Below are 72,089 nucleotides of genomic sequence, written 5' to 3'. Positions count from 1 at the left end.
TGACTATGTAACGGGGTTGGTTATGTTTCCACTTGCCTCTAAAGAAATGTGTATTTAATGTTCAAGCATTCTTATTGGTTAGTTCAACTCTGATGACAATAAGGTGTGTTGTGATTGGCCCCGCTTGCAGATAGGGGGAGATCGCGAACGTCAGGTCTTCCCAGTAGGAAAATGTGATGCAAGGGGTAGGTCACGTTCTGAATACTGTTTTCTATTTTCTATTTTACAATGTGTACAAGTTTGCTGTACATTACTGATTTATACATGTGTGGGTATATGGTACCTGTTAGGGATTGAGGGGCTTTCTGGGATGTGCTTTGGCATATGATTCCTGTAAATAAGTGTGTTAGCTAGCATACACCGATGTCATGGTCACATAAGCCACTGCTAACACAGTTGTCTTCATGCTACAGATTTTGCCATCGACAGCCATCAATACTGTTAAGCCCTGCACAACTAACATGCTGTTTCCCATTTAACAACAGAAATAAATGATGCTCAACTGGGACCACTGGCCAAAGTGATTTATTTTGAGAAAACAACGCATGGAGAGTACATTATACATATGTTACAACTAGAAACATTAGCAGAATATATTTTTAATGCGACAAAAATTACAGGGTAGTCTACTCTGGGCCTATTAAAAGGGGAAACGCAAATACAATATGACGTCCATCTAATCTGGAGGAGGAAAATATTGTCCAAAAACAAACAAAAGTGGCACAAAAGACAATCAATATGCACACTCAACGGGGATATGGCAGATGTTCTCCGCGGGTGCTATTACGATAGGCAAATTTTTGCTCAATTAAATTGAGAATTTTTATAATTAAAAGACAGATTGTAGTCTTTTCATTGTCTTCTAGCTACAGCAATAGCCTTTTCGCTTTCCAAATGTTTTTCCCGTGATTGTATTTTTAAATATTGAGATGAGTCTGGCTGGGTCTCTCTGCTTTTCACTGACAGTCACAACTCAACAATAATATATTTGGTATTTGCAGTGCGCTTTGCACAAATTGCCCCTTCCGACTGTAGAAGCAATCCGATTTAAAACAATCGACAGTAAAAAAAAGAAGCTGATGATCATCATTACTACAAATCATGCTTTCTGGTGTATTAGCCTATTTTGAATGATTATATTTATTTCTGTATAGACTAAAGGTCAATCGATTAATCGGCATGGACAAATAATTAGGGCCGATTTCAAGTTTTCATAACAATCGGTAATCGCCATTTTTGGACGCCGATTACATTGCATTCCACGATGAAACTGCGTGCCAGGCTGACCACCTGTTCGCGAGTACAGCAAGGAGCCATGGTAAGTTGATAGCTAGCATTAAACTTATCTTATAAAAAACAATCAATCTTCACATAATCACTAGTTAACCTAGTAATATCATAAACCATGTGTAGTTAACTAGCTTGTCCTGCATTGCATATAATCAATGCGGTGCCTGTAAATTTATCATCAAATCACAGCCTACTTCGACAAGCGGGTGATGATTTAACAAAAGCGCATTCGCGAAAAAAAGCACAATCGCTGCACGAATGTACCTAACCATAAACATCAATGCCTTTCTTAAAATCAATACACAGAAGTATATTTTTTAAACTTGCATATTTAGTTAAAAGAAATTCATGTTAGCAGGCAATATTAACTAGGGAAATCGTGCCACTTCTCTTGCGTTCATTGCACGCAGAGTCAGGGTATATGCAACAGTTTGGGCCGCCTGGCTCGTTGCGAACTAATTTGCCAGAATTTTATATAATTATGACATAACATTGAAGGTTGTGCAATGTAACAGCAACATTTAGACTTAGGGTTGCCACCCGTTCGATAAAATACGGAACGGTTAAGTATTTCACTGAAAGAATAAACGTTTTGTTTTCTAAATGATCGTTTCCAGATTTGACAAAATTAATGACCAAAGGCTCGTATTTCTGTGTTTATTATATTATAATTAAGTCTATGATTTGATATTTGATAGAGCAGTCTGACTGAGCGGTGGTAGGCTTGCAAGCATTCATTCAAACTTTACTGTGTTTGCCAGCAGCTCTTAGCCAATGCTTGATTCTTAGCAAGCGCTGGTTATGACTTCAAGCCTATCTACTCCTGAGATTAAGCTGGCAATACTAAAGTGCCTATTAGAACATCCAATAGTCAAAAGGTATATGAAATACAAATGGCATACAGAGAAATAGTCGACGCGTCATAATTCCTATAATAACTACAACCGAAAACTTCTTACCTGGGAATATTGAACCACCAGCTTTCATATGTTCTCATGTTCTGAGCAAGGAACTTAAACGTTAGCTTTTTTAATGGCACATATTGCACTTTTACTTTCTTCTCCAACACTGTGTTTTTGCATTATTTAAACCAAATTGAGCATGTTTCATTATTTATTTGAGACTAAATAGATTTTATTTAGGTATTATATTAAAATAAGTGTTCATTGTTCATTCAGTATTGTTGTAATTGTCATTACTAAAAATAAATCAATATATATATACAGTTGAAGTCGGAAGTTTACATTCACTTAGGTTGAAGTACTTAAAACTCGTTTTTCAACCACTCCACAAATTTCTTGTTAACAAAATATAGTTTTGGCAAGTCGGTTAAGACATCTACTTTGTGCATGACACAAGTCATTTTTCTAACAATTGTTTACAGACAGATTATTTCACTTATAATTCACTGTATCACAATTCCAGTGGGTCAGAAGTTTACATATACTAAGTTGACTGTGCCTTTAAACAGCTTGGAAAATTTCAGAAAATTATGTCATGGCTTTAGAAGCTTCTGATAGGCTAATTGACATCATTTGAGTCAATTGGAGGTGTACATGTGGATGTATTTCAAGGCCTACCTTCAAACTCAGTGCCTCTTTGCTTGCCATCGTGGGAAAATCAAAAGAAATCAGCCAAGACCTCAGAAAAACTATTGTAGACCTCCACAAGTCTGGTTCATCCTTGGGAGCAATTTCCAAACGCCTGAATGTACCACGTTCATCTGTACAAACAATAGTACTCAAGTATAAACACCATGGGACCACGCAGCCGTCATACCGCTCAGGAAGGAGAAGCGTTCTGTCTCCTAGAGATGAACGTATTTTGGTACGAAAAGTGCAAATCAATCCCAGAACAACAGCATAGGACCTTGTGAAGAAGCTGGAGGAAACAGGTACAAAAGTATCTATATCCACAGTAAAAACGAGTCCTATGTCGACATAACCTGAAAGGCCGCTCAGCAAGGAAGAAGCCACTGCTCCAAAACCGCCATAAAAAGCCAGACTACGGTTTGCAACAGCACATGGAGACAAAGATCGTACTTTTTGGAGAAATGTCCTCTGGTCTGATGAAACAAAAATAGAACTGTTTGGCCATAATGACCATCATTATGTTTGGAGGAAAAGAGGGAGGCTTGCAAGCCGAAGAACACCATCCCAACCGTGAAGCACGGGGGTGGCAGCATCATGTTGTGGGGGTGCTTTGCTGCAGGAGGGACTGGTGCACTTCACAAAATAGATGGCATCATGAGGTAGGAAAATGATGTGGATATATTGAAGCAACATCTCAAGACATCAGTCAGGGAGTTAAAGCTTAGTCGCAAATGGGTCTTCCAAATGGACAATGACCCCAAGCATACTTCCAAAGCTGTGGCAAAATGGCTTAAGGACAACAAAGTCAAGGTATTGGAGTGGCCATCACAAAGCCCTGACCTCAATCCCATAGAAAATTTGTGGGCAAAACTGAAAAAGCGTGTGCGAGCAAGGAGGCCTTGTCGTGGTAATTTCCTGTATTACTAAATGATCAGAGTTTACAAACCACACACAAGTCAGAGTTATATTTTAAACTCCATCTTTAAATTATATGAGCTTCACCATAGCCCTTTTGACTCTCAGATCAATTCAGTGTCTATAAATGAATTCTCTGAGAGTCCTTACAAAACAATTCTTAGTATCTTTTATAGAAAAGATACACCCCTCTCAACACACATGACGAATAACAGATCTTAGGAACATTACAAATAACCTTTTACTTGAAAGAGGAGTATCCCATCCAGATAGCATTAGCTACAAATTATCGTTCAGTTTGGTCTCTTTAGACGAGATTCTAATCTCGTTCTTGGTACCACTTAGGACCAAAACATTACCTCATCCAATGGCATATATCAATTGTCAATTCTAGATACTCCCATCTCGAATACACCCCCTCTTCTCCCCACCCTGGAGAAGCACACTAAGGGGATTGAACCTCTAGGCCATATACTATCTCAAGATTCATCAACACATCAGAGGGGTAATACAATGATTCAAGACACTGCCATACTCCTCCCCCCAATGGGAAAAGAAGGGAGTGACTAGCGTACAGACATAGTGGAGCCCTTCTCCCTTTCTGATTATCTGCATATTATGAAAGTAAATAAAACATGTTATTTATCTATGTTACCTAACTAATTCAGATTCAGCTACGACAGCCTACAAACCTGACTCAGTTACACCAGCTCTGTCAGGAGGAATAGGCCAAAATTCACCCAACTTATTGTGGGAAGCTTGTGGAAGGCTACCTGAAATGTTTGACCCAAGTTAACCTTTCTCGCCCCGGGGTTCCGCTAGCGGAACACCCACAACATTCCCCTGCCTTCGCAGAGCGCGAAATTCAAAAGATATTTTTTAGAAATATTTAACTTCCACACATTAACAAGTCCAATACAGCAAATGAAAGATAAACATCTTGTGAATCCAGCCAACATGTCCGATTTTTAAAATGTTTTACAGCGAAAACACAATATATATTTATGTTAGCTCACCACAATAGCCAAACACACAACGCTATTTATCCACCGCATAGGTAGCTTTCAAAAAAACGACAAAATATAAATATAATTAGTCACTAACCAAGAAAGTCTTATAACATGTTACACAATACATTTATGTTTTGTTCGAAAAATGTGCATATTTGAGGTATAAATCATAGTTTTACATTGCAGCTACAATCACAAATAGCACCGAAGCAGCCAGAATAATTACAGAGAGCAACGTGAAATACCTAAATACTCATCATAAAACATTTATGAAAAATACATGGTGTACAGCAAATGAAAGATAAACATCTTGTGAATCCAGCCAATATTTCAGATTTTTTAAGTGTTTTACAGCGAAAACACAATATAGCATTATATTAGCTTACCACAATAGCCAAACACACAACCGCATTCATTCACCGCAAAGATAGCATTCGCAAAAACCAGCAATAAATATAAAATAAATCACTAACCTTGACCAACTTCATCAGATGACAGTCTTATAACATCATGTTACACAAAACATTTATGTTTTGTTCGAAAATATGCATATTTAGAGCTGAAAACCGTGGTTATACATTGTGAAAATATAGCAACTTTTTCCCAGAATGTCCGGATATATTTCTGACACTCACCTTATCTGACCAAATAACTCATCATAAACTTTACTAAAAAATACATGTTGGATAGCAAATGAAAGATACACTAGTTCTTAATGCAACCGCCGTGTTAGATTTTTAAAATTAACTTTACCATAACAAACAGCTTACGTTATAGCGAGACAACGCCCGCAAAAAGTGCGGAGAATAGGACTAAACATTTTCCACAGAAATACGAAATAACATCATAAATTGTTCTTACTTTTGATGAGCTTCCATCAGAATCTTGTACAAGGAGTCCTAGGTCCAGAATAAATCGTTGTTTGGTTTTAGAATGTCCTTCTCTCCTGTCGAATTAGCAACCTTAGCTAGCCATGTGGCACGAAGATGTCCATCTCCTCTCGACGCATAGAACGGAAAACTCCAAAAGACCCATTAAACGTTAAATAAACTGATGAAACTCGGTTGAAAAAACCTACTTTATGATGTTTTTCTACTATGTATCAAATAAAAACAAAGCCGGAGATATTAGCCGTCTATACCGAACGCTTTTCAGAAGCCAATGCTGATGTCCTTCCCGCGCCTAGGTAGAGAAAGGAAATTGTGGTCACGTCATTCCAAGAGCTCTTGTTCGACCTCAGATCAAGCTAGACACCCCATTCCACCTTCCACTGCCTGTTGACATCTAGTGGAAGGCGTATGCAGTGCATGCAAATCCATAGAAATTAGACAATTGAATAGGCAGGCCCTGGAACAGAGCATCGTTTTCAGATTTTTCACTTCCTATCTGGAAGTTTGCTGCCAAATGAGTTCTGTTTTACTCACAGATATAATTCAAACAGTTTTAGAAACTTGAGAGTGTTTTCTATCCAATAGTAATAATAATATGCATATTGTACGATCTAGAATAGAGCACGAGGCCGTTTAAATTGGGCACGATTTTTTCCCAAAGTGAAAATAGCTCCCCCTACACACTAACAGGTTAAACAATTTAAAGGCAATGCTACCAAATACGAATTGAGTGTATGTAAACTTCTGACCCACTGGGAATGTGATGAAAGAAATAAAAGCTGAATAAATCATTCTCTCCACTATTATTCTGACATTTCACATTCTTAAAATAACATGGTGATCCTAACTGAACTAAGATAGGGAATTTTTACTAGGATTAAATGTCAGGAATTGTGAAGAACTGAGTTAAATGTATTTGGCTAAGGTGTATGTAAACTTCCGACTTCAACTGATAAATAAATATATATAAATAAATAGGCCGATTAATTGGTATCGGCTTTTTTTGGTCCTCCAAAAATCGGTACCGACGTTGAAAAATCATAATCGGTCGACCTCTAGTATAGACAGGAGTAAGCTATTTAGGCTATATCATTTTGGCAATTTAATTCAATTTCCTTCAGGGGAAAGCTTCCCCTAGCCTTATGGACGCGCCGCCTATGTATTCTAACATCTTCAAATTGGTCATCGGATTTCGGTAAGAATGACGCATGCTGTTGCATCAGAGTTGCATGTTCTGTTAAGATAAATTACCATAAACTAAATGTGATTTCTGGGGCCTCCCGGGTGGCGCAGTGGTCTAGGGCACTGCATCGCAGTGCTAGCTGCGCCACCAGAGTCTCTGGGTTCGCGCCCAGGCTCTGTCGCAGCCGGCCGCGACCGGGAGGTCCGTGGGGCGACGCACAATTGGCATAGCGTCGTCCGGGTTAGGGAGGGTTTGGCCGGTAGGGATATCCTTGTCTCATCGCGCTCCAGCGACTCCTGTGGCGGGCCGGGCGCAGTGCGCGCTAACCAAGGGGGCCAGGTACACGGTGTTTCCTCCGACACATTGGTGCGGCTGGCTTCCGGGTTGGAGGCGCGCTGTGTTAAGAAGCAGTGCGGCTTGGTTGGGTTGTGCTTCGGAGGACGCATGGCTTTCGACCTTCATCTCTCCCGAGCCCGTACGGGAGTTGTAGCGATGAGACAAGATAGTAATTACTAGCGATTGGATACCACGAAAATTGGGGAGAAAATGGGATAAAATTTTAAAAAATAAAATACAAAAAAAAATTAAAAAAAATATTTCTGCCATTCTGAGCACCGTGGGTCACATTTTCCGAACGGTCACTCTGATTCTGACCAACATCACACGTGCACTAGCACTCAGTGCGCACAGGGTTCAGTGACGATGTCATCATGTCATCCAAAAACATGGCAGACCTAGCCCCACAGTGGAGGTGTCATAATACCCACAAAACATAGCGGTCAGACAGAAAAACGGTTCCAATAGTTTTTTCCATCATTTTAAAATGAGGTCTGTGTTTCGTGTAGGCTTACCTTAGCACAATGTTTTGATAACCATGTAAATCTCTCTTGAACAATATATTCGGCTCTATTTACTCTGAATCGAAAATGCTAATTACCATCAAAGTAGACATCATCAATCAATCAAATGTATTTATAAAGCCCTTCTTAAATCAGCTGATGTCAAAGTGCTGTACAGAAACCCAGCCTAAAACCCCAAACAGCAAGCAACGCAGGTGTAGAAGCACAGTGGCTAGGAAAAACTCCCTATATCTATCATGTAAAACAACAAATCCCTACGAGCTCCTACATCATCTCTAGCTGACACCTTTGCTAACAGGTAGTGTCAATTAAAAACTTGCACAAGACAGTTCACAGAATTGCCCATTTAAATAAATGTAGCCATTTTATTTATTACTATGGTTTAGCTAGCGTTAGATAGTTAATCAATCGATTCTTACCTTTACCTCGATTTGGCAGTATCATCTAGATCATCATGGCATTTGTAGGTCTTTATGATAGCCACATTAGCAGCTAATTAGCGTTTCATTTTGGGGGGTGAATACAGGTGAATATATTGATAAAAGACACCTTGTCCTAGAGAGATTTACACGGTTATCAAAACGTCATGCCAGGGTAAACCTAAACAAAACACAGCCCTTATTTTAAGTGTTTCTAAAATCCCCTATGGGAAAAATGAATGGTGGAGAAACAATGGGAACCATTTCCTTGTTTGACCCCTAAGTGTTATGGGTATTATGACTCCTACTGTGGTACTCTGTTGGATGTATATAAAATATAAAATGTTAATATCTTCGGCTGTGTGTGATGAAAAATTATTATTTGAATAATTAAATTAATGTTTTGTGCACAAAGATGACTAGTGTGTCTTATTAAGAAATGTCACATCTCTATGTGGACGTTTATGGAAATTGTCTTTCTGGGGGGAGTCAGATAACTACAGTACCAAAGCAAAAAAGTAGCAGCAGCCGAAACAGTGCTTCTAGACCCGAACCCTGACTTGACCGTGAAATGCTTGCTTACGAGCCCATCCCCACGATATATTATTACCTGTTTAACAATTTCTGTGTCCTTGTCTTGGTTTTTAGCAATCATACAGAACATGCAGGTGTCTTCCATGTCGCTGGATAAATTACTTTGTGCGTCGCGTTGTTGTACAGTATCCCCTGCGCTGTTCTCCATTTAGCCGGTCCGGCTCCCGAGATCTATTTCCTGATGGCAGCCGTTTTCGATTTACCGCTTCTGTAACACGTATGTCACAGATAGATCAACGAGATAGATATTTTACCAAGCTTCCACTTGGCGTTTCCGTTCACTACCAAATTTAGCATTGAGAGGAAGCCCAGTGGCCAGCAGTGGGAGAAGATGGAAGGAGATTGATTTTGGACGACATTCTGCAAATTTTCTCATCGATGAAACATTTGATCTCAATACAGTTTTTTGTTCCCAAAACTAAAATCTGTTTTTAACAGAGTGGACAAAGTTTTGTAGACTTTGCCAAAATATTTTTAAAATCACATTGTTTAGGAGTGAAAAGGCGAATTAAGTTATTCTACACGTGCACTTCACGGAAATATGGAGATGAATGCTCGAACAGGCAAATAGGATCTCGCTAGCTCCTGGCTTGACTCTGCCCACCTCCTTACTTGTTCTGCACATTATGACTCATTTGTTCGCATTGGAAACGAAAGGATGTGGTCTATCTTGGTTTAGTTATACACATCTGTGGATATGTTGAGATGACGTAGAAGCTCTAATGGTCCGTCTGCGTTGTATAGCTCCCATATATCATGGTGATACTGTAGTGTATACAGTTGCGCTTTCAAGACAACTTAGAACTCGGGGAAAAAACGAGATCTGTGTTCGTATACTCATACTAACGTACATTGAGTATTTAGTATGCTTATTGGTCACAGTATGTATATAGTTAGTATGCCAAAACTTCCCGGGTGTCGTATTACATTAGCCAAAATACGGGTTGCATTCCAAACACTTAAAAGACACACCCTCTCCCCTCAGCCCTCAAATGAAGTTCTGATGACGTATCATGACGTCTGACGAGTTGACACTTGCAGGCAAGGGGCGAGGGACGAAACCTAGCTTACTAGTTAACCAGATATTCATATCACTACACTGTATTTGTCTTCTTATTTTTATCAGGTTATGCAACGTTTTGAATTCAATGCACTAAATACTGTATCTCTAAATGCCAGGGGTTTACGAAACATAACTAAAATATTATTATTTTTTTTTTTTTGGTAAACACTCTAATGCAGATTTCATTCTACTCCAAGACTCACTCCTGCAATTCAGATTCTAGTTTTTGGAAATCACAATAGGGAAATACTGTTTATTATAGTCACGGTCTAACCACTCAGCTGGTAATATAATATTGCTTCATAAGTTTAGAGGTGATATTTCAGAGTCTTGTATATCCAAAGATGGGAGAAGGGTTATATTGATCTCAAAACTAGATAATGCTTGTTTTATTATATGCAATGTCTATGGGTACAACACGTACACCTCAAATTAGACTTTATTTTTGGATCTTGCTGATACTGAGCTGCAAAACAAGTATGGCTCATAATAGCTGGAGACTTTAATGAAACACCTGATAACTCTTTAGATAGATGTCCAACTAGAATAGCTCAAAGATCTCAGAATAGTGACATCACATAATTTAGCAGTATACTAACAGTGATCGATACATGGAGATCCAGAATTGATCTCTTTCTCATTTCTCCCCCACTTTTACAGTATGTACAATAAGTAAATCATAAACATGCTCCTTTGACTGATCATAAAATTATATTATTGAAGTTAGAATGTGCTGAAAATCCAGTGGCATTCGAGGATACTGGAAACGTAATAATTCACTCCTAAATTATCCAGTCTTTAACAAGAGCACAAATAACTTGAACATAGACTTGTTTAACTCAAATGATTTAGAACCAAAGCATGGAGGTAACTGGGAAATATTTAAATTCAAGGTAAGATCTTTCGCCATTACACGCAGTAATGAACTAAAGAAGCAGAAATGTTTGAAAGAAGATGAGCTTATGAATAAATTGAATGTTCTTTTAGAAAAGGATACCCTTTCAGCCGAGGAAGAAACAGATTTGTATACATTTCGAATAGAACTAGATCAAATGTACATTGATTTAGTTAAAGGGGCCTTTATTAGATCTAGAGCAAAATGGGTTGAGGGTGAGAAAACACAAGCATTTTTTTTGCTCTTGAAAAAAGGAACTAAGGGAGCTAACGGTAGTTAGCTAATTCATCTGATAGCCATCATACAGTAGGAGTATATTAATAATGATATACTGTATTTAATATAAGTAGACATACCCTCATAATTTACTGTAGCGCATATAAAGCACCCACAAGCTACAGGTGGCTGAAACACAATCATTGCGGGATGAACGAGTGACGAATTCCCGGCCAAGGGTGGTCCATTTAAAAATCATTCCTTCCTCCCTCGCCCCTTGCCCTGCAAGTGTATACTCGTCAAACGTCATGATACATCATCAGAAGTGTCCACTTAATTTGAGGGCTGAAAGGGATAGGGTGTGTCTTTTAAGTGTTTGGACCGTGGACACACCCTCGTCCATTTACCCTCACCTTATGACCTTGAGGGAATCCCTGCGGCCAAGCAATGGAAGTTTGCAAAGTAAGCCCCTCAGCCCTCGTTTTTAATGGAGTTTGCGAGTGTACAATTATGTTCACTTCAGGGCCTGAAACGCACCATAATTCAATTCACGATGATTACACATCCGCTAAGAAAAGTCCGCCAAAACTTAACCTCAAAATCAATACGGAGTCAAGAGGCGTAAGTAAAAACAAATGTAAATAAGTTAGAAATGATGCTACTAATGCACAAACATTTCGTAAAAGTATTGATGTTATTGTTTGGTTAGCTTTTGGAAATTGTAGAAATATAATAAAACAAATTCATTCAGAAGTTCCAGCTAGGCAGGCTAACGTTAGTTAGCTAATTCATTTGATAGCTATCATACAGTAGGCGTATATTAATAATTATATAGTTAATATAAGTAGACATGCTATCATAATTGACTGTACCGCATATAAAGCACCCACAAGCTACCAGTGGCTGAAATAACTATCATTGCGGGAGGAACGAGTGACGAGTTTCCGGGCAAGGGCGGTCCATTTAAAATTAATTCCTTCCTCCCTCGCCCCTTGCCCAGTGTAAACACGTCAGACATCATGATACGTCATCAGAAGTGTCCACTTAATTTGAGGGCTAAGGGGAGAGGGTGTGTCTTTTAAGTGTTTGGAATGCAGGCTTTGTCTTGGTCACAGAAGAATGCACTCAATGCTGATCCCAGACAATCTTTTTCTGGGAAGCCCAAATAGGGCATCAGCTGCAATAATTTGATGACCATTTTTCTTTAAAACAATAATGCAAATAATTCATTATACAAATTATTAGGGATACAGGAAATGGACATTTGCAAGGGTATTAGTTAAACCCTTTTGCTCTTTGGGAAACAGGTCATTTACGTTGTAGTTTCTTTGTTAATGTATCTGTAATTGGTAGAATCCACTAAGCAGACGATTGGTCCACCTAGCTTTACCAGAGCCCTGTTATCCAGCGTGTTGTGGATCTAGACATGCCTTCATGGCAACCGTAGAGGCCTGGGTGGCAAAGCCACCCACAAAATGTTGTATTGCCACATAACATTACTATTGTTTGGCAAGGCAATGATAGAATAACTGTAACAGGCATTTCTTTACTTTGACTATTTTCTACATTGTAGAATAATAGTGAAGACATCAAAACTATGAAATAACACATGGAATCATGTAGTAACCAAAAAAGTGTTAAACAAATCAAAATATATTTTATATTTCAGATTCTTCAGATTCTAGTATCTGCAGAGCTATACTCATGTCAAAATTATAGGTTGAGTTCACAACTAACCATCACAGTTTACCCGTAACTAAGGCAGGAAATGTACATTTATTGAAATATTGTGACTAACCAAATTATTGTTCTTGTTTTTTATCTTATAGGAAGAATTGCAGCATGTTGTTCACCTCGAACACTCACAGAATCCACCCCTGCAGATACGCTGTAGCTCCGCATGGCTGTCCACTGCTTATGTACAGCCTTCCACAGCTGTATGGGGCCAGGGATCACCTGAAAGGACTCTCAACAACAAATGAAGGGGACCGACCGAGGTGGCTGCCCTGCTGATTGAGAGGGGCGCCAACCTGGAGGAGGTCAATGATGAGGGATACACTCCACTCATAGAGGCTGCATGAGAGGGGCAAGAGGACATGGTGGTGCTATTTTTGGCACAAGGTATGGTCTCTCTCTCTCTCTCTCTCTCTGTCTCTCTGTCTTTCTCTCTCTTTCTCTCTCTCTCTGGGTTTGAATTAAACTAGTTAGTAAATCTGTTTAGAGATTTTTCCACCATATTGACCGCCCAAGCTCATTGTTGAGGCAAAATACGAAACCCCTCTTTTGGAAACAAAATTATCAAGTGATTATATTAAGTTTTAAGCTCATTATCTTACTGAGTTGATGCAATAGGGACAAGCTGGCTGTTCCAAAACAAATTGAAATAATTTTTCAATAGCCAACAGTGTGAATAAATTAGTAGCCCTTTAGTAAGTGCGTTCCCAGCCAAGCCATTTTCAAACTTTCCTCTGTACACTCTTAGAAAAAAGGATTCTGAAAGAGTTTACAAGTAGAACCCTTTTGGGTTCCAGGTAGAACCCTTTTGCATTCCATGTAAAACCCTCTGTGGAAAGGGTTCTACATGGAACCAAAAAGGATATTCAAAGGGTTCTCCTATGGGAACAACCATTTTTCTTCTCCTATGGGAAGCACCTTTTTTACTAAGAGTGTAGTCGCTGTTGTTTGCAGGTACCAACATCAACACTCAGAGGGGATCCAAGAGACGGCCCTGCCGGGGCCAACTTCAAGCTGAGCTGCTCAACACTTCTCATAGAGGGACACTTGGAGCTAGTCAAATACCTGCTGGCTGCAGGTGAGCAGAAACTCTCCTAACTGGACAGCCTCTCTGTTTGGTTCTCTCAAACCAAACTCTACCAACCTCTATTTGAGATGGGCTCATCCTCGCTTCATACATTATGGAAATTCACTTGGCTATCACCAAAACCAACAGTTCCTAAAGTTGTTTCGTTTTTTATCCAGATCACACACACAACACTCGGGGTGGAATTTACACCTGTATTCTTGTACTCCGGAGCCAATGTCCATGCGACGGGAGACACAGCCCTGACGTACGCCTGAGAGAATGGACACACAGACGTGGCTGACGTGCTGCTGCAGCCGGGGGCTGACCTGGTGAGACCTCTCTCTAACCTTTTGGCCTGGCCTCATCTCTGCGAAACACAGTTCATGTCAATACACAGCCTTTTTTGCACGAGTTGTTCACACAATGTGGGTGTGCTTCCCGAATGGCACCATATTCCCTTTATAGTACATTATTTTTTACCAGGGACCATCGGGTTTAGTTTACAAATATTATATATGGTTTGTTTTTTGCCCTGTCATACATGTTATAGCCAAGGGAAATGTAAATATGCATGTTTTTTTACTAATATAGTCTTCTCACAATTGGTCAAATGTTTTGCTGAATGCACATGCATTTAGATATTTTTGTGTGTTTTTTTTTGTCACACTGTGGCCTGAAAGGAAGTGAACATGGACAGCATCTCTAAGCCTGAGTTCTCGTCGAGGAAAGATAAGGATGGCTCACTTAGGGAGCTCTACACTCACAATTCCACTTAGTTCAGGAACTGAATGGGCATTCTTATGGAGAAATCAAATGTCTTATTTAACTGAATTGAGATACAATCGATCAGGTTAATCCCAGGGTTGGATGTTATTTCCTCAAAATTAAGGTGGTCCCTGACAGTTGGAAGATGGACAGAGCAAGATCTTAGAATCGACCAGCAGCGACGAGGAGGACAAGGAAGGAAAGGAGAGCAAAGAGGAAGAGGTTCTAAGGATGGTCACATCATCGTGGTGTCCTACCTCCTTGACTACCCCAACAACATCCTTTTGGTCCCCGTGCCAAACGTACTGCATCTCAGCTCTCATTCCCCTCCCATAACACCTCTCAGGTAGGGACTGTTGGTTTACCAATAAACAAACAGCTACTGTACTACTACAGACATGTATTTGTATTAACATCACATTTTTATAAGTTGATACCAAATATTTATACCAAATACTTTTGTAATATCTGCACTAACCCAAACAGGCTCCACGACTTCCATTCCAAGCCCTGGCCATGGTAGTGCCTCCACAAGAGACAGACAGAGTACCCTCCAACATCACAACACCTCCATCTGTCATCACAAAATGTCAGTCCAATAGTAAATACAGGTCTAACTTTGTTCATTCCCTGACCAAGAAGACAACTAGACACCAGTTGAGTGCACAAGGCATCAAAGCGTTATAATGATTGCTGTAATATTGTATGGTACAACCTTGTAGCTAACTGGTTGTGTTGTCTTGTGTAGCTGTCTCAGACGGCTTCAAGCAGAGGCTGAGCCCCTTCCAGGGTAACCCACTTGCTGCAGACGGTCCAGACACAGATCTGCTGCCCCTCTTCTACTTGTACCAGCACCTGGAGTGCATTGTGGAAGAGACGGAGAGCAAGCTGAATGAGTTGAGCCAAAGGATCTCAGCCATAGAGAAAGCTGAGCTGCAGAAGAAGAAGATCCCCAAGGAGAAGTTCACCAAAGAGTACATGAAGGCCAAAGGCCTGAAGGGTGACCCGGGGCAGCCCCTACTTCTGTAGACCAGCTTCTTACCTTGGCCACTCAGCATTCTAGACTTTAGTACAGCAGACTACCCCAACAGCACCTGCCCTGACATACAGAGGCTGATGGTGAGCCAGCAGTAGATGTTGGGGCAATAGTTGACAGGCCTGGGACCCGGGCCTTCTCACTCAGGCCCTCGACAGACTCATAGTGGCCTTCCCCACACAGACAGTCACTGACACGCTGGAAGACATCATGGCAGTTATGTGAGCAGTTACTGTAGAAGCTGGTTCTTCACTTTCTTTCTTCTTCTAATAACAAAAAGTAAGGTGAGTGTTCTGTCCCCCATCCTTTTCCTTAATGCTGAACATGGTTTCAATACATTTTCAACATAATTCCCAACTGCTTGTAAATTAAATCTAATTTGATTTAGTTATAGGTTGAACGCTCTTTTATTAATTGTTCTCTCTCCCTCTGTTACAGTAGCGGTGAGCAGTAGTGTCTATGTTGAACACTACAACCTCGCCCATACCCACAGCACAGATGCCCATCAATTCAGTGTCCCCACCCTCCATGCTCCCCCTCTGGACATCGATGCACATCTACGTCACACCACCTAGCTATATTTTTATATTTATATGTACATTTTTCTGGGAAATGTATAGTTTCTGTGTATAAGTGGGAGTCTATCTGTGTATGTAGGTGTTGGAGAGTAATCTCTCTGTCCCCTGGTTTCACTCCTCTAATCCTGGCTGCTACAGCGGATCACATTGCCGTGGTGGAGATCCTACTGGATAAAGGAGAGGACATCGAAGCCCAGTCTGAGAGAATCAAAAACACACCTCTCTCCCTGGCCTGCTCTGTAGGAAGACAAGAGGTGTTGCGATTCACTAAAACACATTCTTCCCTGAACATCACATTAGTTAATTGTTACCTTTTTGATAAAACACTAGTGGAAATTCCCCAATAATAACCTGTGGTCCATTCCTTCCTGGTGGTAAAACTGTTGCTGCTGCGTGGGGCCAACAAGAAGCAGTGTAGCATTTCAGATTACTCCTCTCAGCCTGGCCGCCTCAGGGTGCTGCATCAACATCAAGATCCTCCTGAATGCTGGTGCTGAAATCAACTCCAGATACGACAGTTTATCAACCTCTGAAACACACAACCATCCCTGTCAGTCACAAAGATTTTTCCCACTCTGAACTATGTGTATTATCATCCCTGTCCACATGTTCCCCCCTCTCCTGTCTGTTCCTCACTCACTGTGTGTTTGTTTCCTGTCAGGACTAGAAGTACATTGGGTATCTCTCTGCTGATGCTGGCTGCCATGAATGGTCACGTCCTTGTGGTCAAGCTGCTGCTGGACATGGGCTCAGACATCCACACTCCCATCGAGACCAAGCGCAACGCAGCACTGACCCGGGACTGCCAACATGGAGCACCGCTCCAAGGTGAGAGCAGCCACCATCAGCTGAACTTGGCAGGTCATGTTATCTGGGCTAGAGTCAAAGACATCAGAAATTAGGTGTGGTGTCTGTGTGTTGCAGTATGTCACTGACCCATATGTTCTCACTTTTAGACAGGTCTGACTCCTCTCATGGAGGCTGCATCGGGTGGCTAAGCTGTGTGTGACATGGCGTCTCAACAGACCATCCTAAGTGGTGAACTAGACTTAACTCTGACACATTACATCAGCACCCGTCATGAATCTCATTAAACCCTGTGATATATAGCTGGAAATATAGGAAATTCTGAATCTCTGCATGATTTTGTGGGGATGCCTGCAGTAACTTCAAAACTTTTCTAGGTGCCGGCTTATCCTTTTTCCTCTAGAGTGTTTGTGACAGCACTTCTCTTACAGCATCCAACACATTATCATATTATTGTGGTGTGAACTTCAATGTCTGGAGGTGATGTGGAGTGACCTCTGACATCTGGAGGGGTTGTGGAGTGACCTTTAACATCTGGAGGGGTTGTGGCGTGAACTTTGTCTGGACGAGTTGTGGCGTGACCTCTGACATCTGGAGGGGTTCTGGAGTGACCTCTGTCTTCTGGTGGGATTGTGGCTTGACCTTTGTCTTCTGGAGAGGTGGTGGTGTGCCCATTCACATCTGGAGGGGTTGTGGAATGAACTCTGATGTTTTGAGGGGATGTGGCGTGAAATCTGACGTCCGAAGGGGTTGTGGAGTGACTTCTAACATCTGGAGGGGTTTGTGACGTGACTTCTGTCTTCTGCAGGGCATGTGGTGTGACATCTGTTTGGAGGAGTATCAATTGTAAAAGCGATCAGGTACTTTAAGGGGTCTAGGTTGTGTAGCTCATTCTGTTGGCTATATACAAATACCAGTATGTCACCCAGCTGATACGGAAGGGGTTCTCCAATGTGTAGCGCAAACTATCTCTGATACAGTTGAAGTCGGAAGTTTACATACATCTTAGCCAAATACATTTAACTCCGTTTTTCACAATTCCTGACATTTAATCCTAGTAAAAATTCCCTGTCTTAGGTCAGTTAGGATCACCACTTTATTTTAAGAATGTGAAATGTCAGAATAATAGTGGAGAGAATGATTTATTCAGTTTTTATTTCTTTCATCACATTCCCAGTGGGTCAGAAGTTTACATACTCAATTAGTATTTGGTAGCATTGCCTTTAAATTGTTTAATTTGGGTCAAACGTTTCGGGTAGCACGCTTTTTTTTCTTCAGTTCTCCCCACAAATTGTCTATGGGATTGAGGTCAGGGCTTTGTGATGGCCACTCCAATATCTTGACTTTGTTGTTTTTAAGCCATTTTGCCACAACTTTAGAAGTATGCTTGGGGTCATTGTCCATTTGGAAGACCCATTTGCAACCAAGCTTTAACTTCCTGACTGATGTCTTGAGATGTTGCTTCTATATATCCACATAATTTTCCTACCTCATGATGCCATCTATTTTGTGAAGTGCACCAGTCCCTTCTGCAGCAAAGCACCCCCACAACATGATGCTGCCAGCCCCGTGCTTCACGGTTGGGATGGTGTTCTTCGGCTGGCAAGCCTCCCCCTTTTGTCCTCCAAACATAACGATGGTCATAATGGCCAAACAGTTCCATTTTTGTTTCATCAGACCAGAGGACATTTCTCCAAAAAGTACGATCTTTGTCCCCATGTGCAGTTGCAAACCGTAGTCTGGCTTTTTATGGCGGTTTTGGAGCAGTGGCTTCTTCCTTGCTGAGCTTCTTCCTTGCTGATTTTCCCATGATGTCAAGCAAATAGGCACTGAGTTTGAAGGTAGGACTTGAAATACATCCACAGGTACACCTCCAATTGACTCAAATTATGTCAATTAGCCTATCAAAAGCTTCTAAAGCCATGACATAATTTTCTGGAATTTTACAAGCTGTTTAAAGGCACAGTCAACTTAGTGTATGTAAACTTCTGACACACTGGAATTGTGATACTGTGAAATAATCTGTCTGTAAACAATTGTTGGGAAAATTACTTGTGTCATGCACATGGAGATGTCCTAACCGACTTGCCAAAACTATAGTTTGTTAACAAGAAATGTGTGGAGTGGTTGAAAAACGAGTTTTAATGACTCCAACCTAAGTGTATGTAAACTTCCGACTTCAACTGTAGGTCTGAGAGACAGCGAACATCAATCCCTTCAGTGTAGGTTAAAGTGACAGCTACTGTTTCTGTAACTTGTTCTGCATTTTGAACAACTTCCTGTTTCAGCTCCTTGGTGATGAGGTAAAATCTCAACACCCCAAATGTTTGTACTGTGTACAGTTCTCCCACAGTTATGCCATCCTTCAAGAACACTTTCTTTAAAGTCAAAGATTTCATGAGAGACATCTTCCCATGGTCCTTTCTTGGATTTCCCGTGGGAAAAACTGTTATCTTGTTTGACCCAAATGGTCCTTCTCCGCTAAGTTTTTGGAACATTGATAACTCTGCACCTAATGAACTTATTTAAATTGACTGATTTCCTTATATGAACTGTAACTCAGTAAAATCATTGAAATTGTTGCATGGTGCGTTTATATTCTTGTTCAGTATATCAGTCCGCTAATACAAGGACTAAAGGCCCAGTGCACTACTTTTGTGAATAAATGTAAACTAAATGTATTTGTGATTACCATAATTTGTAACATGAGTCTTGCTTTATGTTTTCCAGTTTCTTGAAATACTTTCCAAATGCAAATTACCTGTACCCTCACACACTGACTCGGTACCGGTACCCACTGTATATAGCCTCGTTATTGTTATGTACATTTGTCACTTTTTGATTCAATATTTTTTTTAACTTTAGTTTTAGTAAATATTTTATTAACTCTATTTCTTGAACTGCATTGTTGGTTCAGGGCTTGTAAGTAAGCATTTCACGGTAAGGTCTACACCGGTTGTATTCTGCTCGTGTGACAAATAGATTTCTTTGTATGTGGAAACTAAAATGGTCTATTCATTCCTTTTCCAATTTAGTAGACCATCTTCATACCGGTCCCCTGTGGGAATCGAACCCACAACCCTAGCATTGCAAGTGGTGTGCAACCACTTTTTTTGCAGTATTAATTTACCATCCTTACAAACCACAATGTAAAATGTATATAACGGTATTTTACAGAGGCTAGTCATCTAGGTTTGTACCTGTAGACTTTCCATCACCATGAAGATAAATAATGACCTATACAGTAATTTAGTACATTGAGACAGCAAGTGGTTTGTGATGTGGCTCAGTTGGTAGAGCATTGCACTTGGTGTGTTGTTTTCCATGTTATTTGATCAAGAAAAATATTTAACTTGATGTGGATGTTGTGCCTTTGCAACTTTTTATTTTTACCTAATCCCCCCCCCCCCCAATTTTGTGAATACGATCTTGTTTCATCGCTGCAACTCCCCAACGAGCTCGGGAGAGGTGAAGGTCGAGTCATCCAAAAAATTATCCGCCAAGCCGCGCTTCTTAACACCCACTCGCTTAACCCGGAAGCCAGCTGCCCCAATGTGTCGGAAACACTATTCAACTTAAATGTTTTTTTTGCTCTTGCTGCAGATATCTATATTGGTCCGTTAATACTAGTAAAGGCCCAGTGTATTACTTTTGTGGAAAAATATTTACAAAATTATATTTTTTAGGTGGTGACCACAGACCACTTCTCAGTTCCTATGCTTCCTGGCTGATGTTTTGGTCACTTTTGAATGCTGGCGGTGCTTTCACTCTAGTGGTAGCATGAGACGGAGTCTACAACCCACACAAGTGGCTCAGGTAGTGCAGCTCATCCAGGATGGCACATCAATGCGAGCTGTGGCAAGAAGGTTTGCTGTGTCTGTCAGCGTAGTGTCCAGAGCATGGAGGCGCTACCAGGAGACAGGCCAGTACATCAGGAGACGTGGAGGAGGCCGTAGGAGGGCAACAACCCAGCAGCAGGACCGCTACCTCCGCCTTTGTGCAAGGAGGAGCAGGAGGAGCACTGCAAAATGACCTCCAGCAGGCCACAAATGTGCATGTGTCTGCTCAAACGGTCAGAAACAGACTCCATGAGGGTGGTATGAGGGCCCGACGTCCACAGGTGGGGGTTGTGCTTACAGCCCAACACCGTGCAGGACGTTTGGCATTTGCCAGAGAACACCAAGATTGGCAAATTCGCCACTGGCGCCCTGTGCTCTTCACAGATGAAAGCAGGTTCACACTGAGCACATGGGCACATGTGACAGACGTGACAGAGTCTGGAGACGCCGTGGAGAACGTTCTGCTGCCTGCAACATCCTCCAGCATGACCGGTTTGGCGGTGGGTCAGTCATGGTGTGGGGTGGCATTTCTTTGGGGGGCCGCACAGCCCTCCATGTGCTCGCCAGAGGTAGCCTGACTGCCATTAGGTACCGAGATGAGATCCTCAGACCCCTTGTGAGACCATATGCTGGTGCGGTTGGCCCTGGGTTCCTCCTAATGCAAGACAATGCTAGACCTCATGTGGCTGAAGTGTGTCAGCAGTTCCTGCAAGAGGAAGGCATTGATGCTATGGACTGGCCCGCCCGTTCCCCAGACCTGAATCCAATTGAGCACATCTGGGACATCATGTCTCGCTCCATCCACCAACGCCACGTTGCACCACAGACTGTCCAGGAGTTGGCGGATGCTTTAGTCCAGGTCTGGGAGGAGATCCCTCAGGAGACCATCCGCCACCTCATCAGGAGCATGCCCAGGCGTTGTAGGGAGGTCATACAGGCACGCGGAGGCCACACACACTACTGAGCCTCATTTTGACTTGTTTTAAGGACATTACATCAAAGTTGGATCAGCCTGTAGTGTGGTTTTCCACTTTAATTTTGAGTGTGACTCCAAATCCAGACCTCCATGGGTTGATAAATTTGATTTCCATTGATAATTTGTGTGATTTTGTTGTCAGCACATTCAACTATGTAAAGAAAAAAGTATTTAATAAGAATGTCATTAATTCAGATCTAGGATGTGTTATTTTAGTGTTCCCTTTATTTATTTTTTTTGAACATTGAGAGCGGGCCCCTGTGGTTGAAAAACAATTGTCTCGAGCCCGCTACAGGCTTGTGCCCAGCCCGACTCACACTATTGACCAGTTACAATTATTTATAATGCATTTTATTTTATCAGTTACTCAATCAAGGCTGGGCTCCCCAGTTACCCACATGGTGTCCTACCTCCTCCCCTCATCTGATTATTAGCAGAGCGGAATCACCCACTCATTGAGAGCGGGCTCGAGTCCCCCAGTGGTTGGCGGTTGCAGTTTAAAAAAATAAAACACTACATATTATTGGGTTCAGAGAATATGAAAATATACTTGTTCATGTCACTGATGAGTGCTGAGGTTTAGAGGGTCTACACCAGAAGTTAATGGTTATAGGAGGAAGGTATATAGTGTATGCAATTAAGCTTTGAATGTGTTGAGTGCAGGGGAGCGATTACATGTGGCAGACATTGATAAGGGGAGAGAGCCATGGATTAGTGATTGAGGGGGGGGGGTTGAGGTCAGGGTCACCTTAAGGGAGAAATAAAAGTTTATGGCCCGTAACACTAGTGTCCTGCCTAGCAGTAAAGAACGACATTTGTACAGATGGGTATGAGGAACGGTTAAATATCAGTGCTTGTGTGAAAATATTTGTCTAATGCAGCTGTATTGATCCTCTGGGAAGAAGAAACTTGGTTAAGCTTTCATAATGTCCATTGAGTTTTTATTCTACGAAATTAGAACCTAACAGTATACATTTCCTTCTATGATTATTTTTTTCTTCCCACTGGCCTAGGCCCAGCGGCTTCAGCCCTGGTAAACGCCTGCATTCATTTGTCCCTGGTCGCAAGTTAAGCGCAAATGCCCTGGTCATGGCTAGAAGGGATCCATCTTTTGTCAAATTAATGTCAGATTTTACTTTTCGTAGCAGGTTAGGATAATTAGGTTAAAGGTCAGGAAAAGGGTTTGCTAAAATGCTAAATGTTTCTACTTCTGACGTTAATTTGCCAAATGCTAGATCCCTTCTAGTCATGACCGTACGCCCCCTAGATGTTGAGAAATTTACTCAGTTAAATCCTAAACTACTTTTCAAAATTGAGTCAGCTTTACTTACTAGACTATGAGATAATTACACAAGTTGCATTTGCCTATGTAGCCCACATAAGACAGAGAGTAAGAAAGTGGGGGAAAACAAAAATCTCAGCATGGAATGCTATTATTTGTTTATTTCGTTTTAAACATGGCAACAATAGAATAAATACATCCTTGGTGGTATTCACATATGATACTATGGTTTTGGATTCACAGGAAATAAATACTGGAAACATTCACAATGAGAAGAACATGCAACATCTATATGACAAAAATACATAAAACAAAGCCATACCTGTAAGGATTGTGGATAGTGGGAACGCAGGAAGGGGAATGTCATATGAGCAGGAACAACAGTTACAGTATTGTCATATCATGCAGTAGGCCTAGTCATCTTACAGTAACTACTTGAGACAGAAATGAACACTCGGTTTGGAAAATAAAAAGGAACCCTCAGTTGCACGAGATCAACAGAACGTGTTGAGATAAAAAACAAAGGTATATCCCTTTCTTTCCCAAATAAAATACCAGTGGTGACCCATCCTTCCCTGTTGTAGTGGTAGAAAGTGACAATAGTGAATGATGTTAATTCCACAGACAAGACCAATCACCTTGAGTTATTGAACTGTCTTACAAGCCTGCAGTGCAAAACGACATCCCTCCCTACTTCCCTTGTATCAATGGACTAAACCCTCACACTCTGTAGCAACTCACCCTACTTACAGAAACGCATATCAAACAAGGAGAAGGTACAGTTGGTCAGAGATGTGACAGACTAATACTGCCTTGAGAACCGTCAATCTATTTCCTGCTTGGGATTTAGCAACCTTGTGGCCGATGATGGGACTTCCTTCAAAACAAAACAGAAAATTGAAACGCAAAACAAACAAAAACATACAATTCTATAAAAAGGTGAAAACATTTCAAAATGCATTCATCTTTAAAAAAAACAAAGTGTACAGAAAATTATAAAAGGTGATGAAACAAACAAAACAGCTACAAAAGTATAATAAAACATTTGTTCATTACAAAACCTCCCTCTTTACAGTGCATTCTGAAAGTATTCAGACCCCTTCTCCACATTTAGTTACATTACAGCCTTATTCTAAAATTGATTCAATTCATGTTTTTCCTCATCTACACACACACCCCATAATGACAAAGCGAAAACAGATTCAGAAATGTTTGCAAATTTATTACAAAAAAAAAATGAAATACCTTAAGCATTCAGACCCTTTGGAAAGGCACACACCTGTCTATATAAGGTCCCACAGATAACCGTGCATGTCAGAGCAAAAACAAAGCCATGAGGTTGAAGGACTTGTCCGTAGAACTCCGAGACAGGATTGTGTTGAGGCACAAATCTGAGGAAGGGTAACAAAACATTTCTGCAGCATTGAAGGTCCAAGAACACAGTGGCCTCCATCATTCTTAAATAGAAGAAGTTTGGAACCACCAATACTCTTCCTAGAGCTGGCTGCCCAGCGAAACTGAAGGGCCTTGGTCAGGGAGTTGACCAAGAATTTGATGGCCACTAACAGAGCTCTGGAGTTCCTCTGTGGAGATGGGAGAACCTTCCAGAAACAACCATCTCTGCAGCACTCTACCAATCAGGCCTTTATGGTAGAGTGATCAGACAGAAGCACATGACAGCCCGCTTGAAATTTGCCAAAAGGCACCCAAAGGATTCTCAGACCATGAGAAACAAGATTCTCTGGTCTGGTGAAACCACGATTGAACTCTTTGGCCTGAATGCAAAGTACAGAGAGAACCTTGATGAAAACCTGCTCCATAGTGCTCAGGACCTCAGACTGCGGCAAAGGTTCACCTTCCAACAGGACAACTAACCCGGACTTGAACATCTCTGGAGAGACCTGAAAATAGCTATGCAGCGACGCTGTGCTTCAACAAAGTACTGAGTAAAGGGTCTGAATACTTACGTAAATGCCACAGTTAGTTTTTTTAAATATATATATATATATTTTTTTTAATATATACACATCTGCAAAAATGTCTAAACCCGTTTTTGTCTTGTCATTATGGGGTATTGAGTGTAGATTGATGAGGGGAAAAACAATTTAATTTATTTTAGAACAAAGCTGTAACATAACAAAATGTGGAAAAAGTGAAGGGGACTGAATACTTTCCGAATGCACTGTATGTTCCCTTAGTGGGCAGTTGTTTTGGAAAGCGAGGGTCATGAAATGCAACATTTTCATTCAGTCTATATAGGACTGGAGACATGAGAACAATACAACCTTCAGTGAATGCAAACCTCTTCTCTTTGTAAACAATTACTCCTATATTTAAAGTGGGTTTGGGGCGGATGTGTGTGTGTTAGAGAAATGAGTCTCAAAAGCACTACCTAAAAGCACTTCCCTTTCACCTGCTTCCTCTTTTCACATCAGTTTCTAATATCTCAGGGAAATCAGATTGCTCCTTTTTGTTATCAACCAGAATAATCTGATTGGCTCCGTTTGTAGAGAATTGATGGTTGTTTATTCACTTCACCAGATGCCTTATTCCCTTTTGATGGGCATTGTACCAACTATTAGACACTTTCCCCAATACAAAAATCTCACAATTATGTTTTATAGTTACCTATGAGGGATTTCGTTAGCAAGGACAATTGCATCAGAATCGTTGAAACTAGGTCTAAGTTCCCACCAGTGTGGGTGGGGTTTGGCGGAGACTGGAGGTGGAGGGAGGCTACTCGAAGGCCCAGACCTCCACACTGTGTATGGTGAAGTCCTTCCGGGGGGAGAGGGGCTGGTTGTGGAAGGTGGCACAGCTGGAGGTGGTGCCGTGGTACAGGTCAGCGTCCACCCACAGCCCTATCTGACCTCTAGGGAGAGAGACAGGAAAAAAGGTCAGACAAACTCATAACGACATGGCAACTACAAGTTGACTTCAACAGAGAGCAGGTCACACAAAGATGCTTACATGGCTTTTTGTCAAGCAAAGCGTGACAGCGAGGGTACAACGCTGCGTACAGAAATATGAGGCAGAGATGGGCTACATCATCATGGTTCAGAAGAGGCTGAGTAAAGGAGGGAAACGTAAAGGGAGGTGGAGTGTGAGCAGTAGCTACATAGTGTCCATAAAATAACACATGCGCAGAACATGATCCAGATCCTTAGCTTTCAGAAAGAGGTTTCCGTAGGGGCGGGGGCAAAAACTTCGTAGCGACAGCCTATCATTTAATAGGCTAGCTATTTCAGGTGATACACAGACATCAAAATATCTGTCATGCCATTTCATAACCTGATCACCAGAGCTTTTGTGTATATAAGCTGTCATTTGTTGTCATTCTTATAAGGCCCAGTGCAGTCAAAAACGAGATTGTGTTTTGTATATGCACTGAACAAAAATAAACGCAACAATTCCAAAGATTTTACTGAATTACAATTCATATAAGGAAATCAGTCAATTGAAATAAATTGATTAGGCCCTAATCGATGGATTGCACATGACTGGGAAAACATATGTATCTGTTAGTCACAGATGCATTTGATTGTTTTTAAAGGTAGGGGCGTGGATCAGAAAACCAGTCAGTATCTGGTATGACCCCCATTTGCCTCATGCAGCATCTCCTTCACATAGAGTTGATTAGGCTGTTGATTGTGGCCTGTGGAATGTTGTCCCACTCCTCTTCAATGGCTGTGAGAAGTAACTGGATATTGACAGGAACTGGAACACGCTGTTGTATACATCAAAACATGTGATGGCAGCGGATGAACGGCATGACAATGGGCCTCAGGATCTCGTCATGGTATCTCTGTGCATTCAAATTGCAATTGTGTTAGTTTACAGTAGCTTACGCCTGCTCATACAGTAACCCCACCGCGACCATGGGTCACTGCAAATCGCTCGCCCACACGACGCAAAACATGTGGTCTGCAGTTGTGAGGCCGGTTGGACGTACTGCCAAATTCTCTAAAACAACGGAGGTGGCTTATGGTAATGAAATTAACATTGAATTATCTGCCAACAGTCTGGTGGACATTCCTGCAGTCAGCATGCCAGTTGCACGCTTCCTCACATTGCTCAATCACATATATTCAAATACACTCACCCTCCTCCTCCCATCTGAAGAGAATCTATGTTGCCTTTAACAAAGTAGGAGTTCTCCCCAGTCCAGCAGTACATCTGAGCAAAGGAAAAGCAACACATTGGAAGTCAGGGAGAAAAGCAATGGCATCCAGCTCATATAAAGCATTAAACTTGAACATGGGTATAATGATAACACACAGAGTATAAATATAACTATGTCTGACCTTGATCTCAGGGCAGAAGCTGAAGAGGAAGGTCTCTCCCGTGCCATAGCAGTGATCACTTACTCTGAAGGGATGGGTAGAGTATCCCCCAAACAACTAATGGGGGAGGAGAATTTTTTTTAAACTCAACAGTCCAATACAAATTGGGCACCATTGTCATTGTGTGTGTACCTGGTTGTCCATGTCTTTGATGACCAGTAGCACAGGGCTGTCCACATCCAATAGGCTCCTGTACAGGGTCTTTAGGCTGGTCCCGTGTTCTGCCGTACTGTAAGCCAGTCTCCATGGATACCCCTGCACCCGCGCCGGCAGCCGACACGCAAGCTGTGAGGAGAGAGAAAAACAGATTCTGGGAAGTGTGTGTTGATGTGCATTTCTGCATAGGTTGTGTAGGTGAAGTCACATGTTTGTTTTTTTGATTGAAAGTGTTGTGAGTCATGGCGTGTGTGTACCTTCTCTATGTGTGTGTCCTGTAGCAGAGTGCTAGGGTCACTGAGCATCGGCAGTGGATCCCCTGAAGGCTCCTCCCCTTCGTAACTGCCAAAAGTCTGCCTGCGCGTCGCCTCGTTGATGGTGATGATCTACGAACACGACCATGTACTGTTAGATACCTTAACCGTACAGTCAAAACTTGCTTAACCGTACAGTCAAAATATACTTAAATCGATAAAACTCATAGTCCAAACATTGAACACAGCTTGGTCCACACACACCCACAAAATACTTGACCACAATGTTAACATATCACAGTCAAAATGCACTCATCCGAGGGATCATGCCATGTGAACTCACCTCCCAGCTGTGAGGGGTCACGGGGTCACTGAAGAAGTTATCGATCACGTTGAGCTCGTCCTTCTCCACGACCACGAAGCCCTGTTCCCTGGCCACCTTACCGTACACGTCAGGAGACCATTGGACAAAAAATGCATATAGGTGGTCCACCCTGAAACACACCACACTTTTATGTTTCAGAACATTTATTGAAAGTTTATAAAATTGTGAACACACACCAGTTGTCATCGAGGTTCTGGCTGTGGTCTCAGTGGTTGAACTCTCACCTCTCCTGGGGCACAGCAAACCAGTACTCCGGCTGCTTTCCTCTCGTGTGAGCGGGGCTGGATGACTGGCTAATGACGAAGGACTTCCTCATGGGCTTGCCAACCTTGAGGCAAAGGAACATGGGAGGGGTCTTACTCTTCTCCTCCGTGGACAGAAGCGTGTCTGCAGAGAGATTTGAAAAATTTGAAACAATGCAATACAAGAAACGACACAAAATGCTTGAAGTGTTTGTTAACACTCACTTTGGATGGGCGCCTGCATCCGCTCCAGCAGCCTGGACTTCACCTCCGCTTTGTTGCTCCTCTTCCGCTTCCCTTCCTCACTCAGCCCCTCTATCATTGGTCCGTTCTGCAGCTCGCCTGCAGGGCTGGGTTCCCAAGAAATACATTTTCCCGGAGCCTCAGCGGTCTCGCTGAAGCTCAGCTTCCTGTTTTGGTCCATTGCTGATTCTGATTGTTCGCTAATGCTAACACTGTTCACTAGTTGCCCTGTAGAGTTGTCATCTTTGTCTCGGCCTGTGGCTAGGCTAGCAGACTTCTCCTTCAAGAGTTCACCGTCTTTCTCAGTCTCTGATGAGACGGGCAGTGATTCTGTCGTGTCCTCAATGGAGCTGTTCTGTACCAGTCCTTCATCCTCCTCCTCCCCTCTCTGCGAGGTCAGTGGGACTGCGTCAGAGGGGGACTGGTCCTGGGACTTTAACCATTTAGGGGTATTAGATCCTGGAGGCTCTCCTTGCTGGTTCGGGCTTGTAGCAGTGGCAGGTGGTCTGGATCCGCTCTTCGGTTCCTCAGCGCTCCCGTTCAAGGGAAGCTCCAGCTCTGTGAAAACCTCATCTGATGGAGACTTGTCTGCTGGATCACACTCTGCTCTCGCTATGACTGGGATATAAGAAACCATGCTGTTTTATTAAAATGACCACATGGATCAAAATATTGCTAAATTATTATTATGCACGAGGTAATTTGTTTTTTAACTACATGTGTATAATGATTTGCCATGATTCATCCTGATCCAATATAAGTCATTGTGTGTTATCTCCCAGTCATACCCGTCTCTGACAGGGCAGAGTTGATGTCGTCCAGGACGATGGGTCGTTTGGAGTCCAGCGCCTCGTAGCGGCTAAAGGGGTTGAGGTCGCGCTCCGAGGGCAGCTCCTCCCACTCCCCGGGCCTGTACAGAGGACACAGATCCTGGGGTAGGTCTCTGTAGAGTGTCAGGGGGCACACCACAAAGCAGGATGGGAAAATAAAAATAATTAAACAAAAGAAATGGAAATCATAAATGAACAAAAAGAAAATGCAACTGAAAAACAGAAAAATAAAAAGGGATTTCAAAAAGCAAAATAATAATACTACAAATAATAGTAACCGAGAAAATGAACCAGTTCAAAATAAAATATAATAGATTATTCAAAAACTAAAGACAAAAACGAATCCGAGTCGTCTGCCCCTAGAATCTGGTACCGGAAATCAGTTCAACTTTCCACCTCAGAGAGGGAGGAGAAAGAACAAGTGAGAGAGAGGAGTGCAGAAAGAGGTAGAAATAAGAAGAAAAAGTGTGACGCTTGAAGAGTCAGTAAGAAAAGCAAGGTTAAGATAAGATCAAGAAAGAGCAAAAAGGGCTAGTTTAAATAGGGAGTGAAAGATGGACAGAGTGTGAAAGAGCTTCTCAAGATGGCAGGGTGGGTTCTTACAACGGCAACGCGTCTTTGAGATTCATGCGGGAGATGTCGTCGTAGAGGGCCACAGACACCACCTCCTCCATGGGGCAGAGCAGGCCGTACTCCTCACAACCGCGCTCGATCACCAGGGGGTCCGACTTGTGAGGGTCAAACATGATATTGTTGGGCGTCACAATCATCACCCCTCCCACCACACCCTGGGAGACAATAAAACACATCAGTTTGAGTCTGCTGTGGTGGTCTTTAATGCAAAATGACCTACGGTTTGGCCACTTACCATTCCGTCAGTAAAGTACTTGCAGCTCATCTTAATGAACTTGACTGTGGCGGGGCTCTCGTCCTCGGACGGGGGCGACAGCAGCCGTCGTAATGGTCTTACTGACCTGCCGCTGGAGTCTCCATCCTGAAACATATCGAAAGGCAGCAGGGACAAGCACAGAACCAGGATCAAAGATTACTTTAGTATGGGTTATCTTAAAAAGGAGAACTGACTTACCTGTAACACCTTCTCTGATAGGCCGCTGGGGAAGGCGAGGTCAAAAGAACCCACAGACTGAGAGTCGGCACCCGATTGGCCCACGTCAGGAACAAACAGCTTCTGCAAAGGTGAAATACAGGCATGTTAGCCAGGATTTACAGCATGAAGTGGTGTGTAATGTGCTGAAACCTCACCTGTCCAGGATAAATACTACGGCAGAAGAGACGGTTGAGCTGCACCAGTTTGTTCGGGGTGATGTTAAACTTCAGAGCAATGCTGCTTAGAGATTCCTGGAGTCCCACCTGTAACATGAAGTTAAATCCTTGGTTATTTTTGATTACCAAAAGTATCAATCTACCCAAAGCAAAATGGAGCATGAGACTAAATCTACAGAAATCTTGCAAAGCATACAACTGGGGTGTCTTCATTAAGCCGATTTTGTCGCAAAACGTTTTGCAACAGAAACCGTTTACTCCAAAACAGAAAACATTTTGCCATGAAAATGAGTTTCTATTGGACAAATTCAGGTATGTCCCTCTGTCCGTTCGCTCAGTTTGCTTCCATTTGGTTCTTAAAAATGGAAAACGGTTTCCATTGCTAGACGTAATGAATACACCCCTGTATTTTCTGAAGAAAATGTTTGAGGTTTATTGTCCACATTGCTTTCCTAAGCTAGAGTCTTTGAAGTCAGAACCCCTTGGGTTTATGGGAGTTGTAGTGTGAGAGAGGAGTTCGTGAGGCATCACAGAGGCAGCCTGTACTAACGGTATACTCCACTGTCCCGGGGGGCCTCTTCTCTCTCTTGGCCTGGCTGCTCCCGTTGCTGCTGCCATCTGAAAGACAGCCACAGGTCACTGACACAGTAGATAGATGACCGCCTTAGAGCAGCTCAATCAGAAACAAAAGCATGTATGCACAAACACAATAGTGCTTTAAAATTGAGCTATATTGGAATCTCTCACTAATTGCCAGAGCCAGTTTATTAAAAACACCCTCCCACTATGTCCTCTACTCCAGCTCCTACAGAAACAGTGGAGGGATGACTCAGCATTGTACAGCTGTGAGGATTCCAGCCGTGGGTCACTGTACATTCAGAGATCACATTTGGTACAGAGCCGTCACTTATTCACTACTGCATAGTGACTGGTAGCTTTATCAGATCGAGAAATAGTCATAAGATATGTTTGTTTTCTTTCTGTGTCCTGTTGTAGCTCTGAGTGAATGCAGTATAGGACTAAATAGACTCATTGGTCAGTAACTGCATACCTAGGATTATGGGGATATCTGTTCTGATTGAATTACATTGTTGTTTGTAAAGCCAATATGCAACAACCTCTAAATTAAAAGGCTGCACACGGTAAAAGGCCTTAGCTTGAATCCTTTATAACCAGGCCTGGAGAAGACAGACACAGCAATAACACGGAGCTCTGTCTGTCCTTCAGTGAGTTGTCTGTCAGGGTTATGTGGGTTCTTTTGTCTAGATGCCCACACTGGGCTGGAGAGAAAAATTACCGGGTTTAATTAGATTACTGACAGCAGTTTACACAGCTGGCCTGGTACTGACAGTACTGTGGCTAGTAGATTAACACGGGGTTAATGAAAGGTCTCTAAGCTTTACAGACTACAGGCCTCGACATCAACGCTCGTCTGGGACAAGAAAAAAAATAAAATCTGACAAAAATAGATTTACAGTAAATTGTCCGAAAAACTAAATCAAACAATTACTCCGATCAGAATTGGATCAACATTGGCGTAATATTAAAATCTATTTTTCATGTACACAAATAAAAAAGTCCTACATGTCAAAGTGATATGCATATTGGCTACAGCCTCATGTCCAAACCGATGACATGACATGAGGAAGGTGAAGTATATGTAGTCAAACTTTAAATTACTTTTAATTACATAAATAGTGCATTTGGAAAGTATTTAGACCCCTTCACTTTTCCATATATTGTTACATTACAGCCTTATTTAAACTTGACTACACCCCCCCACACACTAAAACAGCTAATTTTTTCAACAAAAAAGAACTGAAATATCACATTTACATAAGCATTCAGACCATTTACTTAGTACTTTGTTGAACCACCTTTGGCAGCGATTAGCCTCGAGTCTTCTTGGGTTTGACGCTGCAAGCGTGGCACACCTTTATTTGGGGAGTTTCTCCCATTCTTCTCTGTAGATCGACTCAAGCTCTGTCAGGTTTGATGGGAAGCATCGCTGCAAAGCCATTTTCAGGTCTCTCCAGAGATGTTCGATTGGGTTCAAGTTCGGGCTCTGGCTGAGCCACTCAAGGTGCCTTTTGGCAAACTCCAAGCGGGCTGTCATGTGCCTTTTACTTTAGAGTGGCTTCCGTCTGGCCACTACCACAAAGGCTTGATTGGTGGAGTGCTGCAGAGATAGGAGAACCTTCCAGAAGGACAACCTTCTCCACAGAGGAACCCTGGAGCTCTGTCAGAGTGTCCTTAGGGTTCTTGGTCACCTCCCTGACCAAGGCCCTTCTCCCCCGAGTGCTCAGTTTGGCCGGGCGGCCAGCTCTAGGAAGTTTCCCAAACTTCTTCCATTTAACAATGATGGAGGCCACTGTTCTTTGGGACCTTCCATGTTGCAGAAATGTTTCGGTACCCTTCCCCAGATCTGTGCCACGACAGAATCCTGTCTGAGCTCTACAGACAATTCCGTCGACCTCATGGCTTAGTTATTGCTCTGACAATCTCTGTCAACTGTAGGACCTTATATAGACAGGTGTGTGCCTTTCCAAATCATGTCCAATCAATTTAATTTACAACAGTTGGACTCCAATCAAGTTGTAGAAACAACAAGGATGATCAATGGAAACAGGATGCACTTGAGCTCAATTTCAAGTATCATAGCAAAGAGATTGAATACTTATGTAATTATGTTTTAGTTTTAATAAAATGTGCAAACATTTTCAAAACCTGTTTGCACTTTGTCATTATGGGGTAGTGTGTGCAGATTGATAAAGACATGTTTTTATTTAATCCATTTTAGAATAAGGCTGTAACGTAACAAAGTGTGGAAAAAGTGAAGGGGTCTGAATACTTTCCCAATGCATTGTATAGGCTAAACTCCAGTAATGTTTGACAAATAAAATGAAGGATAATTAACATTCATGTCTAAAGGTTTGATTCTGTCAACATACGAGACACTGGCTTGTTCAGATAAATGGTCACAAGACCGGAGAGGACAGTGCCTGTTGTGCACCGCAAATCACCCACCTTGAATCTGAGCAGAGATGGTCAGCAGTAACAAAATTGTTTAACCATAAACAAAAATGTTTAAAACCTGAATGTTTTTCATTTTATGAAGCATGTCTTACATTTAGCAAAGTAGCCTAGCCAAAATAAAACCATAGAAATGTTTAGGGAATTATTTTATAAACACTTCATATGCCATTAAAACCAGCATTATACTCATGTTCTTTTAGTTTTCAAATCAACTTTGTCATCTAGAAGCCATAGACACAATCCTAGTCATATTAGTATCCCATGCATCTTCAGATCTCCCCCCTTTCTTTACATTTCTAAAGGATATTTTCATCTCTGTCATGTGAAACCACTTGCGCAAGTGGTGCGCTTTTGAGAACAGTGTTTAACCGCGAATTGCATTTTGGAACATTTGCATGTAGCCTACAGCCATGTGTGCATTGCTGAGCTTATAATATGAAGGAATAAACATGAGTCATGTATCAACATTTTAGGCTAAACGGTCTGATCGGTTGCATCAGCCTCACTGCTTATACAATATATACAGTTGAATTATACATACACCTTAGCCAAATACATTTAAACTCAGTTTCACAATTCCTGACATTTAATCTTAGTAGAAATTCCCTGACTTAGGTCAGTTAGGATCACCAATTTATTTTAAGAATGTGAAATGTCAGAATAATAGTAGAGAATAATTTATTTCAGCTTTTATTTCTTTCATCACATACCCAGTGGGTCAGAAGTTTACATACACTCAATTAGTATTTGGTATCATTGCCTTTACATTGTTTAACTTGGGTCAAACATTTTGGGAAGCCTTCCACAAGCTTCCCACAACAAGTTCGGTTAATTTTGGCCCATTCCTCCTGACAGAGCTGGTGTAACTGAGTCAGGTTTGTAGGCCTCCTTGCTCGCACACACTTTCTCAGTTCTGCCCACAAATTTTCTATAGGATTGAGGTCAGGGCTTTGTGATGGCCACTCCAATATCTTGACTTTGTTGTCCTTAAGCCATTTTGCCACAACTTTAGAAGTATGCTTGGGGTCAGTGTCCATTTGGAAGACCCATTTGCGACCAAGCTTTAACTTCCTGACTGATGTCTTGAGATGTTGCTTCAATATATCCACATAATTTCCTCCCTCATGATGCCATCTATTTTGTGACGTGCACCAGTCCCTCCTGCAGCAAAGCACCCCGACAACATGATGCTGCCAGCCCCGTGCTTCACGGTTGGGATGGTGTTCTTCTGCTTGCAAGCCTCCCCCTTTTTCCTCCAAACATAACGATGGTCATAATGGCCAAACAGTTCCATTTTTGTTTCATCAGACCAGAGGACATTTCTCCAAAAAGTACGATCTTTGTCCCCATGTGTAGTTGCACAGCGTAGTCTGGCTTTATTATGGCGGTTTAATGGAGCAGTGGCTTCTTCCTTGCTGAGTGGCCTTTCAGGTCGTGTCGATACAGGACTCGTTTTACTGTGGATATATACTTTTGTACCTGGTTTCTCCAGCATCTTCACAAGGTCCTTTGCTGTTGTTCTGGGATTGATTTGCACTTTTCACACCAAAGTATGTTCATCTCTAGGAGACAGAACACGTCTCCTTCCTGAGCGGTATGACGGCTACATGGTTCCATGATGTTTATACTTGCGTACTATTATTTGTACAGATGAACGTGGTACCTTCAGGCGTTTGGAAATTGCTCCCAAGGATGAACCAGACCTGTGGAGGTCTACATTCTTTTTTTTTTCTGAGGTCTTGCCTGATTTCTTTTGATTTTCCTATGATGTCAAGCAAAGAGGCACTGAGTTTGAAGGTAGGCCTTGAAATACATCCACAGGTACACCTCCAATTGACTCAAATTATGTCAATTAGCCTATCAGAAGCGTCTAAAGCTATGACATTTTCTGGAATTGTCCAAGCTGTTGAAAAGGCACAGTCAACTTGGTGTATGTAAACTTCTGACCCACTGTAATTGTGATACTGTGAATTATAAGTGAAATAATCTGCCTGTAAACAATTGTTGGGAAAATGACTTGTGTCATGCACAAAGTAGATGTCCTAACTGACTTGCCAAAACTATAGTTTGTTAACAAGAAATGTGTGGAGTGGTTGAAAAACAAGTTTTAATGACTCCAACCTAAGTGTATGTAAACTTCCGACTTCAACTTTATATATGCAGTCTATGAATTTTGACTGTCGTCACAGTCCCAGAGTGTTTTGAACCATCCTAGACATTTTTTACGCCCTTCATTATTTTATAAAAAGAGGGGGGGAAAGTATTTGGTTGTAATTGTAATGTTGCAATATTTTACAGGCTACCAAAGGTGGCCATCCATCCTTCAGGATAGCTTTAAAGGGGCAGTGTTATATTTTGGGACAGGCTTGAGTATGCAAAGAGTGCGGCCTACATGTTTGTCTGATTCTCTATGGTAAAAATGATCGTAATGCATTGTAAAGTGGTTCCTTGCATCATACTATGATGTAAACATGGTGTTACAGACCTTTATTTTTTTGGACTAGTGACTTGAGCCTTCAGAGTTTTTTTCTTTACGTAAATAAAAAAAAATGTGGCTAACAAGTGCAAAAAAGTTACAGGTCAAGGCCTGGACTAGCTATAGAAGACCTGTCGGTCATTGAAGGAGACTGCTTATTTAGTTCAATAACAACACTGATAGAAATACTGTTAGATTAAAACGACATTTGTTTAGATATATTAGTGTTGAATAAAGACACTTATTAGGCTACTTGTGACAGTAATATAGGTTCACAAATGATTGATGTATATTAGTTACTCCTTTATACACAGCACACTTCTAATGTAATCATGATAATGTGCTATGCCATTGCAAGACATGGAAAATTCCACCTGCCAACTGGCTGTTCCTCCATCCAACCACAGGAATCTGAAGGGAGAGCTGAGGATATTCATCACATTGTCCTAAAATCTGCCAAAAAAAACTGCCAAAACTAAAAACAGAAGAGAATCTAGTCAGTTATGAAACTTCCTTGATAAGATGATCATTCTGACCCTCTGTTCATAACAGGGGGTCATGTGCCTCAGTGCCTAGGGAAGGTTCCTGTGTGTGACTGAGTTTTACCTGAGCCTCCAGGCAGGTTAGGTTTAATCCTCTCCAGGGGTTCAGAAAAAGCAGGGTCTGGGCAGGAGATGACGGGCATCTTTGCGGACGAATCCGACCGGTTCTGCTCAGCCACTGCCTTCCCTGATTGGCTCTGCTTGAGCTGTCTCCGCCTCTTCAGCCTGAGGTTATGGAGAAAGAGGGCAATTTGTTTACTCAGGCTTATAAACATTTGATTTCCTTTGCTTGCTCACTTTCTCCCTACCTTTCTCCCCACCTTCCTCTCTCTGCTCCCCTTTTCCCTGATTAACCATTGATAGGTCAGGCGATGACGTCATGGCATCTCCCACCCCCGCCTAGGTTCATTAAAAGGGGAAGCTAGAACAAAGCTACAATCACCCAGTATACACAGGGATAGTGCTAGGCCTATGCGACTGACTGAAACAGGTTGTAAACAAGGCCCAGGCAGTGTAAGCCCAGTATAGAAAGTTGAAAAGAGAGAGATAGGGAAGTCAACATTCAAGGAAAACCAATGCTGTACAGACAAAGGATGTGTGAAAATGAAGAAGCTGAGAGATATAGAGCATCTCTAATGGAGGAGCACTGGGCAGTGGATCAATACGTTTGGAGACACGAGACAAACGGATACAGCGCTGGTCTTTTAATAGCTTCTCTGCAATTACGGATACTGCAGAGCAACCGACATCTAGTAAACGTTTCAGGATTTCACCAGCAAATGCCACACTACCATCCTGTTTCACACAGGGACATTTCCACAAGCGGAATGTATAGATTTCCTTTGGCGCTCTACCATTTTGTCTCACTCTTGCCTTTTCTCTATCCTGGTTACAGAGAAATGTTTGGCCTGCCTGTGTACCCACTCAAGCACAGCCACAGATAACACAAAACAAACAACTCTCCCAACAACAACAACAGGACAGAGAGCCAGGCTCTCATGCTTCAGCTACTTACAGGGATAGAAAACAAAAACTTTAGAAACAATAGTAATAATGTAAAATCAACCGGGACCGGCTGTTGGGCTGGAAGCCAGTCCTGGAGGCCATATGACAAAATATGGTGACATAACAGGCAGCCATTTCACAGTGTCTCTTACGTTCGCAAGCACTCCGCAATCCTGAATGGCCTTTGCACCCTGCTCAGTGGACAGGAAGAGAGGGAGAGCAGGAGATGCTAGCTGAGGCGGTGTGGTCAAAAGGAATAAGAGGTCAAAAGAAACAAGAGGTCCTTCCTCCCTCCATGTTCCCGCTCCTCGGGCTATACAGTCTCCTCTCCATGCAATACTGAGGTTATTAGCCTAGCTCTAGCCTGAAAGGTATGGGATGCATCTTGGAGACACAGCAGAGGGATGTAACGAGTGCACCTATCAACGTGTTGTCAGCCTGCACTTGAGACTATGTACGTAGTCTGCGTATGTACAGTTGAAGTCAGAAGTATATATACACACACCTTAGCCAAATACATTTAAACCCAGTTTTTCACAATTCCTGACATTTAATCTGAGTAAAAATTCCCTGTCTTAGGTCATTTAGGATCAGCACTTTATTTTAAGAATGTGAAATGTCAGAATAATAGTAGAGAAAATAATTTATTTCAGCTTTTATTTATTTCATCACATACCCAGTCGGTCAGACATTTACATTAGAGGTCGACCGATTAGGATTTTTCAACGTGGATACCAATTATTGGAGGACCAAAAAAAGCCGATACCGATTAAATCGGCCAATTTTTTTAATGTATTTATTTGTAATAATGACAATTACAACAATACTGAATGAACACATTTAGTTTAACTTAATATAATACATCAATAAAATTAATTTAGCCTCAAATAAATAATCAAACATGTTCAATTTGGTTTAAATAATGCAAAAACAAAGTGTTGGAGAAGAAAGTAAAAGTGCAATATGTGTGCCATTATATGTGCCATGTAAAAAAGCTAACGTTTAAGTTCCTTGCTCAGAACATGAGAACATATGAAAGCTGGTGGTTCCTTTTAACACGAGTCTTCAATATTCCCAGGTAAGAAGTTTTAGGTTGTAGTTATTATAGGAATTATAGGACTATTTCTCTCTATACCATTTGTATTTCATATACCTTTGACTATTGGATGTTCTTACATGCACTTTAGTATTGCCAGTGTAACAGTATAGCTTCCGTCCCTCTCCTCGCCCCTGCCTGGGCTCGAACCAGGAACATATCGACAACAGCTACCCTCGAAGCATCATTAACCATCACTCCACAAACACCGCGGCCCTTGCAGAGCAAGGGGAACAACTACTTCAAGGTCTCAGAGCGAGTGACGTCACCTATTGAAACGCTATTAGCGCGCACCCCGCTAACTAGCTCGGGAGTTGATAGGCTTGAAGTCATAAACAGCTCAATGCTTGAAGCACAGCGAAGAGCTGCTGGCAAACGCACGAAAGTGCTGTTTGAATGAATGCTTACAAGCCTGCTGCTGCCTACCACCGCTCAGTCAGACTGCTCTATCAAATCATATACTTAATTATAATAACACACAGAAATACGAGCCTTAGGTCATTAATATGGTCAAATCGGGAAACGATAATTTCAACAACAAAACGTTTATTCTTTCAGTGAAATACGGAACCGTTCCGTATTTTATCTAACGGGTGGCATCCATAAGTCTAATTATTCCTGTTACATTGCACAACCTTCAATGTTGTCATAATTACGTAAAATTCTGGCAAATTAGTTCGCAACGAGCCAGGCGGCCCAAACTGTTGCATATACCCTGACTCTGCGTGCAATGAATGCAAGAGAAGTGACACAATTTCCCCAGTTTAATATTGCCTGCTAACCTGGATTTCTTTTAACTAAATAAGCAGGATTAATAAAACATACTTCTGTGTATTGATTTTAAGAAAGGCATTGATGTTTATGGTTAGGTACATTCGTGCAACGATTGTGCTTTTTTTGCAAATGAGCTTTTGTAAAATCATCCCATTTGGCGAAGTTCGCTGTGTTTGTTAGGAATGAATAGTCTTCACACAGTTCGCAACAAGTCAGGCGGCCCAAACTGCTGCATATATCCTGACTCTGTTGCACAGAACGCAAGAGAAGTGACAATTTTTCTAGTTAAAAGAAATTCATGTTAGCAGGCAATATTAACTAAATATGCAGGTTTAAAAATATATACTTGTGTATTGATTTTAAGAAAGGCGCTGATGTTTATGGTTAGGTACACATTGGTGCAACGACAGTGCTTTTTTTCGCGAATGCGCTTGTTAAATCACCCGTTTGGCGAAGTAGGCTATGATTCAATGATAAATTAACAGGCACCGCATCGATTATATGCAGCACAGGACAAGCTAGATAAACTAGTAATATCATCAACCATGTGTAGTTAACTAGTGATTATGTTAAGATTGATTGTTTTTTTTATAAGATACGTTTAATGCTAGCTAGCACCTTAACTTGGCTCCTTGCTGCACTCGCATAACAGGTAGTCAGCCTGCCACGCAGTCTCCTCGTGGAGTGCAATGTAAATCGGCCATGATCGGTGTCCAAAAATGCCGATTACTGATTGTTATGAAAACTTGAAAAATCGGCCCTAATTAAATCGGCCATTTCGATTAATCGGTCGACCTCTAGTTCACATACACTCAATTAGTATTTGGTAGCATTGCCTTTAAATTGTTTAACTTGGGTAAAATGTTTCAGGTAGCCATCCACAAGCTTCCCACAATAAGTTGGGTGAATTTTGGCCCATTCCTCCTGACAGAGCTGGTGTAACTGAGTCAGGTTTATAGGCCTCCTTGCTCGCACACACTTTCTCAGTTCTGCCCACAAATTTTCTATAGGATTGAGGTCAGGGCTTTGTGATGGCCACTCCAATATCTTGACTTTGTTGTCCTTAAGCCATTTTGCCACAACTTTAGAAGTATGCTTGGGGTCATTGTCCATTTGGAAGACCAATTTGCGACCAAGCTTTAACTTCCTGACTGATGTCTTGAGATGTCGCTTCAATATATCCATAATTTTCCTCCCTCATGATGCCATCCTATTTTGTGAAGTGCACCAGTCCCTCCTGCAGCAAAGCACCCCCACAACATGATGCTGCCACCCCTGTGCTTCACGGTTGGGATGGTGTTCTTCGGCTTGCAAGCCTCCCCATTTTTCCTCCAAACATAACGTTGGTCATGATGGCCAAACAGTTCCATTTTTGTTTCATCAGACGAGAGGACATTTCTCCAACAAGTACGATCTTCGTCCCCATGTGCAGTTGCAAACCGTAGTCTGGCTTTTTAATGGCGGTTTTGGAGCAGTGACTTCTTCCTTGCTGAGCGGCCTTTCAGGTTGTGTCGATATAGGACTCGTTTTACTGTGGATATAGGTACTTTTGTACCTGGTTTCTCCAGCATCTTCACAAGGTCCTATGCTGTTGTTCTGGGATTGATTTGCACTTTTCACACCAAAGTACGTTCATCTCTAAGAGACAGAACACGTCTCCTTCCTGAGCGGTATGACGGATGCGTGGTCCCATGGTGGCAGGAGATTAACGTAACGGAACGTTTGGACATTTCGTCACGTTATAGTGGTCGCGCTTTGAGACTTTGGTTAGGGTATTAGGTAAACAATTCGAAAGTAGCTAATTTGACATAAATAACGGACATGAACGAACAAATCAAGCATTTATTGTAGACCTGGGATTCCTAGGACTGCATTCTGATGAATTCATCAAAGGTAAGGAAACATTTATCATGTATTTTCTGGTTTCTGTTGAGTCCAACATGGTGGCTAATTTGGCTAATCATCTGAGCTCCGTCTCAGTTGCAAAAACATCAAGTGACTTTGCATAGCCACATCGTTTCAACAGAAATACTCAACATAAATATAAATGATAATACAAGTTATACACATGGAATTATAGATATACCTCTCCTTAATGCAACCGCTGTGTCAGATTTCAAAAAAACTTTACGGCAATATAAACCATGCAATAATCTGAGACGGAGCTCAGATGATTAGCCAAATTAGCCACCATGTTGGACTCAACAGAAACCAGAAAATACATGATAAATGTTTCCTTACCTTTGATGAATTCATCAGAATGCAGTCCTAGGAATCCCAGGTCTACAATAAATGCTTGATTTGTTCGTTCATGTCCGTTATTTATGTCAAATTAGCTACTTTCGAATTGTTTACCTAATACCCTAACCAAAGTCTCAAAGCGCGACCACTATAACGTGACGAAATGTCCAAACGTTCCGTTACAGTCAGTATAAACATGTCAAACGATGTACTGAATCAATCTTTAGAATGTTGTTAACATACATCTTGAATAACGTTCCAACCGGAGAATTAAATCAACTTCAATTGAGAGATGGAACGGAGCTGCCTCTCACGTGAACGCGCGTGTTGAATGCATGGTCACCTCATGGCACCTCATACTAAATTCTGTCTCCTTCGACCCCCCTTCACATTTGAGTCATCAGACTTAGTTCTATTGACTGTTCACATCTAGTGGAAGCCGTAGGAAGTGAAAACCCATCAATATCTCTCTGTATTTTCAATAAGAGCTTGGTTGAAAATATGGCACCCCCAGAAAAAATCCAAACAGGAAGTGGAACTTCTCAGGTTTTTGCCTGCCATATGAGTTCTGTTAATCTCACAGAATTAATTCAAACCGTTTTAGAAACTTGAGTGTTTTCTATCCAATACTAATAATAATATGCATATATTAGCAACTGAGACTGAGGAGCTGGCCGTTTACAATGGGCACCTTTCATCCAAGCTACTCAATACTGCCCCTTCAGCCATTAGAAGTTAAGACTGTTGGAAAAGCATTCCAGGTGAAGCTGGTTGAGAGAATGCCAAGAGTGTGCAAAGCTGTCATCAAGGCAAAGGGTGCCCACCTTAAAGAATCAAAAATATATTCTGATTTGTTTAACACTTTGTCTATTTCTTAGTGTTGCTATCTTCACCATTATTCTACAATGTAGAAAATAGTACAAATAAAGAAAAACCCTTGAATTGGTAGGTGTCCAAACTTTTGACTGGTACTATATGTAATAATATATATAATACACACACAATTCTATCCTATGTATTCTACAGATATACTGCCCTATGTACATAGATATGGAACACTGGTCACTTTAATAATGGTTACATACCGTTTTACCCATTTCATATTTATATACTGTATTATAGGCCTATCCTGTTCAACTATTTCTGTACATATGCTATTCTATCCTACATATTCTTCAGATATCCATATTCTATCCACATACTATCCACATACTGTCTATACCTCCCATTATATACATACAGTTATACTCCGGACTATGACATTGCTCATCCTAATATTTATATATTCCTTAATTCAATTATTTTACTTTTAGATGTGTGTACCGTTATGAATTGCTAGATATAACTGCACTGTTGGAGCTAGGAACACAAACATTTCTCTACACCCGCAATAACATCTGCTAAACGTGTTTGCGACTAATAAAAATGTAATTGAACACAACGTGACAAACAATGGCATAATGGGAGGTCAGTCAGTGCTGCCACGCTGTGCACACAGTGAAGGAAAACATAGTTGCCGCATCCTGGTAACACAGGCCGTCTCGAAAAACACAACGCTAAAAGAATTCGGCCTAAACACAGAAACAACTTTCACTTACCTGGCAAAGTAGCCAGGCTTCCTCTCCCTCTTCTCCATCAGTGCAGTGGTCTATAGCTTCATGCACCCTAACACATACACACTGAGCAGAACGTGAAGACTATCCCTTCACCGCTCCTTTCCTCTTTGCACTGCACTCTTCCTTATCCTAAGGGAGGATAGAAATTAATGAAGGGAATTAGCTGAGTAACTGCGTTGGCTGCAGCAGTGTACCAAATAGCAAGCCAACGACTCCACCAGACTGTTAGAACGAGCTGAGTGATAGCTAATGCCACAGGTCCATCAGCTTAAGTGTAGAGTGCTGAAAGCATATCGAATGAGCATTTGGCAAATGAGCGCATGTGCCAATTGAATCTCTGATTACGTAGGCCTACATATCCAAATACTTATAAAGTATGGATTTCAGCAGACAAGAAAAGGCACGCAACAGCATACAAACACAAGTACACGATAAGGGTTTAAGAATTTACATTTTTTGAAGCATCGCCTGCGTAGTGACTTGAAGGAGTCAGAGGTTTATTTCAAAAACGGGTCTGCGCTCTATTCCATGGAGGAGTTGAGGTACAGGGCGGCAGGTAGCCTAGTGGTTAGAGCGTTGGACTAGTAACCGAAAGGTTGCAAGATCGAATCCCCGAGCTGACAAGATAAAACACTGTTCCTAGCCCATCATTGAAAATAAGAATTTGTTCTTAACTGACTTGCCTAGTTAAAGGTAAAAATAAATTAACTTGACTAGGGTGAATCACTGCAACAGCTCACAATTACAACCTTGGCAAATGGCTTGTAGTAACTCTGAGCAACTGCATTACTAAAACAGGCATCTCTGAATTAGTCTGGTTACCGGTCTTTGTAGCCAACAATCCACTCCTTATGTCAAAAGGTAAGGAGTGGCATGTAACGTTAACAGAATAGCAACTGAGAAAATCGGGTTGATGGAAAATGGCATCCCTTGAGAGGGCAAGAACAAGATGCACATCAGTAGAATTATAGTATTATCATAAGGAGACATATACTTGGATTACAGAGGAGGAATGGAGGGAAAAAGAAAACAGGAGGTCAGAGAGAGGGTGAGCTTGAATCGGTAAAAAAATGGCAGAAAAACAGGAGATTGTTTATTAAAAAAGAAATGGCTGAAAGTATAAGCAGAGTGAGCTGTACACCAGATCAAAGACAGGAGGAAAAATTGAAGTGAGTGAGGGCGAAGTCTCTGAAGTGGTAGGTGTAGTGAAGTTCTCGGAGCCCAACACCGTGCAGGATGTTTGGCATTCACAACCCCCACCTGTGGACGTCGGGCCCTCATACCACCCTCATGGAGTCTGTTTCTGACCGTTTGAGCAGACACATGCACATTTGTGGCCTGCTGGAGGTCATTTTGCAGTGCTCCTCCTGCTCCTCCTTGCACAAAGGCGGAGGTAGCGGTCCTGCTGCTGGGTTGTTGCCCTCCTACGGCCTCCTCCACGTCTCCTGATGTACTGGCCTGTCTCCTGGTAGCGCCTCCATGCTCTGGACACTACGCTGACAGACACAGCAAACCTTCTTGCCACAGCTCGCATTGATGTGCCATCCTGGATGAGCTGCACTACCTGAGCCACTTGTGTGGGTTGTAGACTCCGTCTCATGCTACCACTAGAGTGAAAGCACCGCCAGCATTCAAAAGTGACCAAAACATCAGACAGGAAGCATAGGAACTGAGAAGTGGTCTGTGGTCACCACCTGCAGAACCACTCCTTTATTGGGGTTGTCTTGCTAATTGCCTATAATTTCCACCTGTTGTCTATTCCATTTGCACAACAGCATGTGAAATTTATTGTCAATCAGTGTTGCTTCCTAAGTGGACAGTTTGATTTCACAGAAGTGTGATTGACTTGGAGTTACATTGTGTTGTTTAAGTGTTCCCTTTATTTTTTTGAGCAGTGTATATTTTGATTTGTTTAACACTTTTTTGGTTACTACATGATTCCATGTGTTATTTCATAGTTTGATGTCTTCACTATTATTCTACAATGGAGAAAATAGTTAAAATAGAGAAAAACCCTGGAATGAGTAGGAGTGTCCAAACTTTGACTGGTACTGTATATGTTATCCCATACAAGCTTTTGTGCAGAATACATTTCGTTGTTACAGGTGTCAAGCTCATGGGTAGCAGTGCGTAGGAGGGAGGTTCCTAGGTGTGAGAAGTGTGCAGAAGGGCATGAGAGAAAGGAATGTGTAGCATTGGGGAAAGTAGTGGTATGTGTTAATTGTAGGCGTGCCCATGGCATCCCACAAGAGAGGCAGGTTGGGGTTTCCAGGGCTAGAGTAGTGCAGAAGTTGTCATTCTACAGTAAGATTGGATTTTTTGTGTTTATAGTGTCACAGGGTTATATTGGTGATTCCGCTTGCCACTTTATTGTTAAGCCAATGGGTTTTCGGTTTTTAGTTTAGTCTTGCCTTCACCTACTCAACATGGCTGGTTTGCGTAGCTTGCTTACGAGGGAGGATGTTTCAGTTAGAAACGTCCCAGTGAACAAGCACCAAACCAGCGGTAAATTGTTGGTTGCAAAGCACTGTATGTCAAAAGTGATTTTTATACTCCCAAGTGATGATTTAAATGTACAATTTATATCAATTTGTTTGTAAATGTTATTCGAACATCACATGTAAGATGCAGCGTTTTTTGGTGAATATTTGTTGTGCATTTTGTTGTAGAGAATTCCCGCTAATACTAGCTAGCAACTTACTGTGTCTGGTGGGGGGGTTCGTATATTTTGTACAGTGCGTAAGTGCAGAGTTGGATGGTGAGCCGTGCATTGCATGACGTGCAATTTTGTGCTGTTTCTATCAGGTACATTGTTCAAAATATTATATTGTATATTGTAAATGGGGGGGCAAAGTATAAGGGAGTTGTACTCCAGTCTAGTGGGTGGCGGTAATGCAACATTTTTGAATGCCAACTGCCGTTAAACCTCATCGAAGAACAGATTAACAGAGAAGGCAACCAGGGAATCTCTGAAAACCTTTAAGTTATTTAACTAGGCAAGTCAGTTAAGAACAAATTATTATTTACAATGACGGCCTACACCGGTCAAAACTTGTTAACGTTAGGGACTTTACAATAATTGCATATCGATGTCTGTAACAGGTGCAGCAGAAATTAAACAGCCAACATTGAGCCTTTCGATATCGGTAGACAAAAGAGATCTAACGTTAGAGACAAAGTTAAACAGCAACACGACAAAAAAAATATGAGCTAGCTAATGTAGCTCTAATCTACCTTTCAATTAACCGTTAGCTAGCTTGTTGAGTTTATAATGAGAGCTAGTTATGTAGCTAGTCAAGATAGTTCATACATGCTAAAGCTAACTACTTATCGTTACCCACCTTTCTGCATCCTGCTTTTCTTGCTTAACATGTTCCTGGCAGTGGTGCAGCAAAACTGAGATTTCCCGATGACTATGGATGGAACCGGTGTCTGTCTGCTGCCTGCAAAACTGGAGAGGGGACAAGGTCCACACAAGACAACACTGACAGCTGATGTCATTACAGCGTTTGTTTATCGTGACAAAGGCGGAGAAAAAAAATGGATGAATTCAGTAGCGTGGTTGACAATGTTTACTTTTTTATCGTTAGTTACGACTTGCAAATAGTGTACATGCATAAAACCATTAAAATATATTATCCAAGCTAGCTAGGTGCAATCATGCATTTTCACAATTCTAAATAACGCAAATACGACCAGTCCTGACAAATATGTTCTATAACAAAGGAAACGCACGTCCTCAGATGGGAGGCAGGTGAGACCATTCTAGCCAATAAGAGGGCAGATGTGTGTTAAACTGGCACAACTCCAACATAGTCGTTTCTTTTCCTTCTCCATATTTGCCGAAATGCCACGTGCGTCCATTTATGTCAGGGCATTAGTAACAACTTAACCATAACTTATACCAAATGAGGCTCACGTAGAAAATGTGCAATTACATTTTTGGTTGACCAAATTCGCCACTAATTGACCTCCAAACACAAATTCCTCACCTCGTGGTTTTATTTTCGTGGACAGATTTTTTTGGGGGGGGCGTGGGGTATAAACCCTCTCCCTTCACCTACTCCTCTCTTCGATTAAGTTTAACGGCGGTTGGCATCCAATAAATGTTGTATTATCGCCACCTACTAGAATGGAGTATAACTCCCTTATACTTTGCTTATTTGTTTTTATCAACAACAAAAAACACAGCAATTACCCAATCATCTAACACTACACTCAAATTATAATAAATATCATTCTCCACTATTTTAATCTATTTAATCTATCAACAGCCTGAAAGGATGGAACACCACTACTTTTTTACCTGTATTTATTTTTTATTTATTGAATATTTGAAAAACATACAATATACTTGCAGTGAAGCCGCTCAATAACTACATCATACCAGTCATCCAACAGATTCCCATTCAGAGCGACACACAGAAGCATCCAGGGTCAATGCCCTGCTCAAGGGCATGTTGACCAATCTACCACCAGGCCAAAAAACGTGAACCCGAACCCTCCAAGATCCCACCACAGTTCCCCAATAGCTGTACCTCAACCAATCGAGACCCCGCCCACAGCCCCCCCCCCCCCCCCCCCAAGGAATAAAAATTCTATGAATTCCATTCCCCACCCCCAATAACCCCCCAATGCACCAACAACCAAGTTAAAGACCTAAAGAGAAAAAAGGAAAAGACAGAAGAAAACAGCAAACAATGCAAAAAAAAATCACACTACTTTTGGATTATAATTGGATTTTAAGGCTGGTATGAATGTCCTGCTTAATATAATGTTTGTCTCATTATTGCAAATCAACTGCATTGTACTTAAAAAAACACTTACATTTCAACCAGTAAAATGGCTCTTTGGCTAGCTTTTGCTACAGTCTATATCAATGAGCGTTAGCATTCTAGCTAACAATTGCTGTATCCAAAATAGTTGTTTTGCAAAGATCACAACCAAATATCATCTTAGCGACTGTTCAGCGTATGTGAACCAAAAAAAATGAAATTTTGTTTAAAAGTAATAAAACGTAAATCCAGGCTATGTTGAATGGGCGTAGATGGCGATGGCTTTCTTACTTCCGCCAAGGCGCGCACATCAGTGAGTGACGTCAGTGTGTTGTGTACTAGAAAATGGTCTATACAGTGATGTTCTAGATGATTCTGTGCTTCCAATTTTGTGGCAACAGTTTTGGGAAGCCACTTTCCTGTTTCAGCATGGTCCTTACAGAAATGATTTGTCGAGATCGGTGTGGAAGAACTTGACTTGCCTGCACAGAGACCTGACCTGAACTCCACTGAACACCTTTGGGAAGAATTGGAATGCCGACTGCAAGCCGGGCCTAATCACCCAACATCAGTACCCGACCTCACTAATGCTCTTGTAGCTGAATGGAAGCAAGTCCCCGGAGCAATGTTCCAACATCTAGTGAAAAGCCTTCCCAAAAGAATGGCAACTTTTATAGCAGTAAATGGGGACCAACTTCATATTATTGCCAATGATTTTGGAATGAGATGTTTGACGAACCACTGTCCACATACTTTTGGCAATGAAGTGTATTTTTTAAATTTTGTTTAAGTAATCTAAATTTGCAGAAATAGGCAGCCTTCCCTGGTGGTCTAGTGGTTAGGATTCGGCGCTCTCACCGCCGCGGCCCGGGTTCGATTCCCGGTCAGGGAATATACGTTTTGGTAGTGCTGCTTATTGTAGAATTTCTCATTTTATCGTTTGACTGTGCTAGTGACATAACTAACACATACTTGAACATTGAAAAACGCTTACGATCCCCTTTACCCAGCGATGGATTTAAGTAATTCTTTTGTCTCCTTTTCAGATTTCACCGCTAGATGGCGGTCTAATCACAGCAATTGCTATTCGGCTGAAATCAAAAGGCAAGGCGCTTGATGAGCTCATGAATTCAGTCATTATAAATGTCCCCTTGCTGTTATTCACAAACAGAAAGTGGCACAGTTGATGTAATATGAAGTATGACCCAGCTTTTGATGACACTGAGCGCCATGATTTTACATTGGATTGTTGATTTTAAAGACCTTGAATATCTAACCCAGGGATGGGCAACTGGCAGCCAGTAGGCTGCAAGTCCCCATTTAAGGCCGAATGATCAATCCCCCCCCCCCAATTAAAAATAATAATAATACATATACAGTACCAGTCAAAAGTTTGGACACACCTACTCATTCCAGGGTTTTTCTTTATTTTGACTATTTTCTACAGTGTAGAATAATAGTGAAGACATCACAACTATGAAATAACCCATATGGAATCATGTAGTAACCAAAAAAGTGTTAAACAAATCAAAATATATTTTATATTTGAGATTCTTCAAAGTAGCCACCCTTTGCCTTGATGACAGCTTTGCACGCTCATTCTCTCAACAAGCTTCACCTGGAATGCTTTTCCAACAGTCTTGAAGGAGTTCCCACATATTCTGAGCTCTTGTTGGCTGCTTTTCCTTCACTCTGCGGTTCATCTCATCCCAATCCATCTCAATTTGGTTGAGGTCAGGTGCTTATGGAGGCCAGCTCATCTGATGCAGCACTCCATGATTCTCCTTCTTGGTCAAATAGCCCTTACACAGCCTGGAGGTGTGTTGGGTCATTGTACTGTTGAAAAACAAGTGATAGTCCCACTAAGCCCAAACCAGTTGGGATGGCGTATTGCTGCAGAATGCTGTGGTAGCAATGCTGGTTAAGTGTTCCTTGAATTCTAGGTAAATCACTGACAGTGTCACAAGCAAAGCACCCCCACACCATTACACCTCCTCCATGCTTCACAGTGGGAACCACACATGCGGAGATCATCCGTTCACCTACAGTACTCTGCGTCTCACAAAGACATGGCGGTTGGAACCAAAAATCTCAAATTTGGACTCCTCAGACCAAAGGACAGATTTCCACTGGTCTAATGTCCATTGCTTGTGTTTCTTGGCCCAAGCAAGTCTCTTATTCTTATTGGTGTCCTTTAGTAGTGGTTTCTTTGCAGCAATTCGACCATGAAGGCCTGACTCACGCAGTCTCCTCTGAACAGTTGATGTTGAGGTGTGTCTTTTATTTGAACTCTGTGAAGCATTTATTTGGGCTGCAATTTCTGAGGCTGGTAACTCTAATGAACTTATCCTCTGCAGCAGAGGTAACTCTGGTTCTTCCTCGAGTTTCATCATAGCGCTTGATGGTTTTTGCGACTGCACTTGATGAAACTTTCAAAGTTCTTGACATCTGACTGACCTTTAAGTCCTAATGTAATGATGGACTGTTGTTTCTCTTTGCTTATTTGAGTTGCTCTTGCCATAATATGGGCTTGGTCTATCTTCTGTATACCACCCCTACCTTTTCACAACACCACTGACTGGCTCAAACGCATTAACTTTTAACAAGGCACACCTGTTAATTGAAATGTATTCCAGGTGACTACCTCATGAAGCTGGTTGAGAGAATTTCAACAATGTACAAAGCTGTCATCAAGGCAAAGGGTGGATTTGATTTGTTTAACACTTTTTTGGTTACTACATGATTCCATATGTGTTATTTCGTAGTTGTGATGTCTTAACTATTAATCTACTATGTAGAAAATAGTACAAATAAAGAAAAACCTTTGAATGAGTTGGTGTGTCCAAACTTTTGACTGGTACTGTATATATATATATATATATTTTTTTTTAAATCATTTTTTGGGGAACTTAGTTGGTGTCTCAACTTACTGTTGAGAGTTACAATAGTACAATACAAAAGGTGTGATTTCAAAATGTGTTTGTGCATCAGCAGTTTTTATCTTGTTATGTCAGTCACTGCCAGTCACACAATTAGCCCATGTCAGCAAAAACATTTTAGATTGGTAAGTTAGTCTAGCCAGTTATCTAAACTTGTAGTAATCATGATCGAATTACCAAACTTTGTGGGGTCCACTGAATTTGTTAGTCACTCTCAGCAAGATAAAATGGGGCCAACAGAGAGGGCTGCCTTGCTTCTAGTCCTTAGGAAACTTTGCAGTATTTTGTTTTTTTAATGTATTATTTATTACATTGTTGTCCCAGAAAATCTTAAGTGTTATTACATACAGCCGGTAAAGACTATTGGATATCAGAGCGGTGTCAATTTACCAGCACTACTACCAGTATAGAGCAGCTGGTAGCCTAGCGGTTAACAACATTGGGCCAGTAATTTAAAAAACTTCAAACATTTCTCTCCACCCTTTGGCAAAATTTGTAGAAGTGCAGGAAAAAAGCTGTACAACTTGACATTTTTCTCTCCGCCCCATGGCAAAATGATTCGAATTGCATGAAATTAGTTACAAAATCTTCTCTACGCTCCATGGCAAAATGTGTAGAATTACAGGAAATTATCGTAACTTTTTACTCCCCCCTGGCCGCTAAAATGTTTTGCTTGCAAGGTGGGGGGGACCCCCCAATAACATTTCCAAAAGGCTATGGCCGGCTCTGACTGCATGTGTAGGTATGGATGTGGGTATGCAGACCTGCGAGCCACTGCGGCCCTTCATGATGAATCCCTGATCTAGCTTATCTAAATCTCATCCCAATTTAGCAAAAGTCAAACAATGACAAACTCCTAAATCACTTCAATCTCAGAGTTTGAAATCATTGCCACAGCAGCAGTGTCTTCATTAGAGAGAGAGAGAGAGAGAGAGAGAGAGAGACCTAAGCCACAGTCTGAGAAAGTAGCCTTGAGACAGAGATTCCCTGTGTTTGTGGAACCTGGGTCTCAGAGCCCTCAAAGTCTGGAGAGAGACTGAGACAGACAGTCGGCTGGCCGATTGGGCCATGCAGGTTTTAACCAGTTCCTGACTGCTATGTATCTTGGCAGTTATTTTGACAGCACTATCACAGAGGGGGTGGGGGGGAGATAAGCTGTCTAAGGAATCGCCATGGCGCCGGTGTGTCCCTTCCCCTTGCCGCTCAGACGGCCAGCCCCCTGACTGCAGCGGAGGATTGTGGGGGATCGTGGTAGGGAGCAGGGTTTGTGTTGGCAAGACCCTAGGGCTCTGGGAAGCATCGCACTTTCTCTTCAAAAGTCATACCATACCCCCCTACCTCCCTTGCCTGTCCACACCCTACAATAACCCCACCCCCTCCACCCACACACACACACCACACCCCCAAAACCTCTCTCTCCCTGCCACCTTGTCAACATTTAATTAAGAAATTATCTCTTGAAATGCTCTCTCTCTTGCTGTTTGTCTCATGGCTCCAAACATTTGAGCACCTTAGGGGCAATTGAACCATAGTTTGTCTGCATGGAGATAAAGAAGAGAAGTAGGGAGAAAGAGAGAGAGAAAGCCAGACCAGAACATAGCCCAACTGCCTTGTAAGCAAACAGTACTAAAAAGACAAGGATGAGCTCCTGTAAACTTTTGACTCTTTGCTGAGTAATGCCTTCAAGATGTGGCCCCTACAGTACAGATGTAAGATATTAATTTGACCCAATTTGCTAAAGCATGAAAGAATCCTGCAACAACAGGAAATGTTAATTATTATGTGGACTATAATTAATAGATAGGATACATTTTAGCTTAGGGCAAATCAAGTCTGACATTTTTAAGTGGAAATTACAAACTTACAAGCCTTTTTAAACCTTGAATACACTACAATTTTTCATTTCCTGCTGTGCATAAAAATTCTCATCAACAAAAGAGTGATCAAATTAAGATCCTACATCTGTATTCCGTTCAATAGTCCAAGCCCATCTCCCCTATAATCTCTCTCTGCCTCCCTAGTCTACACATGTCTATACACGGATCACAAGAACAGTATACATACAGCTGGTCCTGTTGTGGACTCTGCTATTTGAATTTTACGGTACCATCCCACCAGGGCTCACAAACAGCTTGGTACCATTACAGAGCTAGCGTTTTAGGATTATTGCTTCGAGGGAATACAGTCTGAGATCAAAGCCATACATACACACACAGGAATTTATGTTGCAGGAGAGGAGTGGAGTTGAGTAAGGGGAGACAGGGGGACAAAAGGGCAAACGTAGCATCTTTTTAGAACTGAAAACAATGTTCTTTCATCATCTGGAATGATAGTTGATTGATAGAGGCATGTGATAATATAAATTATGTTCTTTGGGGATTTTATTATGAAACCATCACATTTCTTCCATAAAGGATAGACGGAGAGAGATAAATGATGGAGAGGATGGGAAGAGAGGAAGACTTCAAAGCCTCTGTGCTGCTGTACATTGTTTTGAGACAGTGGAAAACTACCCCTGACATCTAAGTCTCAATTCTGAAAATGACCTTTACGCGAAGCATTATGTTATAGACACCAAGGTCTGACCCAGGGAAGACAGACAGAAATGTTAACCTTGAAAATCTTTAAAATAATTTTCTTCATACGTCACACTCACAGAGCTTAGACTACAGCCACTGATAACTTCAAGTACATTGTGGCAACAAGAGGCCAAAAAACCTAAACAGACCAAAAAGACATGTCACAAAGAGGACTGAGGTCACAATGTTGCCATAATAATTCATACTTATAACCTCATTGCCAGTAGAGATTGTAGTAAAATGATTTAGTCTATGCATATTTCATAATATGCTTACAATCAGTATGTTGTGAATTGCTGTGAAATGATGTTTGTGTGAAATAAATCGATGAAACAATTGCGTACTGATACGTAGAATTAGTGTCGTTTGTTTCTTGTACTTCTCCTAGGTAACATGCTACCCTAGTCAAGAGGGGATCAGGGAGAACCAATGACAAGGGTTTCTATTAAGACTGTTTGTGTGGCCCCACTTATCAACATAAACATACAACTGTGACAGATCTACTAGCAGTGTGTTCAGAGGTAATGAGATGTGACAGAGAGAGATGGAGTGAGATAATAAGTCAAATATACAGTATTGTAGACCCTCAGTGAGAAAGAGAGAACACACTGCTAGTAAATATGGCATTAGAGCTAGAAAGAGAGGGAGGGATAAATGGCTTGAATAGATCAGATAAAACATAGTGGAAGCACAGGCCTGAGTGACACATGTGGAAGCCCTCATGGTGGGTGGTGGGCCTTAGTGGTCTGTAGGGAGCCACAGTGGTTTGTGGTGGGCCAGAGTAGTGTGAGAGGTAGTCTGTGATTGACTATAGTGGTCTGTCTCCCCCGGTGGTCTGGGAGCGTCCTGTCTGATGTGCCTCTGACTGATAAAGAGTGGCATCTCCTGGGTCAGCAGGGGGTCAATGACCCCCCCCCCCCCACCAGACAGTCAGACTACCCACATAGATGTATAGAGAGAGAAGAACAAGGTGGGAAATAGAGGCGAGTGAAGTGAGGGATGGCATAGACGGAGTGCATGGTAAAAGAGATAGATAGATAGAGGGATGCCTAATCATAACAGATACAGATACAAGCCTACTGTATCCTGTCATGTGACACGACCCCAAACGTCAATCTGCCAATCAGCTGAAACATTGCAGCATGTGACCTTTGACCCAGGAAGTAAACAATATTAATATATTAAATGTATATTGAATTCTACGCTGTACAGATTCCTTCCAGAGTGTAGTTCTTTGAAGTCTACCACAGGTGAGTGAGACATATTATAGGAACTGTTGTGACGGTTCTCCCCTCTCAAATACAAAACATCAATATGAGGCGGAATTGTGGACTGTTGTGACTTGTTTAACTCTGGGTTCCGCTTCTAGTAATATTTGCTGAGTCATGTCTTGTATTTTGCCGTGATAACTGGCAATTCCCCGCCTGCACTTGAAAATATCCAGCCAAACACAGAGACAAAATAGGCACCCATAAGTAGACACACACACTCTCACACACCCATTGTCTCTGTATGTGTGTCAGGGCGTCTCGACGTGTCCCTCTGTGTTCTCGTTCACATGACGGTGGTGAAGCAATCAGTGCCATGCTGTTTACCTGGCTTATCAATGGTGTTGTAACAAGCAGATGACACACAGACTCTGACCCCAGGATACACACACACATACTTACCACAGTGCACGCATGCGCATAGGCATGTACACACCTGTGGTGTGCCTATGGTGTTGTTCAGTTTGTTTCATATTTGACTGGACTAAGTTGCCTACAGGTCAAGGATTGTTTTTCATTAGCTGGTTATGAAAATACCATATTTTCCAGTGTGTCATATAAAGCCTCTAAACTCTGATGGCCCTACAGACATCCTCAGGATCACGCTAGCTAACTGGCTAATGTGAATGATCTAAAGCTACCAGACCTCCGTATGTCACTAATGATGCGTAACCTCATCCCCCATAAAAAAAGGGCCCGTCTCCACGTTCACTTTCCAGAAGAAAAAGTCCTGTACATCTGAATTCAGGTGTAAAACTACAGACTTGTCAACCGCTGGCTAGTAAATCACAGTCATAAATCCCTGCAGAGAAAATGAATTATCACTGGGTTTTGAATTTACTGCAGTACAATAATTCATCTTTCCATGTAATGTAAAGGTAGTAGGTCAGGATTTACAGGTAACATAAGTGTGTACTTACTGTTTGTCTGAGTGTCTACATGTGTGTATACGTGTGTATGTCTGTCAACTCCTTGTGTTTGTGTGTACCCCCATTCACACACTCAGACTGGCTAGTCAATCCTAGTGCCACATCACTCCATCATCATGCTTTGTGGGTAGATAGCAGGTCTGCCGGCTTACAAGATGTTTCGTCCAGCCTGTCATGTTTACTTACAATGATAAGCTATGATGGATCCCCCGCAAGCTATAGACGCCACAGCCCCACAGGCACACACGGACCGCTAAAACACACACACACACATTACATATTGCAAGTCACCTCGTAGCCCAGAAGACACATTCAGAGAGGACTGTCTTTGACAATGTTACATAATCCACTATACATTTCAGAGAGACACCATGCACCACACATACTCACACACACACACACCTTTGTTATAGTGGTTATGATGTTTGGATGTTGTACTCTGTGATCTGTTAGTTGGCCTGCGTAATGTCAGTTTACTTTAGTTTGGCCCGAGGCCAGGCGGGTCCGGGATCTGACCACAGACAGCCCATTCTAAATAAACCGACCAATTAAAAAGCCTAATGAGGCTCCTGCTTATCCTATCACACAGAGTGCATTGAGGGGACACTTCAACAGGCAGAAAGAGGGTCTTAGAGGGTGGTGGATTTCCTCGTGTTTTAGAGGTGACTAATCTTTATTCTTGTAATACACACGTATGCCACGCATACCAAATAGAGTTTATAAACATCTACTTGAGGATTTTGGGCAAAAGGTGACAAAAGCAATGCAAGTGTAAATACAATACCATGTAAGCCCTGTCAAATCTAAACTGATCCTTTAGATGTCTGTTGCTAGTCATCGCAACAGATACAGTAAAAATTGAGGCCCAACGCCTAGAAAAATGTCAGAAACAGAACAAGAGAGAACAAGAGAAGAAAAGGAGGCTATTCTGCTCCTCCAGTTCACCTCTTCTCTCCTCCCTTGCTTCCTCTCCTATGGTTCCCTCCTCTCTTTCTCTCACTTCTTCTACAATTATTTACACCCAAGGCCGCAGTGGCCGTTGACAAAGAGAGTGAGAGAGAACAAGGTGGAGGTGGAGAAGAGGAAATGAGCAGCTCTAAGACACAACTCCTTCCCTCTCTCTCCCTCTCTTTCTCTGCCTCCCTGTTACCTCTTTCCACCTTCACCCCCCTTTCTGTCTCATTATCAATTGCTGCCTCCCTCTCTTTTACTCTGTATTTTGACCTTCCCTCCCTCCTTCTGCCTCCCCCTCTCTATATTCTCTCCCTCTCTCCGGCTAGCTGTTCAAGGCCACACTTCTCTTCCTCCTCCCTGTTTGTCTGAAAGGTCAGAGGGACTGATACAGTACCAGGGCAACCGTTACAAATCTTCCCCCTTATCGAGGACAACACACAGATAACATTGTCTCCGTTCGCTCATCCGACAGATCCATCTCCGAAAACATCTCCCGGACCCAAAGACCCGGACGGAGCTGGGCCTGAATATATGGAGAGACTGAGAGATTGATGTTCTCACTCCTTTCACTGAGGAGAAAGGAGTGTAATGATGGGAGATAGAAAATACTGTGAGGCTTTGTGGAAGACTGTTTCAGTGTTCAGGTGATTAGGACTTGTGAGATAGTCACTGAAAAGATTAAGGACAGTGCATAAGTTGTTAATTGCAAGCACCTCCTTGTGTGAAAGTGTGTATTTGGGGAGGATTGCACCTGCAAGTAATGATGTGAGATTTTGCCACTTTCACCTTAACCCCCCACTACCCGTCTCTCTTTGCAACTTGCACCTGTTAACCCCCCTCCCAACAAACACACACACAGTCTCGCTCCGTTCTTCAACATTTCTAACGTGACAATAGCCATACCCCAGCTCAGGGCTAAGTACCCCCTTAACCCAGCAGTCTTCAGTGATTTATATCCCAGTATAATTTATGTGTGTGTAACGACACAAGGCGAGACTCAGATCCAGACACAGGCGGCAGATGGTTTGAGCTCTGATATTTATTATAGTCCAAGGGGTAGGCAAAAGACAGGTCGGGGACAGGCAAGAGTTCATAGCCAGGGCAGATTCCATAACGGTACAGGGCAGAAGACAGGCTCGAGGTCAGGGGCAGGCAGAGTGGTACGGCAGGCTGGGTCAGTCAGGACAGGCAAGGGTCAGAACCAGGAGGACGAGAAAAAGAGAGACTCGGGAAAAAACAGGGCTAGGAGAAAACCGCTGGTTGACTTGGCAAACAAGACGAACTGGCACAGACAGACAGAAAACACAGGTATAAATACACAGGGGATATTGGGGAAGATGGGCGACACCTGGAGGGGGGTAGATACAAGCACAAGGACAGGTATGTGACAGTATGTCTGTGCTGTCAGGGTGTGACTGTATGTCAGTGCAGGGTGAAGCTAGCCCTGACTCCGGGCAGAACTCCACCTCCACCTCCATGGCCCAGACCACACAGGCTTTTACGGAGATGCATGGGCTGAGCCCTGACAGAATAAGTGCCCTTTATTTTTTTATCACTCTAAATGATGACATGTTTAATAGTTAAGACATTACTAGTTATGTAATAAAAGTATTCATCATTGCTTTTTGTTATCATGTGTGTGTGATTTTTGATAACATTGCAGAGAGTGTGTGTTGAGAGGTTCAGAGGGAGAGCATAGAACTCAAAGTGACATGTTCAAAGGATTTTGCTATGCAGTGAGCTTGTATATTTTTGTACGTGGTTAGTTCAGTAATGTTCAAAGGTCCTAACTTGGAAAATGACAGTCATAAGAATTTCTGTCATTATCTGGATTCTGTCGCTGGTTTAGGATGCACACACACACACACACACACACACGCACACACACACACACACACACACACACACACACACACACACACACACACACACACACACACACACACACACACACACACACACACACACACACACACACACACACACACACACACACACACACACACACACACACACACACACACACACACACACACACACACACACACACACACACAAGCAAATGGGATATGTCTAAGTCTGGAGCTGGCATTACTCCTGAACACAGACAAAAACACACAAACACACAACAACACGCTCTGGTACTGGCTCTATTGACAGACACACACTAGACCAGCCCATACCCTGGTACTGGCTCTATTGACAGACACACTGGACCAGCCCATACCCTGGTACTGGCTCTATTGACAGACACACTGGACCAGCCCATACCCTGATACTGGCTCTATTGACAGACACGCTGGACCAGCCCATACCCTGGTACTGGCTCTATTGACAGACACACTGGACCAGCCCATACCCTGGTACTGGCTCTATTGATAGACACACTGGGCCAGCCCATACCCTGGTACTGGTGTGTGTGTTGTATGTGGTGGACGTGCAGGGTCAGTGGGTCGGGGAGGGCCCAGCCTCCTGGTTCCCACAGCCCAGAGGAGGCTGTCTCTCTCCCACTATCAGGGTCCGTCTCCGGCCCCCCCTGTCTCCCCTGTTCCCCCTGTCCGCCCCCATTCCCCTTGCTCCCTAGCCCCTGCCTGACGTCAGCCCTGGCCTGATAAGGGTGTCCAGTGGCCCGCAAGGAGAGGGGGGTGGAGGGAGGTTACACTAACAGAGCCAGCCCACTGGATAAGGCCCCAGACAGATAAGAAAGAGCAGTATGGAGCCCTATTGTTTCCACTGCTCCTCCTGTGGCTTCCATCTCTTCTCTCCTACTCCGTCTCTGTGCCTCACCTTCTCTATCGCTCTCCATTGCTTTCTATCACTCAATGTCTATCTCTCACTCGCTCTCTCCGTCTCTCTCTCTGTCCTGTATACGCTCATCCTTTCAAAACAGGAATATTCCCTCTCTTATCGTGACGTACTTCCTATCTATCTCTGGATTGAAACACTTCTCTCCTCTCACTTCCTCGTTCTGTTTTTGTTGTCTTTTTCACTGTTTCGACATTAGGAGGAACAGCACTATAAGTGACAGGGGTGAACAGCTTTTCATTCAATAAACTTTAATAAAGTGTCATGAAAAGTGAGGGGGCTTGCATTGCCAAAGCAAATATGTTCAACAAAAACAACAGCGACACCCATAAAAGTACACAACCTCTCTCTGTGTATCTCCACCACTCTCTCCTTCTCTTACTCATCTCTTTGTCTTTAACCTGGTATCTGAACCCTACATGAACCCACCGTCTCATTGTCGTGCATCGATTGTTGTGCCTACGTCAACCTCACCTCCACCTAACCCCATCCCACTCTTACCCCTACTTTACCTCTCTCTACACCCAACACACATACACACACTTCTGTCCCCGTAGCCTACCACGCAGTGTCGCCACTGAGGCCTACACTATCAGCAGCTTATCTGCTATACCCTGTGAGAGAGTGTGTGTGTGTGTGTGTGTGTGTGTGTGTGTGTGTGTGTGTGTGTGTGTGTGTGTGTGTGTGTGTGTGTGTGTGTGTGTGTGTGTGTGTGTGTGTGTGTGTGTGTGTGTGTGTGTGTGTGTGTGTGTGTGTGTGTGTGTGTGTGTGTGTGTGTGTACTGTTCACTCTCCAGGCCCAGGCTAGCGGACTTTGGCCATTGCTTATCACTGGGAGAGGTCCTGGGGTCTGCCTGGGATCCCTGTGCCTCAACCACTAAAAATACACCTTTGATAAACCACACACATATGCAGAAGGCAGGGCAACTCCCCTCGATACATGGGTTTATGGAGTGGCTGTGATGGGCTGTCAATCAGCAGCTAGATCCATACGGTTGGCCACCATGTGAATGGTGGGTTGGCCCAGCAGTGTGCGGTGAAAGTGATCATGAGACACATCATGGTATTGTATCATAAACAGACAATCAAAGCTGAAGTGGTATTTCAACTATTACTCACATCAAAGACAGCATTAGAAAATTCATTATTGTGCTGTATAAAAAGCTTTAAAACAAGGGATTCCAACGGGGAAAATAACTCTTATAGAATTGAGCAGTGTATCTAATTAATTATCCGGTGTTTGAAGTGTGTTTACATAGCTCTTATAATGGTGTGACTAAACTCCTATTCAGCACAATTTATCACACATGAGAAGCTACAGCTGGAGGACTAAGTTAATAATTTAGTCAAAGACAAACTCCGGGATAACAGAGTATGCGCAGATCTATGTGTCTCCCTCCCGACTCCCTAGCCCAAATTGAACAAACAAAGCTAATCCACAAACACAACACAGATACCTAAAAATAACACACACCAGCTCATGCTCACTCATACACACACACACGCATCATAGTGACCAATTTTATGTTTTATTTGTCCAATAGAACTCCAATGTATTAGGATAGGAGTAGGAGAGAAAAATATTTTTTAAATGAGGCAGAGTGAGAGAGGGAGCGAGAGAGAAAGAGAGCACAAGAGAGAGAGAGAGCACAAGAGAGAGAGAAAGAGAGAGAGAGAGAGAGAGAGAGAGAGAGAGAGAGAGAGAGAGAGAGACGGAACAATATAGGACACATACTGTAGATACAACCTAGGTAGGTATCTGCATTAGCATTGATTAAAGTCTCACTCAAAATATTATTTTTATATATGTTGGCAGACACAAGTACCTGTCCACTCCGGTCATCATTGGCGAATTGATTTGAAGAGATAGCCCTGTGTTAAGACAAGCCCAGAGAATGAGTGGTGTGAGTTAACTGTCCTCACCACAAACAACCTCTCTGTAACTTGACATTGATTACCGTTGGTCACACACCCACACACAAACACTCAAATCAATGAGGCTAATCAAAAAAAGGTAAATATGCTCAGCAAAAAAAAGATGAGTTCAATAAAGTTCAGAATGCTCAAATTTAACTAGGCAGGGCAACCGAACCATGGTTGCATCACAGACATTGGGCAACATGCATTAATTCCAGTCCTGCAGCGAAAGGTCAGTGCTCTAATGCATGGCCTCTGCTCCAGGTCCTCTGTTACAGAGTTCCCTGGCCTGGCTCTTCCTGCTCCCTCATTTGAAGTGCTCTTCCTGGAGCCAGGGGGATCCGCCGGGGGTCTATCCAGAGGAAGAAGGGCTGCAGTGTGCCACTGACCCCCCCAGTGACAAGGTCTCTGCCCCAGCCCAGACGGGGACAGGCTTTCCTGGAGTCCGGACTCATTCGAGACTGGATGGAGACACACTAGACACACACACACACACACACACACACACACACACACACACACACACACACACACACACACACACACACACACACACACACACACACACACACACACACACACACACACACACACACACACACACACACAAACACTTTTATTTTATTTCACCCTTATTTAACCAGGTAGTCTAGTTGAGAGCAAGTTCTCGTTTGCAACTGCGACCTGGCCAAGATAAAGCATAGCAATTCGACACATACAACAACACAGAGTTACACATGGAAATAACAAAACATAGTCAATAATACAGTAGAACAAAAGAAAACAAAAAGTCTATATACAGTGAGTGCAAATGAGGTAAGATAAGGGAGTTAAGGCAATAAATAGGCTATGGTGGCGAAGTAATTACAATATAGCAATTACACACTGGAATGGTAGATGTGCAGAAGATGAATGTGCAAGTAGAGATACTGGGGTGCAAAGGAGCAAGATAAATAAATAAATACAGTATGGGGATGAGGTAGATAGATAGATGGTCTGTTTACAGATGGGCTATGTACAGGTGCAGTGATCTGTGAGCTGCTCTGACAGCTGGCGCTTTAAGCTAGTGAGGGAGATATGAGTCTCCAGCTTCAGAGATTTTTGCAGTTCGTTCCAGTCATTGGCAGCAGAGAACTGGAAGGAAGGACGACCAAAGGAGGAATTGGCTTTGGGGGTGACCAGTGAGATATACCTGCTGGAGCGCGTGCTACGAGTGGGTGTTGCTATGGTGACCAGTGAGCTGAGATAAGGCGGGGCTTTACCTAGCAGTGACTTGTAGATAACCTGTAGCCAGTGGGTTTGGCGACGAGTATGAAGCGAGGGCCAACCAACGAGAGCGTACAGGTCGCAATGGTGGGTAGTGTATGGGGCTTTGGTGACAAAACGGATGGCACTGTGATAGACTGCATCCAGTTTGTTGAGTAAAGTGTTGGAGGCTATTTTATAGATGACATCACCGAAGTTGAGGATCGGTAGGATGGTCAGTTTTACGAGGGTATGTTTGGCAGCATGAGTGACGGATGCTTTGTTAAGATATAGGAAGCCGATTCTAGATTTAATTTTGGATTGGAGATGCTTAATGTGAGTCTGGAAGGAAAGTTTACAGTCTAACCAGACACCTAGGTATTTGTAGTTGTCCACGTATTCTAAGTCAGAGCCGTCCAGAGTAGTGATGTTGGACGGGCGAGCAGGTGCGGGCAGTGATCGGTTGAATAGCATACATTTAGTTTTACTTGCGTTTAAGAGCAGTTGGAGGCCACGGATGGAGAGTTGTATGGCATTGAAGCTCATCTGGAGGTTAGTTAACACAGTGTCCAAAGAGGGGCCAGAAGTATACAGAATGGTGTCGTCTGCGTAGAGGTGTATCAGAGAATCACCAGCAGCAAGAGCAACATCATTGATGTATACAGAGAAGAGAGTCGGCCCGAGGATTGAACCCTGTGGCACCCCCATAGAGACTGCCAGAGATCTGGACAACAGGGCCTCCGATTTAACACACTGAACTCTGTCTGAGAAGTAGTTGGTAAACCAGGCGAGGCAATCATTTGAGAAACCAAGGCTGTCGAGTCTGCCAATAAGAATGACAGAGTCGAAAGCCTTGGCCAGGTCGATGAATACGGCTGCACAGTAATGTCTCTTATCGATGGCGATTATGATGTCGTTTAGAACCTTGAGCGTAGCTGAGGTGACCAGCTCTGAAACCAGATTGCATAGCGGAGAAGGTACGGTGGGATTCGAAATGGTCGGTAATCTGTTTGTTAACTTGGCTTTCGAAGACCATAGAAAGACAGGGTAGGATAGATATAGGTCTGTAGCAGTTTGGGTCTAGAGTGTCACGCCCTTTGAAGAGGGGGATGACCGCGGCAGCTTTCCAATCTTTGGGAATCTCAGACGATACGAAAGAGAGGTTGAACAGGCTAGTAATAGGGGTTGCAACAATTTCGGCAGATAATTTTAGAAAGAGAGGGTCCAGATTGTCTAGCCCGGCTGATTTGTAGGGGTCCAGATTTTGCAGCTCTTTCAGAACATCAGCTATCTGGATTTGGGTGAAGGAGAAATGGTGGGGGCTTTGGCGGATTGCTGTGGAGGGTGCCGGGCAGTTGACCGGGGTAGGGGTAGCCAGGTGGAAAGCATGGCCAGCCGTAGAGAAATGCTTATTGAAATTCTCAATTATAGTGGATTTATCGGTGGTGACAGTGTTTCCTAGCCTCAGAGCAATGGGCAGCTGGGAGGAGGTGCTCTTATTCTCCATGGACTTTACAGTGTCCCAGAACTTTTTTGAGTTAGTACTACAGGATGCAAATTTCTGTTTGAAAAAGCTAGCCTTAGCTTTCCTAACACACACACACACAAAATACACCTCCCACATAACAGTCCCCTCCAGTTCCGTCTATCCCCCCCACACACACCAACATCTCTATCTGGTCCTTCACCCAACACCTAATTCATACACACACACTGCAGTAGACATACATAGAGATCTGGCCTCCGTCTCAGATCCAGCCTCTGTGAGATCTGGCCCCCGTCACATTCTGTCAGTGATATTACGGCCAAGGCATGTACAAGTACACAACTCAGACAGCTACACCTATTGTACACACTCATGCATAAGAGACATTCAAGTATACTCAAACCAATATGTTAATTTCCATAAAAAGTAATCAATGAAATGTCAGTCAGAACCGATCGTGTAATGCACAGTGTCAAACCTACACCTCAGCTAAAGTTGCCACAAAACACCTTGTCCCGCTTCCCTATAGATTCCCTTATAGATCCCCTCCTACTGTATATACCCCAGGCAAGTTCATGACTCATCAGGGATATGCGTCACAGAGTGTTTCCCCACGTAGCTAGGCTCTTTGGGTTAATAGCTGCAGACTTATTTATTAGCTGCATTATCAGTTACACATTGATGATACCCTGTTCCTTTCCAATGGAGCAATACTGGGCTATTTGCCTTGACTCTCCAGGGGCCAAGAACAGGAGAATCAATACTGTAATGGGCTGCCATGCCCTGGGCTGGCCGGGCTGGACTGGACTGGAGTGGGCTGGCTGCCCTGGGCACACCCTGTCGCCTACACAAACAGATAGGAGAAGGGAGACAGAGAGAAAGAGGTAGAGAGGGAGAAAGTTGGACATTTTAGAGAAAAGTTATACCTGCTGTAGCAGTGTACATCAAACAGGTATGGCTGTCTAGATGTGGAAACATTCTGCACTCTAAAAAATACTAAGTTAAAAACAACCCAATTTGGGTTATTTGGTAACTCAGCGCTGGGTAAATATTGAACAGAACGCACGCTGGGTTATTTGACCCTGCCAGTTGGGTTGTGTGAATAACCTAACAAGTTGTTTTTGTATATTTTACATTTGGTTTTGTACACTAGCTTCAAAAAGCTGAAAATGCAATATTTTTTGTTATTGAAAAGATATTTCACAGCGGTTTAGATGGTACAATGATTTTCCTCATTATACATTGCTTGTTTTGTCACAAACTGAAATTAGGTGAGCTATTCGAATTTTAGCAACCAGGAAATCGCGTAGTGATTTCTGCATATTGCACCTTTAAGATGATTTATTACATATTATAATAAGGTATACCCCCTTATTGCATAATAAGGTATACCTCCTTATCGTATCCCAACAATGGGATTTACATAGGCTTTTGGGGAACTTATACAGTTCTAGAAACCTCATTGAAGCTACAAAAATGTAAATGTTCAACCTTAACATATGAAAACTATACAACAGAACAGATGAACAGGAATGACATTTACTCTAATCGGTGGCTAGAAATAACTACCTAAAAGCCACGTGCATACTAAACTATGCCTCCAGTCTTCTGATCAGACCTGCTGGGTCATATTTCAATAACCCATCACCAATAACCCCAGCACCCAGCATCAATAACCCAGCAGTTTTTAAAGAAAACAACCCAACTAAGTGACCCAAGGCCTGCAAGCCAGCAGTTGGGTCAACCAAACAAACCCTACATTGTTTTGAGTGTGCTCAGGCAGCAGGCCAGGCAGGCAGGACGAAGTCAGCCCTCACCAGAACCAGGCGTACGGGTGAACAGGGCCCCTGGAGAGAGGGCCCCTGGGGAGAGGCGTAGGAAGCCCTGTGAGATACAGAGGGTGGTGTCTTGTTATTTTCGCTGATCCACAAAGACTGGTCACCTCTCACTGTAGCCACAACGACGGCCAAGAGCATCCTGTTTGGCCACAAGGCCTGATGGCACAATAGACAGGACCAGAGTAACACACACGCAAGCACATGCATGCACACACACACACACACATACAGTACCGTCAGAGTATTCATACCCCTTGACTTATTCCACATTTAGTTGTGTTACAGCCTGAATTCAAAATGGGTAGAAGAACAAAAATGTGCTCACTCATTTATGCACAATACCCCATAATGACAAAGTGAAAACATATTTTAATAAATGTTTAAAATGTATTGAAAATGAAATACAGAAATATCTCACCATTGGCATCGATTACAGCTGTGAGTCTTTCTGGGTAAGCCTCTAAGCGATTTGCACACCTAGATTGTACAATATCTGCACATTATTCTTTTGTGTTTTGTTTTTTACCCATCTACCAATAGGTGTCCTTCTCTGCGAGGCTGATTGAATATGTGTTTAAAATTCACTGCTTGACTGAGGGACCTTACAGATAATTGTATGTGTGGGGTACAAATATTAGGTAGTCATTCAAAAATCATGTTAACCACTATTACCACACACAGAGTGAGTCATGCAACTTATTGCAACGTCATGCTAATCACATTAGCACACGTTAGCTCAACCGTCCGGGGGGGGACATCGATCCTGTAGAGGTTTTAAGCACATTTTTACTCCTGAACTTATGTAGGCTTGCCAAAGCAAAGGGGTTGAATACTTATTGACTCAAAACATTTCAACTTTTCACAATTCCACTTTGACATTATGGGGTATTGTGTGTAGGCAAGTGACACAAAATGTCAATTTAATCCATTTTAAATTCAGGCTGTAACACAACAAAATGTGGAAAAAGTCAAGGGGTGAATACTTTCTGAAGTCATACATACACACACTGAAGTCATGCATACACACTGAAGTCATACATACACACACTGAAGTCATACATACACACACTGAAGTCATACATACACACACTGAAGTCATACATACACACACTGAAGTCATACATACACACACTGAAGTCATACATACACACACTGAAGTCATGCGACTCCCACTACACATTGCCACCTTATCACAGTTTATGTTATAGTGACATTGAAAGACTGAAACTGGAGTATTCGAGCATATGCATATCACACACATACACACACATACACACACCAACGCATAGGCTATGTTCTAACTGTATGCACACACACACACACACACACACACACACACACACACACACACACACACACACACACACACACACACACACACACACACACACACACACACACACAGAGAGAGAGAGAGAGAGAGAGAGAGACACACACTCCAACAGGCCTTTTAGCTATCAATCCCTATTATTACATTACGTTTATTTTGCATTGCTCATTATTAATTAATTTACATTTAGTTAACACACAGCCATAATATTGATCTGTTTTTTTGTGAACGTCAATTTATATTCGTTTAAGAAATACTTTGAACTAATGAATGTACATGTATAACCAAATATGAAACGAAATTTGACAGAAATTAGACTGACTTAACCGACAAGACGTTGCTCCTGAGCTACACACACGCACACACACAAGTGCAGGCATTGACTTGGCAGCACGCATAGTGCGTTGAACCACATAATTCAAAGTTTGACTGTCAGGGGGAAGAGCGGGACAATGAAGTGGCCTCGTGTGTTTACATTCACAAGTGTTGATGACAGGTATAAATCTGTCTACGAGAGAACAACAACGCTCGACACATCCGACGAGGAGGACTAAAGACTTGTCTGGCGTCGACCATCGCCGGTCCGTGACTGTATAGGTTACCAACCGACCCAGCACTCAGTCTCCATCATCTCTAACAATGGTAGAAACATTCGTCAGGTCAAAAAAAAATGGCATTATATTTAACGTTATGTTTATGCTATTTTATTGATGGATTATTATTTGTGTTATTATTATGACTAATTGTTTTGTTTTATTTGTGTTTTTTATTGTATTGCTATTATTAAGCCCTAGTGTTGTTGTTGTTATAATTATTATTATTGACTGGCTAACACCACAATTTACAATAATAAAGGTCTTCATCGTAAAGGTCTTCATCGTTCAGCAATTGAAACATATTATTGAATGTCCAGCCTCATTCAATCAAATTAAAGAACATCATGTATTTATATCACATATTTTACTTTTTACTTTCTTGGGTGGTAAATGTCATAAACCATTTTGAAATGTGAGAGTCATACAAATACAATCACGCGCAACGAGTTGATTTGTAATAGGCACGAACAAAACGTTCACAAAAGAAAACCTTTTTTCATAAAATGTTTACATCATTCGATGTGTTATTTGTTCCATAATTTGACAAATTGTGGCAATCAATGAAAAACTGAATGTGATAGTCTGAGCAAAAATGATCATACATGAACTGCAACATTGACTTTGCTAAAGGGGGAAATAAATAGATGGAATATCTAAAAAAATATATTATTTCTCAGTTGCTTCACAAAAAATTATAGGCCTACGTATGTTACATTGTAGGCCTACTTGTATTTTATTGTTTTGGATTACATATTTAATCTCATCTGAGAAATATGCCGTTGATCTTCTGGTATTTACAAAGACAATCTCTTTAATCGTATGATCTTCTTCAGGAAACAATTCAAACTAAAGCTGGGGTAGAGTTGGCTTCAGTAGTCACGGTGAAGGGTGGGTCGAGAGAGAGAGAAAGGTAACGTTAGAGAGAGAGAGCGCGAGAGAGAGATGATAACATGAGAGCAGGAATATTGCCCATTACTGTGCCTCGGCTTCCCACTCCTCTCCTCTCTGGAGAGATGGTTATTCTTGTATTGTAGCCTACACTAGGCTATAGTCCATTCGGCGAAGAAGAAAATAAACTATTTGAAATGGTAGCCTATGTTTGACTACATGACAAGAGTCCGTTTAAAGAAGAAGTTGGAGAGAAGTTCTGTTGGATTACCAGCAATCATTCACACGTTAGCGAGGAGCCTGTGGACACAGCTGCTATCATAACCAACTATCAACGCTGATGGTCACCCCAGAGGAGCAGATATGTACCAGGGCATAACCATGACAACCAACCACGGACCCTCGACGTACGAGCCCAGTTTCCTCCACAATGCCTCCCCCACAACCTCACCGGTGTACGTGCCCACGACCCGGGTCACCCCCATGATCCCCACGCTGCCTTACCTCCAGACACACGGGTCCTCGCAGCAGAGCAACCCTGTGTCAGGCCACTCGGCCTGGGCGCAGCCGGGTTCCGAGTCGGTTCCCTCCTACAACACCAGCAATGCGCACCACCATTCGGTTTCCCCGCGGTTCTCCTTCTCCACCAGCCCACCTCTCTCATCCGGGGTCGCCGTAGCTCGGGAGACGAACACGTTTACTAGTCCGCTCAACATCTCCACCAACGGGAGGGATCATTACGGGACGCGAAGCCTCGGCGGGTCATACCACAGTCCGTACCCGGCCTATATGAACCCAAACATGGGCGGGACGTGGGCCACGTCTCCATTCGACAGCTCCGTCCTGCATAGCCTGCAGTCCGGGGGCCAGACACGGCACCCCAACCTAGGTAAGACAGGTGAAAACATGGTCAGAAATATCCACCATTAACATTTTCATGTCAGGTTTTCCATTATCAACAAATGTTTTGCTAAAAAAATTGCTTTCAAATTCAGATTAAGACATTGCCAAGAGTAGGCCTATATTTCAGTTGTTTCATTACTAGAATTAAAGCTATTGGTAAACGTCATACTTGATTCAGTAGGTTATTAGGCCTATCCAAAGGTCAACACTGAACAGCCGTTCGTTAAACTGCGCGTAACAATATAGGCTATATATCTCCACATGTGTATCCAACTTTGAACATGTATATATTTCCAAGTCTTCCGGACATAATGTTATTCATTTAACATGGTTTCCATCAAATGAAAGCCATACAAATAATACAACCCTATATCACCGAAACACTTGTATAGGTCTCATTACAGCCTGAGTCATGATAACTTTAATCAATGGTTTGAAATAAACAGAGTCAATGCATTGCTTGAACACGTTGGGAGAGTTATATCGTATGAGTAGCATATCCTACGAAATTTCTATCATTTGTTATCGTTTGTCATTTTTGATATTAAAGAATACTAATAGGCCAATGGGGTAGATAGAGATAGGCCTAGTGCTTGACAATATTGCACATTGGGGCATGCATTGGACAAAAATCTAACTGCATAGCCAGCCCAAGACATTGCATTTTATGGATTTTTTGTTGAAGAAAATATGTTTTATTCCTGTTAATTGTAGGATATAGGCAATAGTATGAGACTTTACCATTAATAAATGATAAAGTGTTTTATATATATTTCCACACTATGAGATTTAAATAATACTGTGAAATTCCCTGTTATTATAAGAGCTGTTTGAAAAGAGCCTGACATTTCAGACTGTTTTGGTGGAAGTTTGGCCTTCCGTGGTGATATCACCATGTGGTAAATTAGTTAATAGACCAATAAGAAAGAGATTTCCTAACATCTCTGCCAATAACAGCACATTTTCTGTTTTCCCCTCCCCACTCAGACCACTCCCACCCAGACAGTCCTCGCAAAATTCTTGCTTGAGAAATTGTTCTTCGCTAAGAAGCTTATTTTTTAAACCATTTTAATTGAAAACAATCACAGTAAGGTACTTCATTGTTACCCAGAAATTATTTGATATTGAGATAAAAACGGCTGCATTGGACCTTTAAAAAATCCACATTTGTAGAACTACAAACATTCAGGGAATTAAAATCTTATTTTGACAATCCCTGCGTTTCTCACAATAATTGTTATTTATTTACTCCCTTCTGTCCGATAGCTTATTTATCATTCACAGACGCATTCGTTCTATTAGGAATTTCTGCATCCTATGTCGATGGCAGATTAAAATAGCCTACATAAATCAAATGTAACATTTTAAAAGAAGCAAAGGGAAATGTTATTACATTATAAATCAAAGCAGGCTAATTCCACCCAGTTATTATCAACATAAATTACAGATTGCAAATTTAGAAGTCATTCACTTCGGATAATAAGTGAATACATTCCAAAACTATGATCCCTATCTAGCCTACCACTTTGTTAAAATTAAATGTATATGAATTTGACTATTTAAAAAAAAAAGTAGCCTAGGATACATTTATTTTATTTCAGTCATCTGCCACAAACGACTCAAAATGAAAACCTAATACACTTTTAATTCTACCTAAACTGATATCGCAATTCAACCGATAAGAATTTCAATAGCAGACCACAAGATGAATGGATGTCTGCTACATTTTTCATGGTACATCAATCAGAAATATCAAATAGTTTTAGTTTGGTCTCATGTTCATGATCTAAAAACGCATGCTACGCACGATGACACAACTGCATATAGGCCTACAAAGCTTAACGTCTCATGTTATTGGGAATACAATAATGGTTTAATTATGTATCACTCTTGTGGTGCAGATTATTCTATTTAAGAATGGATATAACCCTATCATCACAAATGAAAACTGAAGCAAGAGGCGAAGCTCACGGAAAAAACATGGGACAGAACGCCTCCTGTTCATCACAGAGAGAATCAAAAAGGGTCAAATAACAAATATGAAACACGATTCAACTTATAGATAAAATATCAGAAGAAAAAAATTCCACCATTACCATTTC

General features: G+C 42.1%; 3 protein-coding genes, 1 long non-coding RNA gene and 1 other non-coding gene across 7 annotated transcripts in view; 3 read left to right on the top strand and 2 right to left on the bottom strand.

The window, feature by feature from the left end:
* The window catches only part of LOC139582851 (adenosine 5'-monophosphoramidase HINT3-like), a 12,419-nt gene extending 3,161 nt beyond the window's left edge, over positions 1 to 9,258 (bottom strand). Inside the window, exon 1 of the mRNA XM_071413239.1 lies at positions 8,770 to 9,258. Within this exon, the coding sequence (XP_071269340.1) occupies positions 8,770 to 8,901 (132 nt within the window). The 5' untranslated portion in view covers positions 8,902 to 9,258. The remainder of the gene's footprint in view (positions 1 to 8,769) is intronic.
* Positions 9,259 to 15,909: 6,651 nt separating this feature from the next.
* Positions 15,910 to 19,581, top strand: LOC139582827 (uncharacterized). The gene is made up of 3 exons (XR_011676432.1): positions 15,910 to 16,659; positions 16,771 to 16,937; positions 17,066 to 19,581. It is a non-coding gene; the product is annotated as an uncharacterized lncRNA (long non-coding RNA).
* A 3,567-nt stretch (positions 19,582 to 23,148) lies between these two features.
* On the bottom strand, positions 23,149 to 47,255 carry ncoa7b (nuclear receptor coactivator 7b). Of its 3 annotated transcripts, XM_071413199.1 has the most exons (17): positions 46,878 to 47,255; positions 43,519 to 43,665; positions 36,869 to 37,029; positions 31,301 to 31,368; positions 30,730 to 30,837; positions 30,554 to 30,655; positions 30,335 to 30,460; positions 30,070 to 30,254; positions 29,425 to 29,579; positions 28,619 to 29,254; positions 28,376 to 28,538; positions 28,110 to 28,260; positions 27,770 to 27,898; positions 27,489 to 27,641; positions 27,318 to 27,413; positions 27,116 to 27,189; positions 23,149 to 25,885 (listed from the first exon to the last, which is right to left on the bottom strand). In XM_071413199.1, the coding sequence occupies exons 2-17, from the start codon at positions 43,554 to 43,556 to the stop codon at positions 25,750 to 25,752; spliced, it is 2,481 nt and encodes an 826-aa protein (XP_071269300.1). In that variant the 5' UTR covers positions 43,557 to 43,665; positions 46,878 to 47,255; the 3' UTR covers positions 23,149 to 25,749. The 3 variants fall into 3 exon arrangements, with proteins under 3 accessions (XP_071269300.1, XP_071269301.1, XP_071269302.1); XM_071413200.1 differs by lacking the exon at positions 43,519 to 43,665 and having other exon boundaries at positions 46,878 to 47,254; XM_071413201.1 differs by lacking the exon at positions 46,878 to 47,255 and having other exon boundaries at positions 36,869 to 36,991; positions 43,519 to 43,661.
* A 1,876-nt stretch (positions 47,256 to 49,131) lies between these two features.
* Positions 49,132 to 49,203, top strand: trnae-cuc (transfer RNA glutamic acid (anticodon CUC)). The gene has a single exon. It is a non-coding gene; the product is annotated as a tRNA-Glu (tRNA).
* Positions 49,204 to 69,148: 19,945 nt separating this feature from the next.
* gata4 (GATA binding protein 4) overlaps positions 69,149 to 72,089 on the top strand; it is a 13,907-nt gene continuing 10,966 nt past the window's right edge. The window contains exon 1 of the mRNA XM_071413197.1: positions 69,149 to 69,973. Within this exon, the coding sequence (XP_071269298.1) occupies positions 69,448 to 69,973 (526 nt within the window). The 5' untranslated portion in view covers positions 69,149 to 69,447. The remainder of the gene's footprint in view (positions 69,974 to 72,089) is intronic.

The sequence above is a fragment of the Salvelinus alpinus genome, chromosome 8, assembly GCF_045679555.1.
Source record: "Salvelinus alpinus chromosome 8, SLU_Salpinus.1, whole genome shotgun sequence".
Taxonomy (NCBI): domain Eukaryota; kingdom Metazoa; phylum Chordata; class Actinopteri; order Salmoniformes; family Salmonidae; genus Salvelinus; species Salvelinus alpinus.
The sequence above is the reverse complement of the archived record's forward strand: the minus strand, read 5'-3'. Positions and strand labels throughout refer to the sequence as shown.

What these genes read in the sequence shown, in the direction of transcription:
- ncoa7b (XM_071413199.1), bottom strand. Translation starts at nt 43,556, where the DNA reads ATGGAGAAGAGGGAGAGGAAGCCTGGCTACTTTGCCAG. An exon ending in CCGGGACAGTGGAGTATACC is followed by an intron (nt 30,838 to 31,300) that starts GTTAGTACAGGC and finishes TTCATGTTACAG; the next exon opens with GTGGGACTCCAGGAATCTCT. An exon ending in GATGCAGGCGCCCATCCAAA is followed by an intron (nt 28,539 to 28,618) that starts GTGAGTGTTAAC and finishes ATCTCTCTGCAG; the next exon opens with ACACGCTTCTGTCCACGGAG.